This window comes from Salmo salar, chromosome 28, assembly GCF_965601325.2.
Source record: "Salmo salar chromosome 28, fSalSal1, whole genome shotgun sequence".
NCBI lineage: Eukaryota > Metazoa > Chordata > Actinopteri > Salmoniformes > Salmonidae > Salmo > Salmo salar.
Genome location: NC_138318.1, coordinates 43,731,246 through 43,803,334, shown reverse-complemented (window position 1 = coordinate 43,803,334; position 72,089 = coordinate 43,731,246). Strand labels below are relative to the sequence as shown.

At 42.8% G+C, this 72,089-nt stretch overlaps 1 protein-coding gene and 1 pseudogene across 1 annotated transcript; one reads left to right on the top strand and one right to left on the bottom strand.

Annotated features, from left to right (window-relative positions):
* Window positions 1–5,471: 5,471 nt before the first annotated feature.
* On the top strand, window positions 5,472–6,001 carry LOC106610630 (splicing factor 3B subunit 5-like; annotated as a pseudogene).
* A 14,035-nt stretch (window positions 6,002–20,036) lies between these two features.
* LOC145865656 (phosphatase and actin regulator 2) lies at window positions 20,037–41,579 on the bottom strand. The gene is made up of 9 exons (XM_082970609.1): window positions 41,271–41,579; window positions 39,300–39,837; window positions 37,169–37,353; window positions 36,301–36,457; window positions 34,635–34,690; window positions 30,323–30,384; window positions 28,804–28,941; window positions 27,856–27,932; window positions 20,037–27,695 (listed from the first exon to the last, which is right to left on the bottom strand). The coding sequence occupies exons 2-9, from the start codon at window positions 39,569–39,571 to the stop codon at window positions 27,680–27,682; spliced, it is 963 nt and encodes a 320-aa protein (XP_082826735.1). The 5' UTR covers window positions 39,572–39,837; window positions 41,271–41,579; the 3' UTR covers window positions 20,037–27,679.
* Between the last annotated feature and the right edge of the window lie 30,510 nt (window positions 41,580–72,089).

Here is a 72,089-nt window from a genome sequence, read left to right as displayed (position 1 = left end):
AGACGACACCATTCTGTATACATCTGGCCCTTCTTTGGACACTGTGCTAACAAACCTCCAAACGAGCTTCAACGCCATACAACACTCCTTCCGTGGCCTCCAACTGCTTTTAAATGCTAGTAAAACTAAGTGCATGCTCTTCAACCGATTGCTGCCCGCACCCTCCCACCCGACTAGCATCACTACTCTGGACGGTTCTGACCTAGAATATGTGGACAACTACAAATACCTAGGTGTCTGGTTATACTGTAAACTCTCCTTCCAGACTCACATTAAGCATCTCCAATCCAAAATGAAATCTATAATCTAATTCCTTTTTTGCAACTAAGCTTTACTCATGCCGCCAAACATACCCTCGTAAAACTGACTATCCTACCGATCCTTAACTTGGGGCGATGTCATTTACAAAATAGCCCCCAACACTCTACTCAGCAAACTGGAAGTAGTCTATCACAGTGCCATCCGTTTTGTCACCAAAGCCCCATATACTACCCAACACTGCGACCTGTATGCTCTCGTTGGCTGGCCCTCGCTACATATCCATCACCAAACCCACTGGCTCCAGGTCATCTATAAGTCTTTGCTAGGTAAAGCCCCGCCTTATCTCAGCTCACTGGTCACCATAGCAACACCCACCTGTAGCACGCACTCCAGCAGGTATATTGCACTGGTCATCCCCAAAGCCAACACTTCCTTTGGCCGCCTTTCCTTCCAGTTCTCTGCTGCCAATGACTGGAACGAATTGCAAAAATCACTGAAGCTGGAGACTTATATCTCCCTCTCTAACTTTAAACATCAGCTGTCACAGCAGCTTACCTACTGTACCTGTACACAGCCAATCTGTAAATAGCACACCCGACTACCTCATCTCCATATTATTACTTACCCTCTTGCTCTTTTGCACCCCAGTATCTCTACTTGCACATCATCTGCATATCTATCACTCCAGTATTAATGCTTAATTGTAATTATTTTCGCCTATTTATTGCCTACCTCCCTACTCTTCTACATTTGCACACACTGTATATAGATCTTTCTATTTTCTTTTATTTTGTGTTATTGACTGTACGTTTGTTTATGTGTAACTCTGTGTTGTTGTTTTTGTCGCTCTGCTTTGCTTTCTCGTGGCCAGGTCGCAGTTGTAAATGAGAACTTGTTCTCAACTGGCCTACCTGGTTAAATAAAGGTAAAATAAAAAATTGCTATGTTTTTATCGATTTTAAGGCTGTAGCTACTGAATTCTTGTCGTTTTTGCTTGAAAGACAATTCTGAATCAATCAGTAGGGTATTTCTCCAGATTTTCATTTTTCATATCATCATACAGTCCTTCTCTCACCCTGGGATTTATGGTATTACTGGTTTAGTACACAAATGGGGGCAATAAAATGCAAAAAAGTAATAATTTCCATGGAAGCTGCTAGCTAAATATGCTAACAAGTGCAAATGAAAATAAATGAATCGCAAAGACAGTCAATCCAGGTCATAAAGTTATACATACACTATGGTTCAAAAGTTTGGGGTCACTTAGAAATGTCCTTGTTTTTGAAAGAAAAGCAATTTTTTGGTCCATTAAAATAACATTAAATTGATCAGAAATACAATGTAGACATTGTTAATGTTGTAAATGACTATTGTAGTTGGAAATGGCTGATTTCTTATGGAATATCTACATAGGTGTATAGAGGCCCATTATCAGCAACCATCACTCCTGTGTTCCAATGGCACGTTGTGTTAGCTAAGTTTAGAATTTTAAAAGGCTAATTGATCATTAGAAACCCCTTTTGAAATGATGTTAGCACAGCTGAAAACTGTTGTCCTGATTAAAGAAGCAATAAAACTGGCCTTCTTTAGACTAGTTGAGTATCTGGAGCATCAGCATTTGTGGGTTCGATTACAGGCTCAAAATGGCCAGAAACAAAGACCTTTCTTCTGAAACTCGTCAGTCTATTATTGTTCTGAGAAAGGAAGGCTATTCCATGCAAGAAATTGGCAAGAAACTGAAGAAAAACTGAAGAATGTCATTTTTGGTGAGTTTGGACATTTACAAGCGAATTTGAACAAGAGCTATTGTGCAAATGAAGAAAGTTTTGACGCATGCAGTACTGGCTCTCTAACAACATGTCTACAGGCTGTGTCTGTGTGTAGTCTGGAGTTGCTAGGGCAACGGGCCTGACTGCTTGGAGAAGAGGGGGAAGGAGAAGACCATGGAGAACTGAGAGGAGAAAAACGCAAGGTAATCAAGATAGCAGTGGCAGCTGTACAAATAACTAATCCAAAGGCCTTTGACTTCTCAAACACGGCAGAAAGCTAACACAATATGATGCCCTGTCACCTTATTAATTTAGCCACTTAAAACGCACAAGTAATATCTTGCTGCATTTTGTAAACACAGATCTAAAATTCTTGTTATTGTAATTTCTGCTCGGCATCAGACTAATTTTGCACTTCTAAACTCTGATGAGAATTCATGAACAGGCATTCTATCAGCAGAAGGCGCTCTGAATGATGTTTAGCTACTTTTCTCCTGTATGTTTCTCTGTGTAGCCAGCATATTTATATATAGTTTTTTTACGCAAGATTAACTTTAAGCAAAACATTAGGAAATGTAACTGGCTAAATTCTTTCTATGATAGGGCTAAACATTAGAAATATGATGGCCATGCATCGTTTCTGCATTGTAAGCTCATTTACTTGTATGGCTGCCAGCCAAAATACTATTACACTTCTGTTGTCATCTGATAAAAATGTTGTAAAAAAGTTATTTTATTTCAAATATGTTGCACTAATGTATTTTCTGTGAAGGAAAACTATAGTTCCATGTCCCTGATCACTCTATTGAAACAAAAACAAAACTTAATTTTCAATATAAAACACGACCCCTGTCAATACACACCTGGGCTCACCTGCTCCCGCTTTCTCCTGTTGTGCTATTTACAAACAAACACGTGACTGGCTCAACTGTTCTGGGGAACTAAGTCATCTTCACAATGTGAAATAATGTGACAGGTGAAATTAAGAATGTGATCAGCTTTATCTCCTAACGTATTGCACAAATTGACTGCAGGTATTCACTTAGAAAATAGCTACAAATATGAAAATGTATTGAAAAACCATCCCTTGGCTATTTCCAAATACCCTGGTATACGGTATACCGCCCAAGCCTGTTTCGTAACCTAATACAGTACATCCAATAATAATTACTGAGCTTTGTTGACATAGCGGTGCAGGTTTCTCATAACAACTCTTGAGGATGTTACATTTTGTGGTCATCTTAAAAGTTGTTTCCGTGGGTTGCAAAATTAGCATGACATGAGCTGAATTAATTATAAAAGGCTTTGACATTTTACAGAGAGATGCTTGTTTTTGTGAGAAATCTTCGAAAAATAACAGGAAATTCGAATTAATATGAAAGCACATACTAAAATATGAAAACATGTCATGTCTCAAAATCTATGTCCATCTAACGTCCTAGCCTCTATTGTTTCATGTTCTGCGGATTCCAGAAGAGAGATGACGAGTTCAACGGGAGAGTGAGTCTTTCAGGTAGCCAATAGAAAGATGACGAGTTCAACGGGAGAGTGAGTCTGTCAGGTAGCCAGTAGAAAGATGACGAGTTCAACGGGAGAGTGAGTCTATCAGGTAGCCAGAAGAAAGATGACGAGTTCAACGGGAGAGTGAGTCTATCAGGTAGCCAGTAGAAAGATGACGAGTTCAACGGAGAGTGAGTCTATCAGGTAGCCAGTAGAAAGATGACGAGTTCAACGGGAGAGTGAGTCTATCAGGTAGCCAGAAGAAAGATGACGAGTTCAACGGGAGAGTGAGTCTATCAGGTAGCCAGTAGAAAGATGACGAGTTCAACGGGAGAGTGAGTCTATCAGGTAGCCAGAAGAAAGATGACGAGTTCAACGGGAGAGTGAGCCTGTCAGGTAGCCAGTAGAAAGATGACGAGTTCAACGGGAGAGTGAGTCTATCAGGTAGCCAGTAGAAAGATGACGAGTTCAACGGGAGAGTGAGTCTATCAGGTAGCCAATAGAAAGATGACGAGTTCAACGGGAGAGTGAGCCTGTCAGGTAGCCAATAGAAAGATGACGAGTTCAACGGGAGAGTGAGTCTATCAGGTAGCCAGTAGAAAGATGACGAGTTCAACGGGAGAGTGAGTCTATCAGGTAGCCAATAGAAAGATGACGAGTTCAACGGGAGAGTGAGCCTGTCAGGTAGCCAGTTGATTATTATTGGAGTCAGTTGTGTTAGCTGGGGCTGGAGGAAAAGTGTGACAACAATCAGGCCCCTGAGGACTGGAGTTGCCCATCCCTGATCTACACAATTAACATATGCGTTTTTGATTGGACACCCTAGAATGTTGAAAACTGTCATTTGAACTTTCCTAATTTTCCTTATTATGCCGTAGTTAATATCACACTTCAAAAGGCAGGTCAGTGTGTGGCTCTCAGGGTTTGTTGATCACCTGAGGCATGAGAATATAGCACATGGGGATGTGTGAAGCTCACTCCTCAGCCTGAAGTGTCTCCACTTGCGCAGCTGAATAGCTAGCTTTTCACTTTCTGCGACTGCTATGACGCTTCAGGAGGGCGGTCACATGTTCTAGCAAGGCAGAGGTCCTGGGTGTGAGCCAAATTAGGAGGAAGTAGTACTCGCTAAGCAAGCGTGATGTCGCTAACAGATCTGACTCAGATCTACAGTTGCACTCAGTTGCTCTGGGGTCGCTGTGGAGTAAGTTTGAGGGGTGAATGTAGCACATGGGGATGTGAAGCTCACTCCTCAGCCTGAAGTGTCCCCACTTGCGCCGCCGAATAGCTAGCTTTTCACGTGGATCGACTGTTAAGACCCCAGTAGGGTGGTCTCGTGTGCTAGCAAGGCAGAGTACCTGGGTTCGAGTTTGGTGTGAGCCGAATCCGGTGGAAGCGATACTGGCTAAGCAAGCAGCGTGATGTCCGTTACACACGCACAATGTAAGCTAAATACATGCACGTGATGCATGTGTACTAGCCAAGCTCATTCAGGTGTTTACATGGTTTTGCGTCTGTTGGGTGATATAAATCATAATGGCAGTAAAAGTATGTTTGATAAAACTCCTGTTTTTTTGTGTTCAATTTCCAACGCCATAAGGACTAAAAACAGGTGAACAACTGGCAAAATAAGTTTAAAGGACGGTTTCTGGCTATACAAACCAAATTACAAAAATGTCTATTGCTAAGGTTGTAACATTGGCTAAAAAACAACTATATGCACTGACATAATTTTCCTTCCTTGTCCAGACATTTGCCTGAAGATGACAGACTGTCACGTTCTGACCAGTAAAGGGGTTATTTGTTATTGTAGTTTGATCAGGACGTGGCAGGGGGTATTTGTTTTATGTGGTTCGGGGTTTGTTAGTATATGTGTTTATGTAGAGGGGTGTTTGGTTAGAGTATTCCGGGGTTTTTGGGTTATGTTCTTTATTTTGTATTTCTATGCTCTGTCTATGTTGTGTATTTCTTTGTTGGCCTGGTATGGCTCTCAATCAGGAACAGCTGTACATCGTTGTTGCTGATTGAGAGTCATACTTAGGTCGCCTGTTTTCACCTGTCATTTTGTGGGAAGTTGTTGTTGCACTGCTGTGTGTTAGCATGCAATACTGTTCGTTCGATTGTTTTCTTGTTTTGTTTGTTACGTGTTCAAATAAAGTTAAGATGAGCACTCAACCCGCTGCGCCTTGGTCCATTACGTACGACGACCGTTACACAGACAGCTACAACATTCACAGCCAGTTGGAGCATCAACCAATCTAAATACTTTGGAACAGGCTATGCGGACACCAGGAAGTGGGAGTGGTTGGTGAACCAACATCGGGACTCATACTGTTCATATATGGGTCACTTTGACCTGTTGAATTACTTCTCTGTTGCTGAGAACGAGAGCAAAGCCTGAGTGCGCTTCAATCTCATCCTGTGGCCCACCTTCGGACAAACCTGACAATTCCTTGGCTAAGGACTTAAACTGAGAAGATGTAGAACATTGTGTTTTTACTGTTCGGCTGTCCATATTTATCCATTGTTGATAAGAAGCTTGATGCTCGAGATGCATGACACGGTGTGTGATATTTGCATATAAAATAACATTGGGGGATAAAGTGGTTGTGGTCAGGTGTCCTTATTTGTCCCCCCAAAATGTTTATTTTCCCTTACCGCCATCATCTTGTGGTTACAATTGACAGTGAGGTTTGAGAATGATAATTGTAAAATGTTCTGTACATTGCACCCCTATAAGAGCTCATTATCAATGACTTCAACAGCTATCTAAACAGTTACTGTTTCTGAATATAGTTTCTGTCAATCTGAGAGTGTGTTCCTTTAACTGATTTTGATCAAATTAGGCTTAATACCCAGAAAACTGGATAGACAGCGATATGACCACAGACCTGGGTGGAATCTGTTAAAACTTGAGGTTCACATGATTTATCTTGCCTGGCATGAATTTGCACTTTTGGGATTATTTGATTGAGTTTATTTGCAGCAGGTATCCTAACTGTTAAAAGCATTGGGCTTATAACCAAAAAGATTCTGGTTCGAATCCCTTAGCCGGCTAAGTGAAAATTCTGTCTATGTGCCCTTGAGCAACGCACTTAACCCTTGTTAGTCGCTCTGGATAACAGAGTCTGCTAAATGACAAAACATTTAAATGAAAAAATATACAGACAGGACATACATTAAAAAGTAAATGACTTATTTCCATTGCAGACATCCTATGGTTCAATACATTATATAATTACCTATGCAGACATACACATACACGCTACTGAGCTGCTATGAGCATTCAGTCATAAGCCATATTTTGACATTCTTTTTTAAATAATTCCTTGTTGTTATTGCTATGAGTTGTGGTTTTGTTCCACTCCACTGTGCTGGTATACAGAAAGGTGTTTGAAACAATCAATGTTAGAGTCTCTGGCATGTGTTTTGAACTGGTGAACATCTCTAATAAAATAATTGGCTAGGTAGTTACCTGTGGGCTTAGTCAGTCATTCTGTTGAATTTGTACAACCATTTCCTCCAACTATAGCCAGCATAGATGATTAAAATGTTGACTAATGTTGATTAAAATGTCATTGTTTCTATTGTGTCTGAGAAGCTTAATCAAGCATAAATATTTAAAATGTCTGAAATACTTATTTGACCCAGGTCTGCATGACTGGTTTCAGAAAAGGTTATGATTTCATTGCATAAAGGTGCAGCATACAAGGTGCATTTCAACCTATCCAGTGTTTCCCTATCAACCAGTGAGATTATTATTGTGGAGGCGATAAGAATCTGTATTATTATTATTATTCTGGGGTGATAGCTTCATTCGCTGAAGATGTGGGACTGAAAATTCTCTCTTTTTACTCCCAGTTTGAGGGGAACATGTGGAGGGACAGAGTCATCCAGTTCTAGTTACATACAGGAAGTCAGTGATTTAGCTTCAGTATTCCTGTTAGTTTGTTCATGCAGAAAGTTATCGCCCTGTCTATTCTTGGCCATTTCATCTATTGTCTATTAAACTGTAATGGTTGTGTTGGTTCTGGTTGAAAATATTCACCTCATTATCTTGTCCACCCACACACTACATCTGACCATTCAAACGCCTACACAGAACCATTACTTTGACATGTGTTGCCCTACTGTTTCCCTACTGAAAAAAAGACTGGTTGGTTTTCATTAGCATTTCTTTGCCAAGGAAATGGAGGTACATAGCAGCGGGTATCTTGTTATTCAAGCTAACCTTGTCAGAGGAAAGTATGATTTTAAAAAGTAATTCAACAATCTAAGAGGTGTAAAAGTGTAATGCCTCCCCTCAGATATGTTTTTTGGGGGAAAGTCGTGCAAATCAATATTTCATTTTCGCATTGGTTAAAATTAGGTTACCGTTACAAGGTTTAAGATGAGAGCCAGACTGTCAATGGGATGCTGGTCATCAAAGTCTGCTTGGTCTCTCTCATGTTTTGTCCAAATATCCCCAGGCGAGCGGAAGAGAGGACATTGATGATTCAACATTGAATGGAGAGAGAGGGAGAGATTACGTCTTGGTGCCCCCACTGCTGGGGAAGTCTCCTGTGAAGTGTATGAGTGCCAATTGGCAGGAACATCACCTAGCCAGGGTAAGTCCTCACCAGCTGTCCCCGCCAGCTGCCCCTACAGTTTGAATCATGGATGTGGTGATGCTATTTCTGCTGTGTCAGGGCTGAACACATTGGGATGCTGCAGCCTTTTCTGTCCCACTGGGCTCCCTGAGGCCAGATTACGTTATTGTTAATGTTTTCCATTTTCCCAAGCTTGGAAATATGTACGCAATAAAGCCAAGTAAATTGTGGGAGCAAGATCATGAGGTTTCACTACAAAGTATTCTCCATAGTAATTATGTTGCCTGTAATATCTAGGTCTCTGAAGTATATACACTACTGTTCAAAAGTTTCGGGTCACCTAGAAATGTCCTTGTTTTCCATGACAACATACATGAAATTAGTTGCAAAATGAATAGGAAATATAGTCAAGATGTTGACAAGGTTATAAATAATGATTTTTAATTGAAATAATAATTGTCAATTTGTAATCTGGTAATCTGAAGAGATTTCACCCCATGCTTCCTGAAGCACCTCCCACAAGTTGGATTGGCTTGATGGGCACTTCTTACATACCATACGGTCAAGCTGCTCCCACAACAGCTCAATAGGGTTGAGATCCGGTGACTGTGCTGGCCTCTCCATTATAGACAGAATACCAGCTGACTGCTTCTTCCGTAAATAGCTCTTGCAAAGTTTGGAGCTGAGCTTTGGGTCATTGTCCTGTTGTAGGATGAAATTGGCTCCAATTAAACACCGTCCATAGGGTATGGCATGGCGTTGCAAAATTGAGTGATATCCTTCCTTCTTCAATATCCCTTTTACCCTGTACAAATCTCCCACTTTACCACCACCAAAGCACCCCCATACCATCACATTGCCTCCACCATGCTTGACAGATGGCGTCAAGCACTCCTCCAGCATATTTTCATTTTTTTCTGCGTGTCATGAATGTTCTTCTTTGTGATCCAAACACCTTAAACTTAGATTCGTCTGTCCATAACACTTTTTTCCAATCTTCCTCTGTCCAGTGTCTGTGTTCTTTTGCCCATCTTAATCTTTTCTTTTTTTGGGCCAGTCTGAGATATGGCTTTTTCTTGGCAACTCTGCCTAGAAGGTCAGCATCCCAGAGTCGCCTCTTCACTGTTGACGTTGAGACTGGTGTTTTTTGGGTACTATTTAATGAAGCTGCCAGTTGAGGACTTGTGAGGCATCTGTTTCTCAAAATAAACACTCTAATGTACTTGTTCTCTTGCTCAGTTGTGCACCGGGGCCTCCCACTCCTCTTTGTATTCTGGTTAGAGCCTGTAATCGAACCCACAAATATATACAGAAGCATAAGACCTCTAAGCATAAGGGGGTTAAGGTCTCTATTAAATCCGTATAACTGAATCAAATCAAATGTATTTGTAAAGCCTTTTTTACATCAGCAGATGTCACAAAGTGCTGATACAGAAACCCAGCCTAAAACCCCAAACAGCAAGCAATGCAGACGTAGAAGCACGGTGGCTAGGAAAAACTCCCTAGAAAGGCAGGAACCTAGGAAGAAACCTAGAGAGGAACCAGGCTCTGAGGGGTGGTCGGGGGGAAATTATAAGAGTAAATGGCCATTAAGGCTAGATCGTTCTTCAAGATATTTAAACGTTCATAGATGACCAGCAGGTTCAAATAATAATCACAGTGGTTGTAGAGGGTGCAACAGGACAGCACCTCAGGAGTAAATGTCAGTTGGCTTTTCATAGCCGAGCATTTAGAGGTCGAGACAACAGGTGTGGTAGAGAGAGAGAGAGAGACACAGAGAGAGAGACACAGAGAGAGAGAAAAGAGAGAATGATACAGAGAGAGAGGAGCGCTGACGGGCCACCCCCAGGTGGTATCGGTAGGTAACAACACATCCACCACACTGATCCTCAACACAGGGGCCCCTCAGGGGTGTGTGCTCAGTCCCCTCCTGCACTCCCTGTTCACTCATGACTGCACGGCCAGGCACGACTCCGACACCATCACTACGTTTGCCGATGACACAACAGCCTGATCACTGACAATGACGAGACAGCCTATAGGGAGGAGGTCAGACCTAGCCGTGTGGTGCCAGGACAACAAGCTCTCCCTCAACGTGATCAAAACAAAGGAGATGATTGTGGACTACAGGAAAAAGAGGACCGAGCACGCCCCATTCTCATCAATGGGGCTGCAGTGGAGCAGGTTGAAAGCTTCAAGTTGGTTGGTGTCTGCATCACTAACAAACTAATATGGTCCAAGCACACCAAGACAGTCGTGAAGAGGGCACGACAAAACCTATTCCCCCTCAGGAGACTAAAAAGATTTGGCATGGGTCCTCAGCTCCTCAAAAGGTTCTACAGGTGCACCATCGAGAGCATCCTGACTGGTTGCATCACTGCCTGGTATGGCAACTGCTCAGCCTCTGACCGCAAGGCACTACAGAGGGTAGTGTGAATGGCTCAGTACATCACTGGAGCCAAAATTCCTGCCACCCTGGATTTCTATACCAGGCGGTGTCAGAGGAAGACCCAGAAATTGTCAAAGACTCCAGCCACCCTAGTCATAGACTGTTCTCTCTGCTACCGCACAAGTCGAGGTCCAAGAGGCTTCTAAACAGCTTCTACCCCAAGCCATAAGACACCTGAACACCTAATCAAAGGGCTACCCAGACTATTTGCATTGCCCCCTCCCCTCTGCTCTCCCCCTCTTTTACACCGCTGCTACTCTCTGTTGTTATCTATGCATAGTCACTTTAACAACTCTACCTTCATGTATATATTACCTCAAATAACCGGTGCCCCCGCACATTGACTTTGTACCGGTAGCCCCCTGTATATAATCTCGTTATTGTTATTTTACTGCTGCTCTTTAATTACTTGTTACTTTTATTTCTTATTCTTATCCGTATTTTTTAAAACTGCATTGTCAGTTAGGGTCTCGTAAGTAAGCATTTCACTGTAAAGTCTACACCTGTTGTATTCGCCACATGTAACTAATACAATTTGATTTGATTTGATTCTCTAAACTCAATAGTAAGTATTGGAAAACATTCGAACGGATGAATCTCAGGTTCACAAAGAGGTATACGCTTCTTGTCTTCATCCGTCTGGGTGAAAAACTGATTGAACCAAGATGGCATATTGACGTAGGCAGAGTGCCAGAGGGAAAAAAAGTCCTACTGCCTGTGAAATCACATTTTCCAGGTGCATGACATCTACAAGACACACTGAGGTTTATAACAATAGCTCTAGGGCTGATTGAGCGAACATAACATAATTTAGCAGGGCCTTAGCTAAGATACGTTTATTCCCTCACGTTGTTCACAAAGGCACTAACATTACACACAGACCGCCGACGCCCTGAAGATAACTGGCAGGCTGATATGGCAGATGAGCTGTTTCAAAATTCTGTTATCAATTTATCCTTTCAAACTTCTTCAGGATTGGTGGGTCCCCTGTGGGATGGTTGAGCTAATGTAGGCTAATGCGATCAGCATGAGTTTATAAGTACACAAGAAAATTTACCTGGACATAGACATATCTGATATGGGAAAAAAGCTTAAGCTTCTTGTTAATCTAACTGCACTGTCCAATTTACAGTAGCTATTACAGTGAAATAATACCATGCTATTGTTTGAAAAGAGTGCACAGTTTTGAACGTGAAAAGTTATTAATAAACAAATTAGGAACATTTGGGCAGTCTTGATACAACATTTTGAACAGAAATGCAATGGTTCATTGTATCAGTCTAAAACTTTGCACGTAAACTGTTGCCATCTAGTGGCCAAAATCTAAATTGCACCTGGGCTGGAATAATACATTATGGCCTTTCTCTTGCATTTCAAAGATGATGGTACCAAAAAAATGCAAAAAAGAAATGTTTCTTTGTATTTTACCAGATCTAATGTGTTATATTCTCCTACATTCCTTTCACATTTCCACAAACTTCAAAGTGTTTCCTTTCAAATGGTACCAAGAAAATGCATATTCTTACTTCAGGGCCTGCGTTATAGGCAGTTAGATTTGGGTATGTCATTTTAGGCAATTTTTTAAAAAAAGGGTCTGATCCCCTTAATGTATTTTAGTAGCAGTCTGTGACCTATTAAAGTGTTAAGCAGTCTGTGAGGAGCACAAAGAGGACTTGCGGTTCCTTTAGCAAGCTTTAAAAAGAGCATTTCCCTGCTACAATACAGTAACTTTCAAACTTGTATAGTGGTATTTAGTAGGGGGAAGAATTGATTTCTCTTTTAAATTAATTTGCAACCTGTTCAGGGCAGTTTATCACCATACCATAGATTTAGCTAATCTAGTCTGAAATTACTACCAAGACCATCTATTTATATTCACGCTGGATTTGTACCGACTTTGGAATTAGCCTTTCATTTTTGTACTTGATTAATTTCACTCCAGTGCGGTCGTTCATTTAATTAAAATGTCAATTGCTAATGGGAAAGCACAGAAATTATTTTCATGGCATGGGATTTTTCATGCATTGGTGTATATGTAATTCCAAGCTTTATCAACTTCAATTGGAGTGGGCCTGCATTGAATTTGTATAACTATTAGTCAAGGAATGTTTACTCCTCCTACTCAAATATGAACTACACAATTCTATTGTAAGGACAGACACTGGGAGACAAGAAGCAAGTACAGGGAATTAACATTTTTAAAAACTGACAAGAAACAAATAAGGACAGCATCTGGACAGGGAAAACATAACGACAATAATGCTGACACAGGGATCTAACCGAGGAACAGACAGATATAGGAGGGGCAATCAACAAACGTGAAGGAGTCCAGGTGAGTCCAATGAGCACAGATGCACGTAATGATGGTGACAGGTGTGCGTAATGAAGGGCAGCCTGGCTCCCTCGAGCGCCAGAGAGAAGGAGCAGGCGTGACATCTATTTAGAATATTATAACTAGTTGTACAAATGTTGCATCAGGAAGAGCAGTGGTCTATGTACGGTTGTACTGATAACTTTCCCCAAATTTGGACGATTACCGGAATCAGGAACAAACAGAAAATCCAGAATGCTCCAACCAAGAATTCTGTAAAACCTTGTATTTTTGGGAAAGTTACCAGAATTTTGCAACCTTATGTCTGTGTTATACACTACATGACCAAAAGTACGTGGACACCTGCTCATTGAACATTATATTCCAAATTCATGGACATCAATATGGAGTTGGTCCTCCCTTTGCTGCTATAACAACCTCCACTCTTCTGGGAAGGCTTTTCACCAGATGTTGGAACATTGCTGCAGGGACTTGCTTCCAATCAGCCACAAGAAAATTAGTGAGGTTGGGCACTAATGATGGGCCTTTAGGCCTGGCTCGATGTCGGCGTTCCAGTTCATCCCAACGGTGTTTGATGGGGTTGAGGTCAGGGCTCTGAGCAGGCCAGTTAAGTTCTTCCACACCGATCTTGACAAAGCATTACTGTATGGACCTCGCTTTCTACACGGGGCATTGTCATGCTGAAACAGGAAAGGGCCTTCCCCAAAACGTTGCCACAAAGTTGGAAGCACAGAATTGTCTAGAATGTCACTGTATGCTGTAGTTTTAACATTTCCGTTCACTGGAACTAAGGGGCCTAGCCCGAACCATGAGAAACAGCCCCAGACCATTTTTCCTCCTCCACCAAACTGTACAGTTACCACTATGCACTGGGGCATGTAGCGTTCTGCTGGCATCCGGAGCCAAACCCAGATTTGTCTGTTCGGACTGCCAGATGGTGAAGAGCGATTCAACACTCCAGAGAATGTGTTTCCCCTGCTCCAGAGTCCAATGGCGGCGAACTTTACACCACACCAGCCGACGCTTGGCATTGCACATTGTGATCTTAGGTTTGGGTGCGGCTGCTCGACCATGGAATCCCATTTCATGAAGCTCCCGACTAACAGTTCTAACAGACATGTTTAAAAGAGCGTTAAATGACCATGAAACACTAAACATCGTAAAGGTCAATGTATAGTCTAGGAGGTAAAATAAAACTTTCTATAGTTGTGAAATAATTCGTACAATAATTGAAATGATCAAGTCAGTTATTTTTAAATTCAATTTCACTCTTCAATCTCCACCTGAACAAATTGTTGCGATTTCAGAAGCAGGGGAGTAAACAGTCTGGCTAACACCAAGCTGTCTTCCTGCCTTCAGAGTCTGGCAAGGCTCCTTGTTGTAGGCACGACGTGTCGATAATGAAGGGGGCTTTGCTTTTTTACTGATTTGGTTCACTCCACAGTCTTTCTCACACAAACACCCACATGGCCCCCCACCCCCTAACAATACAACCAGGTATGTGCACAGATAGGGCACATACCCCTTTGCCCTTCCAGTCTCCAGTGGCGATTTTAGCATGTAAATCTTGGTGGGGCAAAAAAAAAAAAAATGCCAGCAAAGACACTACACAACACTAAACAGTAAACAAACTAAACAACAAGTGGTGCCCACAAACTGTTAGGGCCTACATAAAGCTGTCCCAACAGCAGAGCTTTCTTTCCAGCACGATGGAGTGAATCCTTACCACGCTACACCTGGCTATCTGCGGAGCCTTGTCTGGCAGCGAAACAATTAAGCCTTGTTTACTGCCTTTTTAAAAAACATAGCTGATATGGCTGACTTGCTTAAACAAATGTGGTTTCTACTGACAAATGAGATGTACAAACTATAGCATAAGGGAATGATGAGCAGATAAGAGGCATGCCGTAATTTTGATTAAGACATTAATAAGCGAGCGACGACGGACGTAGTCAATATAACTATGTGCTGAGCACTTTTGAAATGTACAGTGACTGAATGCAGAACATGGGCTGCTCTTACAGTATTTTCCCTGTACACTAAGTTGGAACTGTAGGATAAATGAAGGGGCATATAAGCAGACAATGAAACCTCTTACAATAGATTACATTTCTCAGAAACAGGTCATCGGCTACATGTGCAGTACCACTGAGTCAGAACAGTAACATTAGGCGAAATTAAGAGGTGAAAATAGACCAAATTAATAGCACATGGGCTACCAACAGCTTACTTCCCAACATACAGTTGAAGTCGGAAGTTTACATACACTTTAGCCAAATACATTTAAACACAGTTTTTCACAATTCCTGACATTTAATCCGAGTAAAAATTCTCTGTTTTAGGTCAGTTAGGATCACCACTATTTTATGGATGTGAAATATCAGAATAATAATAATAGAGAGAATTATTTATGTCAGCTTTTATTTCTTTCATCACATTCCCAGTGGGTCAGAAGTTTACATACACTCAATTAGTATTTGGTGGCATTGCCTTTAAATTGTTTAACTTTTGTCAAACATTTCAGGTAGCCTTCCACATGCTTCCCACAATAAGTTGGGTGAATTTTGGCCCATTCCTCCTGACAGAGCTGGTGTAACTGAGTCAGGTTTGTAGGCCTCCTTGCTCACACAAGCTTTTTCAGTTCTGCCCACAAATGTTCTATAGGCTTGAGGTCAGGGCTTTGTAATGGCCACTCCAATGCCTTGACTTTGTTGTCCTTAAGCCATTTTGCCACAACTTTGGAAGTATACTTGGGGTCATTGTCCATTTGGAAGACCCATTTGTGACAAAGCTTTAACTTCCTGACTGATGTCTTGAGATGTTGCTTCAATATAGCCACATAATGTTCCTGCCTCATGATGCCATCTATTTTGTGAAGTGCACCAGTCCCTCCTGACGGCTGTGTGGTCCCATGGTGTTTATACTTGCGTACTATTGTTTGTACAGATGAACGTGATACCTTCAGGCGTTTGGAAATTGCTCCCAATGATGAACCAGACTTGTGGAGGTCTACAATTTTTTTTCTGAGGTCTTGGCTGATTTCTTTTGATTTTCCCATGATGTCAAGCAAAGTGGCATTTAGTTTGAAGGTAGGCCTTGAAATACATCCACAGGCAGTGTTGCCAGGTCCTCAGTAAGGAAAGTAGCTATTGGCTGACCTAAAAGTTGCTAAATGATGTCATCACCTAATTTGCATAATTTGCCATGTGCATGTAATTGTGATGGATGCTGTGGGAAAGAGGAATAACGTCGTGGGAGAGACAAAAAGTGAGTAAAAAACACCCTAAATATGTTTACAACTACAAATGAACTGTCTTCTGTCGATTCTTGTTTTTATTTATGTCACAATTCCAACCCTCCTCCTTTATCCGGGCTTGGGACTGGCAAAAGAGACACTGGTGGAGTTACTTAGTTTTACATTTTTAGTTACATTTTTTTGTTTTTTTGTTTCGTTTTCTTAATTTGGTTTGGTTTTTAACCTTATGGTCCACTTAGGAGCCTACAACAAGTCACAGTAAAACATGAACATTTTTAACCATACATTTTTTGTATTTTTTTTGTATACAATCTACATTAACAATCTAAATGGACCAAAAAGAGACAAAAGACAAAACTGTCAATGGCAATGTGAGAAAATTATGGTAACTAGTCTGGCCCTAATTCAGGTATTATTTTTTTTTAATGTAAGCCAGGGTGGGATCAGCCAGCGGCGGCTTCCTGCATGCGCGATTCATTTGCAGTCTGGACGCTGAGGGGTGAACATCTCCTGCTCTGACTGCAGCTGGGAGGGACTGCTGCGCGAGGACTAGGCCGCCTGTGAGTGCTTTGGGACGGGGGTGGGGCCCACGGCAGCACCCGCTGCTCGTTGAGAAGAGCAAGAACGATACGTGCTTTCACGTCAGTCTCCAAAAGTCTCCAATAACACCAGAAAAAGTGGCTAGATTTGTCACTAGTCGCTTTTTTGAAAATGTGTCGCTAGAGGGGTCTGAATACTCACTAAATATAGCGACAAAGTCGCTAAGTTGGCAACACTGTGACCACAGGTACACCTCCAATTGACTCAAATGATGTCAATTAGCCTATCAGAAGCTTCTAAAGCCATGACATCATTTTCTGGAATTTTCCAAGCTGTTTAAAGGCACAGTCAACTTAGTGTATGTAAACTTCTGACCCACTGGAATTGTGATACGGTGAATTATAAGTGAAATAATCTGTCTGTAAACAATTGTTGGAAAAATGACTTGTGTCATGCACAAAGTAGATGTCCTAACCGAAATTGTTGCATGTTGCGTTTACGGAATATATACTGTGTGTATATATATCCTAATCGAGGTGTAGATTACATCTCGCATTCCAGTGTTTGTACTTGTAAACATGGTTGCATGGGATTTCTCTTAATGTGTATCAATGTCCAGGTATAATGCCAGGAGCCGCTTGTGGATTTTACAGCTCTAATGCAGTTCCACCTCTTACATCATCAAAACATCATCTATGTGGATGTCGGCTAAAGCGTATCTAAAGTGGTTCCCAGCGTTGTTGGACATTAGACTGTCAAAGCGCCAGCAATTCAGCTCGAAGTGATTTTAATTTGGGCATTTTGTTTCAAAGTATTCCCACGCATAATAGGCACGTGATCATATACAAATGTAAGCAAGGCTTTAAATTATTATGATTTATTCATATTACATCTGTTTGGGCTTCTTCCGGTCAATTTGCAGTCTACAAATTATTTCTAATTATGTTCTGCCCCCTTGAACATCTGTTCAAGTAAAAATCAGCCTGCACTGAATTTAGTTGATGATCCCTGGACTTGTGCGTCACGGCTCTCCTTAGCTGTGTACCATGTGAGTCGCGTCAGCCAGGCTAGTAAACAACAGGCAGATTTTTTTCTACATATCCATGAAATCTTCTATTACAGGCCTGGCGCCTCTGACGATAGAAGGGTACGCTGTTTTGATCAAAACAGATTTGATAGGGGAGTTAGTAGAAAGAGTTTCACTATTTCAAGGGAAGGGTGTACAATATGGACATTGTCTCTTAGGTTTCTCCACTGGTTACAGCTTACTCATCAGTATGACATCCTCTGCTTATAGAGGTCAATAACCAATCTGCCAAGTCTGCTTCTATTGGCTCTTCCCATTGTAGACATGGAGAGTACAGTTTGGAAATAGGGTTGTTCCACAAAAATAGTGCCTTTTCTGCCCCTTTGATATTCTAAGTAGAAATTGTGCACTAATAAGGCTGTTATGTTAAATTAAGTTCAATTTAATATAGACCACATGTACAATTCAATAAAATAGATTTTGCTATATGAATAAAGACTTGCTAAAGTGCCAAATTTCAGCATTTGACATCCCTCCCTGCACTCTCTGACTTCCAGGAAGATTTTAACCCACTTAACCACTCTGAATTCTCAATTGCCACTCCTTGTTGCACACAACAACCTTCCATTCCCCCTTTCACAAGGGGGTTTATGGCTGATTTTAAGATCATTGTCAACCCTGTTACGTTCAAGCCTGTTAAGGTAAACCCTGTTAGGGTCAACCCAATTATGGTCAACCCTGTTACGGTCAACCCTGTTACTTTATTTGGCATTAATAGGAACTTATAGTATATTTTTTAGTTAACCCTTTGAGATGGGAAAACTATTTTTTTTATTAAGTTGAACATATGTGCTTTATGACAGAATGTTAATTCGATTAAATCCAATAAAAAAAATTACCAAGTTACGCTCTTCAAAACGGCACCGAATTGGTGGAACGACCCAGGCAATAGAGACAGTTTTGAATTGGGCGAGCTTGTTTTGCATAACCTAACGTAATAGGCGTAAAAGAAACGCCTGAAGCTAGATCCCTTAGAGCAGCGTTTCCCAAACTCAGTCCTGGGGACCCCCCTGGGTGCACCTTTTGTTTTTTGCCCTAGCACTATACAGTTGATTCAAATGATCAAAGCTTGACAATTAGTTATTTGAATCAGCTGTGTAGTGCTAGGGCAAAAACCAAAATGTGCACCCCTTGGGGTCCCCAGGACTGTGTTTGGGAAACCCTGCCCTATATTCGCGTCAGGTTCTCTCTCCATTATTTCCATTTCTCCTGAAAACTGGAACATCTGGTTGTTGGGGACTGCGAGGGGTGGAGTTGGAACTAGATTTGCAATTAAAGCCTTGTTTACATCTGGTGCTAACATGCATCCTTTGTCCTGATATTGTCCACATTCTGATTGTGCCCACATTGTATCTGTTGCACCAATGTGTCTCATTTCCCTCCACTGTGCCTGCATTGTAATCAGATATCGGTCCCCCCGTATGCAAATTATTTGACATATTCTTCTAAAATAATATTTAATTATTAATTTTAAGACTTATTGATGCCATAAGTCAATGGCGTCACAGGGCAAAGATGTTAGAAGACGGGATAATGATGATTTAAATGGTTTCACTGTCTAAAACCGTCTACACTTGTAAGATATCCAGACACAATGGATCCCTGACTACCTTCGGATCTGATCACAATCAGATCACAATGAGACTTAATCGTCTACACCTGTCTAAAAATGTGGGCACTATCAGAATGTTGACAAGATAAGGACAAAGGACGCATGTTAGAACCAGATATAAACAGGGCTTTAGGGGCCCGGCGGTGTACACTGACCATCGACGACAAGGCCAGCTATCAGGGGTGGTGGATACAAATGATTGACAAACAGTAACAGTAATCAATTGTCATTGATTGACAAACATTAACAGTAATTTGCATTGTAGACAAATGGAAGTGTCATAGTGGTGTCTGAGACGCAAGTCTTGCTTTTTTGATCTCTCTGACAGTTTTTCATTATCTGTCGTGTTTTAGTTAGTGACCAACATTTGCCGCCCCCAAGTCTACAGCATTCGATTACAACGGCAAACTCCGCCTTGGCCGCTTACATAGTTCAGGGTGCCCCGGCTGTGCAAAATGAGCTCACCCACTCTGTTGTTGTTCATGGCTGTAAACAGGAAGTCGCCTGGCTGTGTACCGTATGATGATGTTATATTGCTGAGCTTGGCAACCAGTGGAAAATGTGACATATGTACACTAATGTAAGTGCAAGCAATGTCTGTTTGACTGCTTCTCCCACATTAACCTGAAACCAATAAACCCCAACCCCATCCAAGTTTTATTGCTGTAACCCAATGGAAAGTGATACAAATTGACATACTCGATCTACCTTAGGATACTTCTAGTAAAATGAGACATTTAAGTGAGTTTTAAACCATCTGTTAACATAAAATGTGGGTTTAGCAGTTGTGACAAAAGGCTGGCCAGTAACCCACTCCAGTAGATGTCCACACACATATTAGCTACTCATATTTCCCTCACAGAGATATGCTCCTTCAAAATATTACGCAATTAATATTACTTGAAAACTTGTGTTTTCATGGCTTGGTCTGTCAATACACAAAACTTTACACAATGTTGGTGAAACAGTGTGTCTATATATAAATATATAGTTGAAGTCGGAAGTTTACATATACTTTGGTTGGAGTCATTAAAACTCGTTTTTCAACCACTCCACAAATTTCTTGTTAACAAACTATAGATTTGGCAAGTCAGTTAGGACATCTACTTTGTGCATGACACAAGTCATTTTTCAAACAATTGTTTACAGACAGATTATTTCACTTATAATTCACTGCATCACAATTCCAGTGGGTCAGAAGTTTACAAACACAAAGTTGACTGTGCCTTTAAACAGCTTGGAAAACTCCAGAAAATGATGTCATGGCTTTAGAAGCTTCCGATAGGCTAATTGACATCATTTGAGTCAATTTGAGGTGTACCTGTGGATGTATTTCAAGGCCTACCTTCAAACTCAGTGCCTCTTTGCTTTACATCATGGGAAAATCAAAAGAAATCAGCCAAGACCTCAGAAAAACAATTGTAGACCTCCACAAGTCTGGTTTATCTTTAGGAGCAATTTCCAAACGCCTGAAGGTACCACATTCATCTGTACAAACAATAGTACGCAATTATAAACACCATGGGACCACACAGCCGTCATACCGCTCAGGAAGGAGAAGCGTTCTGTCTCCTAGAGATGAACGTACCTTGGTGCGAAAAGTGCAAATCAATCCCAGAACAACAGCAACGGACCTTGTAAAGATGCTGGAGGAAACAGGTACAAAAGTATCTATATCCACAGTAAAACGAGTCCTATGTCGACATAACCTGAAAGGCCGCTCGGCAAGGAAGAAGCCACTGCTCCAAAACCGCCATAAAAAAGCCAGACTACGGTTTGCAACTGCACATGGGGACAAAGATCGTACTTTTTGGAGAAATGTCCTCTGGTCTGATGAAACAAAAATAGAACTGCTTGGCCATAATGACCATCGTTATGTTTAGAGGAAAAAGGGGGATGCTTGTAAGCCAAAGAACACCATCCCAACTGTGAAGCATGGGGGTGGCAGCAACATGTTGTGGGGGTGCTTTGCTGCAGGAGGGTCTGGTGCACTTCACAAAATAGATGGTATCATGAGAGAGGAGAATTATATGATTATATTAAAGCAACATCTCAAGACATCAGTCAGGAAGTTAAAGCTTGGTCGCAAATGGGTCTTCCAAATGGACAATGACCCCAAGCATACTTCCAAAGTTGTGGCAAAATGGCTTAAGGACAACAAAGTCAAGGTATTGGAGTGGCCATCACAAAGCCCTGACCTCAATCCTATAAATAATTTGTGGGCAGACTGGAAAAGCGTGTGAGAGCAAGGAGGCCTGACTCCGTTACACCAGCTGTGTCAGGAGGGATCGGCCAACATTTCCCAACTTATTGTGCTTGTGGAAGGCCATCCCGAAACGTTTGACCCAAGTTAGATAATATAAAGGCAATGCTACCAAATACTAATTGAGTGTATGTAAACTTCTGACCCACTGGGAATGTGATGAAAGAAATAAAAGCTGAAATAAATCACTCTCTCTACTATTATTCTGACATAAAAAATAAAGTGGTGATCCTAACTGACCTAAGACAGGGAATGTTTACTCGGATTAAATGTCAGGAATTGTGAAAAACTGAGTTTAAATGTATTTGGCTAAGGTGAATGTAATATATATATATATACACACATACACATATACACACATATATATACACATATACACACATATATATATACTGCTCAAAAAAATAAAGGGAACACTAAAATAACACATCCTAGATCTGAATGAATGAAATAATCTTATTAAATACTTTTTTCTTTACATAGTTGAATGTGCTGACAACATAATCACACAAAATAAATCAATGGAAATCCAATTTATCAACCCATCGAGGTCTGGATTTGGAGTCACACTCAAAATTAAAGTGGAAAACCACACTACAGGCTGATCCAACTTTGATGTAATGTCCTTAAAACAAGTCAAAATGAGGCTCAGTAGTGTGTGTGGCCTCCACGTGCCTGTATGACCTCCCTACAACGCCTGGGCATGCTCTTGATGAGGTGGCGGATGGTCTCCTGAGGGATCTCCTCCCAGACCTGGACTAAAGCATCCGCCAACTCCTGGACAGTCTGTGGTGCAACGTGGCGTTGGTGGATGGAGCGAGACATTATGTCCCAGATGTGCTCAATTGGATTCAGGTCTGGGGAACGGGTGGGCCAGTCCATAGCATCAATGCCTTCCTCTTGCAGGAACTGCTGACACACTCCAGCCACATGAGGTCTAGCATTGTCTTGCATTAGGAGGAACCCAGGGCCAATCGCACCAGCATATGGTCTCACAAGGGGTCTGAGGATCTCATCTCGGTACCTAATGGCAGTCAGGCTACCTCTGGCGAGCACATGGAGGGCTGTGCGGCCCCCCAAAGAAATGCCACGCCACACCATGACTGACCCACCGCCAAACCGGTGATGCTGGAGGATGTTTCTGGCAGCAGAACGTTCTCCACGGCGTCTCCAGACTCTGTCACGTCTGTCACATGTGCTCAGTGTGAACCTGCTTCCTCTGTGAAGAGCACAGGGCGCCAGTGGCGAATTTGCCAATCTTGGTGTTCTCTGGCAAATGCCAAACGTCCTGCACGGTGTTGGGCTGTAAGCACAACTCCCACCTGTGGACGTCGGGCCCTCATACCACCCTCATGGAGTCTGTTTCTGACCGTTTGAGCAGACACATGCACATTTTTGGCCTGCTGGAGGTCATTTTGCAGGGCTCTGGCAGTGCTCCTCCTGCTCCTCCTTGCACAAAGGCGGAGGTAGCGGTCCTGCTGCTGGATTGTTGCCCTCCTACGGCCTCCTCCACGTCTCCTGATGTACTGGCCTGTCTCCTGGTAGCGCCTCCATGCTCTGGACACTACGCTGACAGACACAGCAAACCTTCTTGCCACAGCTTGCATTGATGTGCCATCCTGGATGAGCTGCACTACCTGAGCCACTTGTGTGGGTTGTAGACTCCGTCTCATGCTACCACTAGAGTGAAAGCACCGCCAGCATTCAAAAGTGACCAAAACATCAGCCAGGAAGCATAAGAACTGAGAAGTGGTCTGTGGTCACCACCTGCCGATCCACTCCTTTATTGGGGGTGTCTTGCTAATTGCCTTTAATTTCCACCTGTTGTCTATTCCATTTGCACAACAGCATGTGAAATGTATTGTCAATCAGTGTTGCTTCCTAAGTGGACAGTTTGATTTCACAGAAGTGTGATTGACTTGGAGTTACATTGTGTTGTTTAAGTGTTCCCTTTATTTTTTTGAGCAGTGTATATATATTTATACACACACACATATATACACACACACACACATATATATATATATATATATACACACACACACACATATACATACATATTTTTATATATTTATATATACAGTGCATTCGGAAAGTATTCAAACACCTTGACTTTTTCAACATTTGTTACGTTACAGCCTTATTCTAAAATTGATTAAATTACTTTTTTCCCTCATCAATCTACACACATTTACATTTTTTCATTTACGTCATTTAGCAGACGCTCTTATCCAGAGCGACTTACAACACACATTACCCCATAATGACAAAGCAAAAACATTAGAAGCTTTGCAGGTAGCCTAGTAGTTAGAGTGTTGGGCCAGTAACCAAAAGGTCACTGGTTCAAATACCCGAGTCAACAAGGTGAAAAATCTGTCGATATGCCCTTGAGGAAGGCACTTAACCCTAATTTGCTCCATGGGCACTGTACTACTATGACCGACCCTGTTAAACAACACATTTCACTGCACCTATTCAGTGTGTGATTTTTTAAAATTTTGAAGCAGATCTGATTGAATAGAGCCCAAAGTCAACATATTACACCATTTCAGTGGCCATGGGGTCACTTTTAGTCTATGTAGCTAATACTGAAGGGTTATGGCATCTTCTTCCTGAGCATACACCGTTGATGGTTCGCATAAATGGTATCTATGTATGTGATCAACAATGGAACAATAAATCAATTTAGAGGCATATAATGCACGTATAGACCTCCTATATGCATGATGGATATGGGAGTGGCAATACATGTACAGTACCAGTAAAAAGTTTGGACACACCTACTCATTCAAGGGTTTTTCTTTATTTTGACTATTTTCCACATTGCAGAATAATAATGAAGACATCAAAACTATGAAATATCACATCATGTTATAACCAAAAAAGTGTTAAACAAATCAAAATATGTTTTAGATTCTTCAAAGTAGTCACCCTTGCCTTGATGACAGCTTCGCACTCTTGGCATTCTCTCAACCAGCTTCATGAAGTAGTCACCTGGAATGCATTTCAATTAACAGGTGTGTCTTGTTAAAAGTTAATTTGTGGAATTTCTTTCCTTCTTAATGCATTTGAGCCAATCAGTTGTGTTGTGACAAGGTAGGGGTGGTATACAGAAGACAGCCCTATTTGGTAAAAGACCAAGTCCATATTATGGCAAGAACAGCTCAAAAAAGCAAAGAGAAACGACAGTCCATCATTACTTTAAGACATGAAGGTCAGTCAATAAGGAAAATTTCAAAATTTCTTTAAGTGCAGTCGCAAAAACCATCAAGCGCTATGAAACTGGCTCTCATGAGGACCGGCACAGGAAAGGAAGACCCAGAGTTACCTCTGCTGCAGAGGATATGTTCATTAGAGTTACCAGCCTCAGAAATTGCAGCCCAAATAAATGTTTCAGAGTTCAAGTAACAGATACATCTCAACATCAACTGTTCAGAGGGGAATGCGTGAATCAGGCCTTCATGGTCGAATTGCTGCAAAGAAACCACTACTAAAGGACACCAATAAGAAGAAGAGGCTTGCTTGTGCCAAGAAACACAAGCAATGGACATTAGACTGGTGGAAATCTGTCCTTGGTCTGATGAGTCTAAATTTTAGATTTTTGGTTCCTTCAAGACTGTTGGAAAAGCATTCCTCATGAAGCTGGTTTAGAGAATGCCAAGAATGTGCAAAGCTGTCATCAAGGCTACTTTGAAGAATATAAAATCAAAAATATATTTAGATTCGTTTAACACTTTTTTGGTTACTACATGATTCCATATGTGTTATTTCATAGTTTTGATGTCTTCGCTGTTATTCTACTATGTAGAAAATAGTAAAAATAAAGAAAAACCCTTTAAGGTGTCCAAACTTTTGACTGGTACTGCATATACATGAATATTATGTACTGACATAATTCAAAGATACAGTACTCACACATGAACAGCACATAGCGCCATCAATACGAAACTCATCCTGTACATCACATCAATGTAAAAATCTATCGGATAATTGGCAGTAAACTTGTGATCATGCATCTGATATACATTATGTACAAAAAAATCCATAGAGTGAGAAACACATTGGCATGAATACTATGGTTCTCTTCCTATATTCTACAGCTGCCCTTAGCAGTCTGAAATGAATGTAAATTGATTGGTGCACCTCATCACAGAAATATCAAAGAAATGCTTCACATTTTATGACCAGGAAAAAAGCTTAATGGATTCATCTGGGACCGTAAAATACTAACATTTATCATATACTTTCAAACTACACAGACCATCCATTATTAACAGCTCAGTATCCAATCTGAAGGGCAGACCAATTTGTTCTGAACTTGCTCTAAATTTGGAAAGAGAGAGAGTAGAAGAATAGCCTACATAGATCAGTAGGGTCCACTCTGCTCTGTCCCTGTAAAAGATATGCTCAATAATGGTAAGTGTTCCAGAAAACATGACAAATACAGTAACAATACATATTCCTTACTATCTAGGCAAAATTAATGTAGTCCCAGCCACTTTACTATACTCAGCCTTGTCTTAGGACGGTAAGTTGGTGGTTGGAGACATCCCTCTAGTGGTGTGGGGGCTGTGCTTTGGCAAAGTGGGTGGGGTTATATCCTGCCTGTTTGGCCCTGTCCGGGGGTATCATCAGATGGGGCCACAGTGTCTTCTGATCCCTCCTGTCTCAGCCTCCAGTATTTATGCTGCAGTAGTTTATGTGTCGGGGGGCTAGGGTCAGTCTGTTACATCTGGAGTATTTCTCTTGTCTTATCCGGTGTCCTGTGTGAATTTAAATATGCTCTCTCTAATTCTCTCTTTCTCTCTTTCTGTCTTTCTCTCGGAGGACCTGAGCCCTAGGACCATGCCTCAGGACTACCTGGTATGATGACTCCTTGCTGTCCCCAGTCCACCTGGCCGTGCTGCTGCTCCAGTTTCAACTGTTCTGCCTGCGGCTATGGAACCCTGACCTGTTCACCGGACGTGCTTGTTGCACCCTCGACAACTACGATGATTATTATTATTTGACCATGCTGGTCATTTATGAACATTTTAACATCTTGACCATGTTCTGTTATAATATCCACCCTGCACAGCCAGAAGAGGACTGGCCACCCCTCATAGCCTGGTTCCTCTCTAGGTTTCTTCCTAGGTTTTTGGCCTTTCTAGGGAGTTTTTCCTAGGGAGTTTTTCCTAGCCACCGTGCTTCTTTCACATGCATTGCTTGCTGTTTGGGGTTTTAGGCTGGGTTTCTGTACAGCACTTTGAGATATCAGCTGATGTACGAAGGGCTATATAAATAAATTTGATTTGATTTGACTTTGAGATCAGCATCAACAATCACCCCTTAAATCAAGACCCAAACACCTTCATTTCCACCATCAAGACCACATGGCAGTAAAAGTAACCATTTCTTCTTAACACCTTGCCATGCACTTCCATGATTACGTTAAGTTAAGGACTATGTGTCTGATTTGGTTATATTTGTCATTGCACTGTTGAGGATGCTTGCAAGTAAGCATTGCATTGCACGGTTTACGTTGTATCCTGTGCATATCACAAATAAACATTGATTTTATTACTGTTACCTTTGGCTGGACTTGCCTAACCTACAACATTGTCATAGTTGCAAAACCACTTCCCTTCCAGTCCATGGGGACTTGGTCAAGGCCTGTTAAGGTGCTTTAGGGAAGCCAAAAAGGTATGTGGGTAATTAAATCAGTGCTGTGTTACAAAGTGCAACAGTTTTGTCCTTCATGGATACTGGCCTCTCTCTCTCTGTCTGTCTATCTTTTCACACAGCACTAAAGCCCAGTCTGGTCTGGTCTGTGTAAGCAGGTGTGGCCCAATGTAATCAACCTCTATTGATCTGTAGAGCTGGAGACAGGTTGGCCCTGGGAGACGGTGTCCATGTGTCCGTGCCTAGGGGCATCCAGGCCCGAGGCCCCGGGGAAAAGCCAGATGGTGAAGCCCGCAGCGGGGAGACAGAGCCTTTAGGCAGTGCCGGCAGCCGACCAGCACCCCCACTGGAGAGAGAAATGCCTCAGGGCCGATGGAATCTGCCAAGGCACAGGGAAACAGACACTGTTGGATCAGAACTGCAGTCTGCACCTCATAGCACACTGTTACTCGGATTAAATCAAACAACAGTTTATTATCTTGTATGACTCATAATGAAGTGTAATGTCTGGGGATCAATAATGTTCAAGTTGTCATTACCTGGTAAATTGCTTGCTCTCTTCATGAACTTCCATCTCTTTGCTTTTGAACTCATTCAGTTCTTTACGGATAGCAGCCTGAGGGAATATAAACATTCAGTTCTTTATGGATAGCAGCCTGAGGGAATATAAACATTCAGTTCTTTATGGATAGCAGCCTGAGGGAATATAAACATTCAGTTCTTTACGGATAGCAGCCTGAGGGAATATAAACATTCAGTTCTTTACGGATAGCAGCCTGAGGGAATATAAACATTCAGTTCTTTACAGATAGCAGCCTGAGGGAATATAAACATTCAGTTCTTTATGGATAGCAGCCTGAGGGAATATAAACATTCAGTTCATTATGGATAGCAGCCTGAGGGAATATAAACATTCAGTTCTTTATGGATAGCACCCTGAGGGAATATAAACATTCAGTTCATTATGGATAGCAGCCTGAGGGAATATAAACATTCAGTTCATTATGGATAGCAGCCTGAGGGAATATAAACATTCAGTTCATTATGGATAGCAGCCTGAGGGAATATAAACATTCAGTTCATTATGGATAGCAGCCTGAGGGAATATAAACATTCAGTTCTTTATGGATAGCAGCCTGAGGGAATATAAACATTCAGTTCTTTATGGATAGCAGCCTGAGGGATTCATAGATGAATTGTCAAATGTATAGATTAATTGTCAAACTATCAGACCATCAATAGCTTCAGACAGGCAACATATTTAATATAACTGAAGATGAAATGGTAGATAACTCATTATCTGTGAATAATGTATTTACAGCATTGTTTAGGGGGCTGGAATACATAAGGTAGAAAATGCTAACAAAAAGTTTTTTAATTATGCCTTTTTATAACCTCTCTTATTACAAGTATTTAATGGCATTATGAATGGCATGTGTTTTAGTCGCTTTAGCAATAACATTATACGGTAGGAGTCTGGGACCCACTTTGTCAGCTGGCGTGAGCCTGGTCCAGGGTTTGTCTGCGCGGCGGTCATAGTCCTTAGCATCTGTGCACTCCACATACTCATTGAAGCGCAGAATCCGCCGAGCCACCAGCTCTGCTACTGTCGGCCTCACACTCAGCTATACAAACACACACGAAATAAACAGAGTGGACAAAACATTAGGAACATCTTTCCATGACATAGACTGACCAGGTGAATCCAGGTGAAAGTTATAATCCCTTATTGATGTCACTTGTTAAATCCACTTCAGTCAGTGTAGATGAAGGGGAGGAGACAAGTTAAATAAGGACTAAGCCTTGAGACAATTGAGACATGGATTGTGTATGTGTGCCATTAAGAGGGTGAAAGACCAAGACAAAAGATTTAAGTGCCTTTGAATGGGGTATGGTAGTAGGTGCATCAGTATGTGTCAAGAAATGCAACGTTGCTTGGTGTGTATCAAGAATGGTCCACCACCCAAAGGACATACAGCCAACTTGACACAACTGTGGGAAGCATTGGAGTCAACATGGGCCAGCATCCCTGTGGAACGCTTTCGACACCTTGTAGAATCCATGCCCTGACGAATTGAGGCTGTTTTGAGGGGGTGTTCCTAGTGTTTGGCATATTCAGTGTAAGTAGCCAGTGATTGACAACTGTAAAGTGTGACTTCTAGACAAGACAGCTGGGGCATGGGAGATGGATAGAGAGTTGTTGGAAGAGTTTAAGTCCTTCCACAATGCCATACAGGAGCATTGTGTTGAAACTACACTCCAGTTCTCATTATATCTAAGGTCAAGCAGTGTTGGCCTAACCCTGGAAAATTCCCTCTTCCCCCTGCCACCACAGGGGCGAGCAATCTGAGGAATTTCAAGCAGCCCGATACTACACTGAGGCATGCTTCTCACACAGAGCTGGAATGCCCTACAGTATGCACTGTGGCAACTGAGTCATACAGTTGCTGCATTTTGGCTTGTCAAAAAACTCTAAAATGATGACTTTGTTATTTTCTATTATACTTTTTTAAAACAATGGAATAAACACAATCATCTTCCTCCACCTTCAATATGGGTTCTGAATGTGACATTGTGTGCACCCCCTCACAATGAGTGCACCCCCCCACATTGTGTGCACCTTCTCACATTGTGTGCAACCCCTCACATTGTGTGCACACCCTCACATTGTGTGCACCCCCTCACATTGTGTGCACCCCCTCACATTGTGTGCACCCCCTCACATTGTATAACCCTAAATGAGTTTGACATTTGTTTGGTAATTCATAAATTCATAAATTGTTTGGTAATTCAGTCAATGAGATTGACATTTTATTGGTAATTCAGAAACTAAGACATTATTTGGTAATTCAGTGAATATCAGTCTGAAATGTGTTTGGTTCCAGTTAATTCAGTTCCGACTATGTCCACCAGATGGATCTGTGTACCACAAATATCATCAGACATAAAATCAATGAGATGCAGACATTCAGCAGGCTTACCTAAACATAGTATAAATGACAGTACCTTTCGGGAGAGTCTCCTTTTAATCTCTTGTATGGCTTCATGTTGATCAGCTTCATTTGTCTCTGTAGTGAAATTAAAAAGAAGTTGTAAGTAGGCTGGGGTGGTACTTTACGACCCAATATAGCGATTATTAATTAAGCAATGTGGTCATCTACAAATGGATGGAAAAGATTGATCTGGAAATGATACGGTGCTTATCTTTCCAATTGATGTTGGAGTGAGCCATATGGCTACATCTACAAAACAGATGTCCTGGAATATGGAATTATCTCAACAGAAGTCTGCTTTTGAGGTCTGAAAACATCTGACAAACTTTGATTTTAGAGTTGTATTTTGTTAACCATACATAGTCAACCCTTTAAACCCGAGCCCAGCATAGACCATTGTTCTATTCTTCAACAGGTAGTTGTTGAGTGTCTAACAGATGTGCATAGCGTCCCTGAGAGGCTATGCGACCTTTGCCGTTAGCAGTTCCGCTGGAGGGCTACTCATCTGCTTTCAATAAGGCAACAGCCAGTTAACTGTTCTCTCTCTCTTAGTATTATGATTCCACTACAAAGACCTCATAAATAATGCAGTAACACCCAAGCAAGATGACAACAACAAAATGGCCCCCTTTCACTGCTTCCTGTTTAATAGACAGGAAGTCTCCATGTGAACATTGACCGTATTACAGGAACATGTTTGTGCCTGTTCGTCAAATGGTACTAGGATTTTTCTGTGAAGTGTTCTGATGCACTTCAGATAAAGTTTGATTTGATTAGAACAACGTTAGCTTCTAGCAGATATAGAGAATGATCAGGTAAACATACAGATGTAGGATCTTTATTTGAGCCAATTTGCTACAGTAGGAAAATAATCCTACAGCAACAGAAAATGTGCATCATCATGTGGATTACACTTAATGGACATTATTCTAGGGGTTGATACATTTTTCGTAAGGGAAAATCTATCAGAAATTTCTAAGTGGAAATTACAAACTTCAGAAGCCTTTTAAAACCTAATATGCACTAAGTTCTACTGCAACTAGGTGATCAAGTTAAGATTCTAGATCTGTAAAGAACACATTCCTATTGACTTTTATCCTGCCATTCTCCGACCAACAATGTTTTAACACTGTCTGGCACAATAAGAGCTCAAGATGTTGTCCTCTTAAATTGTTTTATTTTGACTGGTCATGTTCAATCTGCTGTAATGTGTTTCCCCACATTGATTTACTAACCAATAAACTGGGCAAGCAGATGGGCCATCAGTCAATAACTGTCCCTCCCTCCATATCAATGGACCACAGGAGGTACGTGGCACCTTAATTGGGGAGAACTGGCTCGCGGTAATGGCTGGAGCTGTTTCAGTGGAATGGTATCAAATACATCAAACACACGGTTTAATGCCATTCCATTTGCTCCGTTCCAGCCATTATTATGAGCCGTCCACCACTCAGCAGCCTCTACGGCAATGCACCGATAGACTTTGATACACAACTGTCCAAGCCAGAAGAACAACTTCACCTTTGTCTTGGATTCCAGCCGGGCTAATTCATTCACATACAATGTCTTCTAACGAAAACCTGTAAGGATAATTCATTCACATACACCCTCTCCTTATGAAAACCTGTAAGGCTAATTCCTACACTACCGGTCAAAAGTTTTAGAAAGCCTACTCATTCAAGGGTTTTTCTTTATTTGTACTATTTTCTACAATGTAGAATAATAATGAAGACATCAAAACTATGAAATAACACGTAGTAACCAAAATGATGTAGTAACCAAAAAAATGTTAAACAAATCAAAGCATATTTTATATTTGAGATTCTTCAAATAGCCACACTTTGCCTTGATGACAGCTTTGCACACTCTTGGCATTCTCTCAACCAGCTTCATGAGGAGTGCTTTTCCAACAGAGTTCCAACATATGCTTTTCCTTCACTCTGTGGTCCGACTCATCCCAAACCATCTCAATTTGGTTGAGGTCGGCGATTGTGGAGGACAGGTCATCTGATGCAGCACTCCATCACTCCCCTTCTCTGTAAAATAGCCCTTACACAGCCTGGATGTATTTTGGGTCAATGTCCCATTGAAAAACAAATGATAGTCCCACTAAGCCCAAACCAGCTGGGATGGCGTATTGCTGCAGAATGCTGTGGTAGCCATGCTGGTTAAGTGTGCCTTGAATTCTAAATAAATCACAGACAGTGTCACCAGAAATGCACCCCCACACCATAACACCTCCTCCTCCAAGCTTTACGGTGGGAAATACACATGCAGAGATTATCTGTTCACCCACACCTCGTCTCACAAAGACACGAAGGTTGGAACCAAAAATCTCCAATTTGGACTCCAGACCAAAGGACAAATTTCCACCGGTCTAATGTCCATTGCTTGTGTTTCTTGGCCCAAGTAAGTCCCTTCTTGTTATTGGTGTCCTTTAGTAGTGGTTTCTTTGCAGCAATTCGACCATGAATGCCTGATTCACGCAGTCTCTTCTTAACAGTTGATGTTGAGATGTGTCTGTTACTTGAACTCTGTGAAGCATTTATTTTGGCTGCAATTTCTGAGGCTGGTAACTCTAATGAACATATCCTCTGCAGCAGAGGTAACTCTGGGTCTTCCTTTCCAGTGGCGGTCCTCATGAGAGCCAGTTTCATCATAGCGCTTGATGGTTTTTGCGACTGCACTTGAAGAAACTTTCAAAGTTCTTGAAATATTCCATATTGACTGACCTTCATGTCTTAAAGTAATGATGGAATGTCATTTCTCTTTGCTTATTTGAGCTGTTCTTGCCATAATATGGACTTGGTCTTTTACCAAATAGGGCTGTCTTCTGTATACCACCCCTACCTTGTCACAACACATCTGATTGGCTCAAACGCATTAAGAAGGAAAGAAATTCCACAAATGAACTTTTAACAAGACACACCTGTTAATTGAAATGCATTCCAGGTGACTACCGCATGAAGCTGGTTGAGAGAACGCCAAATGTGTGCAAAGCTGTCATCAAGGCAAAGGGTGGCTATTTGAAGAATCTTAAATATAAAATATATTTTGATTTGTTTAACACTTTTTTGGTTACTATATGATTCCGTATGTGTTATTTCATAGTTTGATTTCTTCACTATTATTCTACAATGTAGAAAATAGTAAAAATAAAGAAAAACCTTTGAATGAGTAGGTGTTCTAAAACTTTTGACCGGTAGTGTACACCGTCTCCTTATGAAAACCTGTAAGGCTAATTCATACACTGTCTCCTTATGAAAACCTGTAAGGCTAACTCATACACCGTCTCCTTATGGAAACCTGTAAGGCTAACTCATACACCGTCTCCTTATGAAAACCTGTAAGGCTAATTCATACACCGTCTCCTTGTGAAAACCTGTAAGGTTAACTCATACACCGTCTCCTTATGAAAACCTGTAAGGCTAATTCATACACCGTCTCCTTATGGAAACCTGTAAGGCTAACTCATACACCGTCTCCTTATGAAAACCTGTAAGGCTAACTCATACACCGTCTCCTTATGGAAACCTGTAAGGCTAACTCATACACCGTCTCCTTATGAAAACCTGTAAGGCTAATTCATACACCGTCTCCTTGTGAAAACCTGTAAGGTTAACTCATACACCGTCTCCTTATGAAAACCTGTAAGGCTAATTCATACACCGTCTCCTTGTGAAAACCTGAGATGCTAATTCATTCACATACACCGTCTCCTTATGAAAACCTAACTATATACTCTAGGTCCTGTTAGCAGACGCTTTTATCCAAAGCGACTGACAGTCATGCGCACATGCATTTTTCCCGAGACTACCTCAATCCAGCCATTATTATGAGCCGTCTTCCACTCAGCTGCCTCCACTGCAGTGCACCATTAGACCTTGATGCACAAGCCAGAATAACACCTTATTATGAGCCGGCCATAATAATGGCTAGATTGAGGTAGTCCTGGGAATCGAACCAACTATCCTGGCATTGCAAACTAGAGGACCACTAGTCTAGCATCAACCTTTGACTGAATGGGATAATGTCATCAGCCTATTAAGGTCATGTGGAACTGAACTGATCTATAATGACCAAAGACAAACAGACCTTGGAGGGGGAATGTCTTGTTGTGCTGCTGTAGCCTGACTGGGGCCAGTGTGGTCCTGTCTGTCTGTGGTCTGACTGGGGCCAGTGTGGTCCTGTCTGTCTGTGGTCTGACTGGGGCCAGTGTGGTCATGTCTGTCTGTGGTCTGACTGGGGCCAGTGTGGTGCAGTCTGTGGTGCTGTCTGTCTGTGGTCCTGTCTGTCTGTGGTGCTGTCCGTCTGTGATCACTCACGTTTCAGAATGTTCCTCTGCTCCAGTTCCTCAGTACTGGGCCTCTGACTAAGTCGTCTGTGAGGCACAGAGAGGGAGAAGGAAGTGAGACAACACCACTGTGATTTGTTCCCCAAAAGCTTTATAGCACTAGGATCATTTTAAGTCCCTTGGATGAAAGATGATTTTAGTGCTACCAAATTTTCAGGAATCTCACACCAGAACAGTTATTTCAGATTAGATACAATGTTGATGACAAACAAATACTGTTATGAGAAAGTAGGTTTTGGAGACTTGGCTCCATCACATCTCATCATTCTATCCACAACTTTAATAGCCCAGGGTAATGTTATCAACCCCCCACTGATGAGTGGAATCTTAGAAGAAGCCTCGGGTTATGGTGGATCCCAAAGCTAGAGATACCTACTGCTGCTTCAGACAGTGGTGTATCAGTGTTTCCTCTGGAAACATGTGTAGCAGTGGGGGGAAAAGGTCGCAGAGGGGGGTTGAAGGGGGTGGGTCCCTCCTATATTTTTATGTAGGACTGAGAAGCTCAGTTCTGGTGACTTTTTAAAAGGATTAATTAAAATAATTATGCTGACACCATCAAAAGTAGAATTCCCACCTCCAGAAATTAGCCCAATAACACATTAGTAAAATGATTTTAACATATTGGGCCATGTACAGTATATAGCCTATGCATGGTCAATATTATCAGGTATGCTATTAGCAATAAACATTATCACCTTTAGCCCAACTGATGCTGCCAAGCGCAAATAAATAGGCTGAAGCATGGGTTTGCCTATCTGCATTTACCCTATTGGTCTAATCATTAGCCAGATCTCAAATGTGATCTTTTAACTAGTTATTATCATATTGATTAATTTTATGTCCCAAAAAACTTGCATAAACACTGAATATAATGTAGGCCTACCTGTTAGGGTAACTTAGGGTAACTTGCCACCTGGGGTAAAAAGCCCCCTGGCTGTATTTCTCACAGAAACCACTTCATGTCACAATTTTTCCCCCAACACTTTCCCTGTTTCCACTACTCTTGCTCAACAAAAAATATTATCTCATCACAATTTTTTATGTCATTCCAAAGAAATAATTTTGAGGTAGAGAGGCCTACAACTAACCAGTGTTACATTTAGCCCCACTCTCCCCTATGCACACTGCGAATTGCGGAGTGGTAATGTGTAACCATGCGTCTGTTAAAAACCCCAGGTTTAAAATGGCGTATTTCGCGCATATTTATGAGTTGAGAAATAAATAAAGTAGGAATGGAAAGCTGGGATTCCCAAACAAAAGCCATTAAAACTGTTGTTTTCATGATTGCAAGAATTGTTGTGCATTGACTACTTGTCAGAATGCATGTTTCCCTCCCTGTGGCACTTATAACATGAATGCGCCACGAGAGGAATATTTATTTATCCGACTAGGTAAATAGATTTATATAGCCGACTAGGTAAATAGATAAAATATTCTACTATGGGGTTGTTAGATTTTTCTATTAATTGTTCGTTTTGTTTTCACAGGATTTTTTTTTTCATGTTCCATTGTTGCGTGGCGGCAATGATTTGCCGTTGAGCAGCACCACAGGAAAATGAGTGCAGCGGAAACACCGGTGTGTGTGTCTGTGTGTGTATATGTGTATGTGTGCATGACTCCAGGGGTGTACTCTGTACCTCACTAGCTTGGAGTGAATCTGCTGGCGGAGTTCCTGCCTCTCGGTCTCAGAGGTACGAGGCAGGATGTTCTTCTCCTCCAGCTCTCTCTTGCTGGGCCGGTTGCCAAGTCTGATGGCCAGGGTGTCCCTGCGGTGGATCTTATTGGCTAGAGAGCCTACAAAACCAATAATAATCATGTAAATCCAGCTAGCCCCCCAGTTTTATACTGTAGGAAAGTGTTCTGTGCAGTATATATAATAGTACATATAAAACCACCCAGAAAGAAACACAAGAAGTGACATTGTTTTCAACTGTGTTTTAGTTGTTTCTAGTCCATGTGTCTAGTCCATGTGTCTAGTCCATGTGTCTAGTCCATGTGTCTAGTCCATGCGTCTAGTTTAAGCAAGCCTAAATATCTAATAGAGGGATAATTCATTTACATTACATTACATTTAAGTCATTTAGCAGACGCTCTTATCCAGAGCGACTTACAATTTAAAATGTTTCTTTTGTTTTTTTACCAAGCTAAATTATCTCACATCATTGGCAGATCATTTTTTGTTGTTAATTAAAATAAGCAAAATTAAGATATTTTTCAAGATTTTTTACCTTAAGACAATTCAAATATCTTGGTTAATAAAATAAAATAAGCAAAAAGATCTGCCGTAAGATAATTTAGCTAGGTAAGAATTGAACAACACTTATTTTAAGTTAATTATTCCTCAATATAAGATATTTAGGCTTGCTTAGATTTCACGTTTTGCAGTGAGTGCACTTGTGGCTATGGATTAATTTGTTGCAAAGGCTGGACAGCATACAAGACTGACTGACTAAAGGCTAGAATACAATTAGCTGTAAGCTTCTATATCTGCGACGGATTCCTTACTTGTGGTATACTCGTCGTCCTCATCCTCGTCCTCGTCTTCGTCTCGGTAGAGGATGGGCCCATCTGAGTCGGAGTCGCTGACTGTGGACTGGTTGTCAGACTCCGTAGTGCTGTCTGGGATGACTGTAACCTCTGGGCTCTCCAGGTTAACACTGTGGAGCTTCTCACCAATCCCATTGGTAGGCCTGGAATCATATCATCAAAACTCTGATAAAGCGTTCTTACTTGATTGATTCTTGTCTATTGATTGATTTATCATGTCCATTGTTGTCCTTGTTGCATAATGGAAAATGGCGATTAAAAAATTCAGATGAAGGGTGTATAGACCAAAACGCTGGTGAAAACAGGCCTTTTCTTTCCCAAAAGGTTTTTCCTCATGAATCTGGCATCATGCAAGATAAATTATCCTCTTTCCAATGGTTAAAGGCATACATCACAGACAGGGTTCCCAAACGTTTCACTCAAGCCCCTCTTCCAGCACTGGAGAACATCCCATGCATGACCAAGTGCAATACCCCTGGGAAATGATCCAGCTTCTCTGGGAGAATAAGTGTATATCAGTAAATGATACAGTACAATATTCCACACAGAATAGCTTTTTACACTGCTGTGCTGTCTTCTGAATCTGCAGTACTGTTTGACTCCCAATGCTGCTAACCATCTCAAGCTGGAAAACACAGACAATGAGGGAACAACGTTGTTATTGGGTAGGTTGCCACACCGTGCTCCATCCCGTAATCCTGTTGGAACTGTCTGATCCATTTACACCTGCAGTAAGACTTACATCATCCCTTCAATGGAGTTTTGTAAAGCATACTGTATTATTATGGTAATCGTGATTGCGGTAAAGAGCTTTCCCACCAATACCACCTGATTTCATTCCAAAGTTTCGGAAGAGTAATCATGATGGAAGACACCTTTTTATTTTCTTCAGTTACTACCAGCCTGGGTCAAATATATAACTTAACTACTTTCAAATACTTGAAATGCGCTTGATTTAATTGGCCTGGTTTGATGGAACCAATGGAATGGTCCCAAAAGTGCAGAATTCAAGCTACATCAAGTGTACCTCAAATACTTTGAAGTATTTCTGCGTTTGACCCAGGTCTGCTTCACTTTATGAACTCAGACCTGCTATATGGACGCAAAGTGCACAACTCAAAAGCCTTGTAGCAGGAGACAGCAAGAACTTTCCCTTCCATTCCTGCATGTACAATATGACGGAGTGTGTTTCCCGCATACAGATGTAAGATCTTAATTTGAGCCAGTTTGCTACAGCAGGAAAAAATCTTGCAGCAACAGGACATTTACATTTACATTTTAGTCATTTAGCAGACGCTCTTATCCAGAGCGACTTACAGTAGTGAATGCATACATTTCATTTAATGCATTTTTTATTTATTTTTATATATTTTTTTGTACTGGCCCCCCGTGGGAATCAAACCCACAACCCTGGCGTTGCACACACCATGCTGGTGTTGCAAACACCATGTTCTACCAACTGAGCCACAGGGAAGCAGGAAATGTGAAATATTATGTGGATTATAATTAATGGACATTTTTGTAGGGGTTGATAGATTTTTCGTAAGGGATAATCAGGTCTAACATTTCTAAGTGGAAATGACAAACTTCAGAATACCTTTTAAACCTCAAGCACACTATAAGTTTAAAATGTCCTGCATTGCAGGAAAGTTCTCAAGTAACAGGGTGATCAAATTAAGACCCTACATCTGTAGCAGGATGCTCATGATAAACAAGGCCATGCTTAATCAGATGCACCTCAAAACTCTCAACCTTTTCTGATGAATGTCGTTCTCTGAGATGAACGAACATTGCCATGCCTCAATATAGATTTTCAGCAAGCATCTGTTCAGCTGCTCCAGTAGGTGTTTAGAGTACAGTAGCTAGCAGAATACCACAGTACAGCCTGGGAACATACTTCAAATATAATGAAACTTCAACTATATGGTTCTGTCTGCAAGAATGTTCATACAATATAAATGTCATTCTAATTCTGTTTTTCATACCCTTATGAAGTGGCTTTGTGGCATTGCTGAACAATAACATTTTCTGTGCTGTTTTTTCTCTGTCTGAAACCCCATAATAAGGCTTTTCTGCACTAGATACATACCTCCAATTTTTCTCTAAGTCATGGTCTTCGTCCCCCGACTGTTGCTCATGGTCACCTCCTCTATCTTTCCCAGTCCCCAGGGCTTCCTCCGTGGAGCTCTCGCTTTGAGACTCAGTGAAGGAAGTGTCCTCAGTGGTGCTGTTGACAAGGGGGGCTTTCTCTCCAGGGTCCTGAGGGCCAGCACCTGAGGCATTATCTTTATCCACCCCAGGTAGAGAGGAGTCATCCTGAGCAGCAGGCCTGCCTTCTGGGCCAGAAGAGGGATCCTCCATACCCCCCTGGTTTCCATCCCCAGGACCCGTGAGCTGTCTTTCACCTGGTAGGCTGTCTGTGTCTGGGGAGGCCTTGGGGGCTCCAGAGAAGTGGGAAGGGTCAGTTGCTAGTTGGAGCTCGCGCTTGTTGGTCTTCTCTGTCCCGGTTGGATTGGCAGGCCTGTCCTTGGAGATCTTTGTGGTACACGGCGTGGACAATGAGGAGGATGAGGACTGGGCCGTGGTCTTGGATGTGCCTCCAGTTTTCTTAGGATGAGAGGATTTGGCTAAGAGGAGAGGAAACTGCATTAGGTTTATTTTAAACAACAGCAAAAACTGGCTGATGTCCTGTTGTATTTTATGCGCTTTTGTTTTTGCTGTCATTTTAAATGACGAGCCCAGGGACTTCAGACGAACATGAGCCTTTTGTTTAAATCTGGAACATTAACAGTCAATGATATAACAAATATATATATACGTTCTATAGAATGTTGTGGTCATGTGATAGAAATAGAAGAGTAAAATAATAATAATAATAATTTGGGTGTATTATAAACATGCATTTTTTGCAAAACCCAACTCTCCCTGAGACACCCTCGGAGAGTGGGGTCACGGCCAGGGTCAGGGTAAGATTATTAGTGGCTTTGAAAGAGATCGTATTGTGTATAGTGGTCATATTGTGGATAGAGGTCGTATTGTGGACAGAGGTCGTATTGTGGATAGAGGTCGTATTGTGGACAGAGATCGTATTGTGGACAGAGATCGTATTGTGGACAGAGGTCGTATTGTGGACAGAGGTCGTATTGTGGACAGAGGTCGTATTGTGGACAGAGGTCGTATTGTGGACAGAGGTCATATTGTGGACAGGGGTCGAATTGTAGACAGAGGTCGTATTGTGGATAGAGGCGTATTGTGGATAGAGGTATTGGTATTTGTAGTTATTATGGATCCCCATTAGCTGCTGCTAAGGCTGTACCACGTTCATCAGTAAAACAATAGTACGCAAGTATAAACACCATGGGATCACGTAGCCATCATACCGCTCAGGAAGGAGACGCATTCTGTCTCCTAGAGATGAATGTACTTTGGTGCGAAAAGTGCAAATCATTCCTAGAACAACAGCAAAGGAACTTGTGAAGATGCTGGAGGAAACAGGTACAAAGTATCTATATCCACAGTAAAACGCTCAGCAAGGAAGAAGCCATTGCTCCAAAACCACCATAAAAAAGCCAGACTATGGTTTGCAACTGCACATGGGGACAAAGATTGTACTTTTTAGAGAAATGTCCTCTGGTCTGATGAAACAAAAATAGAACTGTTTGGCCATAATGACCATCGTTATGTCTGGAGGAAAAAGGGGATGCTTGCAAGCCGAAGAACACCATCCCAACCGTGAAGCACGGGGTGGCAGCATCATGTTGTGGAGGTGCTTTGCTGCAGGAGGGACTTCACAAGATAGATGGCATCATGAGAAAATAAAATTTACGTGGATATATTGAAGCAGCATCTCAAGACATCAGTCAGGAAGTTAAAGCTTGGTTGCAAATGGGTCTTCCAAATGGACAATGACCCCAAGCATACTTCCAAAATTGTGGCAAAATGGCTTAAGGACAACAAAGTCAAGGTATTGGAGTGGCCATCACAAATCCATGACCTCAATTCCATAGAACATTTGTGGGCAGAACTGGAAAAGCGTGTGAGAGCAAGGAGGCCTACAAACCTGACTCCGTTACACCAGCTCTGTCAGGAGGAATGGGCCAAGATTCACTCAACTTATTGTGGGAAGCTTGTGGAAGGCTACCTGAAACGTTTGACCCAAGTTAAACAATTTAAAGGCAATGCTACCAAATACTAATTGAGTGTATGTAAACGTATGACCCACTAGGAATGTGATGACAGATATATATAAAAGCTGAAATAAATAATTCTCTCCACAATTTTTCTGACATTTCACATTTTTAAAACGAAGTGGTGATCCTAACTGACCTAAGACAGGGAATTTTTACTAGGATTAAATGTCAGGAATTTTGAAAAACTGAGTTTAAATGTACAGTTGAAGTCGGAAGTTTACATACACCTTAGCCAAAGACATTTAAATTCAGTTTTTCACAATTCCTGACATTTAATCCTAGTACAAATGTCCTACCTGGATTATATTGGAGAGGCTTCCATTAAAGAACACCCTCTGCGTTCTGTTAGACAAGTAACTCTTTATCCACAATATAGCAGGGTGTGTAAAGCCATAACACATATGTTTTTCCAGCAGCAGACTATGATCGTTAATGTCAAAAGCCACACTGAAGTCTAACAAAACAGCCCCCACAATCTTTTTATCATAACTTTCTCTCAGCCAATCATCAGTCATTTGTGTAAGTGCTGTGGTTGTTGTACGTCCTTCCCTATAAGTGTGCTGAACGTCTGTTGTCAATTTGTTTACTGTAAAATAGCATTGCATCTGGTCAAACACCATTTTTTCAAAAAGTTTACTAAGGTTTGGTAATAGGCCGATTGGTCGGCTATTTGAGCCAGTTAAAGGGGCTTTATTGTTCTTAGGTGGGGGAATAACTTTTGCTTCCCTCCAGGCCTGAGTGCATACACTTTCTAGTAGGCTTCAATTGAAGATATGGCAAATGGGAGTGGCAATATCGTCCACTATTATCCTCAGTAATTTTCTATCCCAGTTGTCAGACCACCAGTGGGTTGTCATTTTTGATAGACAACAATAATTTGTTCACCTCTTACACACTCACTTTACGGAATTAAATATTACTTGTCTTTCATAATTTGGTTAGATATACTTGAATGTGTAGTGTCAGCGTTTGTTGCTGGCATTGTTAATCTGAATGATGGAAGTGGAATTTGCCTTTTTGCCTCAAATTTAATTTAAGGTGCCCCAAATGTCATATTGTGGATAGAGGTCGTATTGTGGATAGAGGTCGTATTGTGGATAGAGGTCGTATTGTGGACAGAGGTCATATTGTGGATGAAGGTCGTATTGTGGACAGAGGTCGTATTGTGGATAGAGGTCGTATTGTGGATAGAAGTCGTATTGCAGATAGAGGCCGTATTGTGGATAGAGGTCGAATTGTGGATAGAGGTCGTATTTGTGGATCGAGGTCGTATTGTGGATAGAGGCCGTATTGTGGATAGAGGCCGTATTGTGGATAGAGGCCGTATTGTGGATAGAGAGCCCAAAATATGGCATTTCTTTACAGAAACTCATAAAATACAAAGTTTGGCAGGCATGCCCATCACATGCAATACTATTGGCCCTGAGTAGCATAGTTTATTCTAATGGGGTCAAATGAGACAAATGAGGCACAGAAGACAGACAGACAGACAGACAGACAGACAGACAGACAGACAGACAGACAGACAGACAGACAGACAGACAGACAACATGGTCACGCAGGACCTGGGGAACCAAACGATCCATGAACCAGATCCTCATGGACCAAAGACAAAAAGAAACCACATGAGCAAGGGTTCTCAGAGGCAGGCAGGCAGGCAGGCAGGCAGGCAGGCAGGCAGGCAGGCAGGCAGGCAGGCAGGCAGGCAGGCAGGCAGGCAGGCAGGCAGGCAGGCAGGCAGGCAGGCAGGCAGGCAGGCAGGCAGGCAGGCAGGCAGGCAGGCAGGCAGGCAGGCAGGCAGGCAGGCAGGCAGGCAGGCAGGCAGGCAGGCAGGCAGGCAGGCAGGCAGGCAGGCAGGCAGGCAGGCAGGCAGGCAGGCAGGCAGGCAGGCAGGCAGGCAGGCAGGCAGGCAGGCAGGCAGGCAGGCAGGCAGGCAGGCAGGGCAGGCAGGCAGGCAGGCAGGCAGGCAGGCAGGCAGGCAGGCAGGCAGGCAGGCAGGCAGGCAGGCAGGCAGGCAGGCAGGCAGGGCAGGCAGGCAGGCAGGCAGGCAGGCAGGCAGGCAGGCAGGCAGGCAGGCAGGCAGAGGCAGGCAGGCAAGGCAAGGCAGGCAGGCAGGCAGGCAGGCAGGCAGGCAGGCAGGCAGGCAGGCAGGCAGGCAGGCAGGCAGGCAGGCAGGCAGGCAGGCAGGCAGGCAGGCAGGCAGGCAGGCAGGCAGGCAGGCAGGCAGGCAGGCAGGCAGGCAGGCAGGCAGGCAGGCAGGCAGGCAGGCAGGCAGGCAGGCAGGCAGGCAGGCAGGCAGGCAGGCAGGCAGGCAGGCAGGCAGGCAGGCAGGCAGGCAGGCAGGCAGGCAGGCAGGCAGGCAGGCAGGCAGGCAGGCAGGCAGGCAGGCAGGCAGGCAGGCAGGCAGGCAGGCAGGCAGGCAGGCAGGCAGGCAGGCAGGCAGGCAGGCAGGCCAGGCAGGCAGGGCAGGCAGGCAGGCAGGCAGGCAGGCAGGCAGGCAGGGCAGGCAGGCAGGGCAGGCAGGCAGGCAGGCAGGCCAGGCAGGCAGGCAGGCAGGCAGGCAGGCAGGCAGGCAGGGCAGGCAGGCAGGCAGGCAGGCAGGCAGGCAGGCAGGCAGGCAGGCAGGCAGGCAGGCAGGCAGGCAGGCAGGCAGGCAGGCAGGCAGGCAGGCAGGCAGGCAGGCAGGCAGGCAGGCAGGCAGGCAGGCAGGCAGGCAGGCAGGCAGGCAGGCAGGCAGGCAGGCAGGCAGGCAGGCAGGCAGGCAGGCAGGCAGGCAGGCAGGCAGGCAGGCAGGCAGGCAGGCAGGCAGGCAGGCAGGCAGGCAGGCAGGCAGGCAGGCAGGCAGGCAGGCAGGCAGGCAGGCAGGCAGGCAGGCAGGCAGGCAGGCAGGCAGGCAGGCAGGCAGGCAGGCAGGCAGGCAGGCAGGCAGGCAGGCAGGCAGGCAGGCAGGCAGGCAGGCAGGCAGGCAGGCAGGCAGGCAGGCAGGCAGGCAGGCAGGCAGGCAGGCAGGCAGGCAGGCAGGCAGGCAGGCAGGCAGGCAGGCAGGCAGGCAGGCAGGCAGGCAGGCAGGCAGGCAGGCAGGCAGGCAGGCAGGCAGGCAGGCAGGCAGGCAGGCAGGCAGGCAGGCAGGCAGGCAGGCAGGCAGGCAGGCAGGCAGGCAGGCAGGCAGGCAGGCAGGCAGGCAGGCAGGCAGGCAGGCAGGCAGGCAGGCAGGCAGGCAGGCAGGCAGGCAGGCAGGCAGGCAGGCAGGCAGGCAGGCAGGCAGGCAGGCAGGCAGGCAGGCAGGCAGGCAGGCAGGCAGGCAGGCAGGCAGGCAGGCAGGCAGGCAGGCAGGCAGGCAGGCAGGCAGGCAGGCAGGCAGGCAGGCAGGCAGGCAGGCAGGCAGGCAGGCAGGCAGGCAGGCAGGCAGGCAGGCAGGCAGGCAGGCAGGCAGGCTGCAGGCAGGCAGGCAGGGCAGGCAGGCAGGCGCAGGCAGGCAGGCAGGCAGGCAGGCAGGCAGGCAGGCAGGCAGGCAGGCAGGCAGGCAGGCTGAGGCAGGCAGGCAGGCAGGCAGGCAGGCAGGCAGGCAGGCAGGCCAGGCAGGCAGGCAGGCAGGCAGGCAGGCAGGCAGGCAGGCAGGCAGGCAGGCAGGCAGGCAGGCAGGCAGGCAGGCAGCGCAGGCAGGCAGGCAGGCAGGCAGGCAGGCAGGCAGGCAGGCAGGCAGGCAGGCAGGGCAGGCAGGCAGGCAGGCAGGCAGGCAGGCAGGCAGGCAGGCAGGCAGGCAGGCAGGGGCAGGCAGGCAGGCAGGCAGGCAGGCAGGCAGGCAGGCAGGCAGGCAGGCAGGCAGGCAGGCAGGCAGGCAGGGCAGGCAGGGCAGGCAGGCAGGCAGGCAGGCAGGCAGGCAGGCAGGCAGGCAGGCAGGCAGGCAGGCAGGCAGGCAGGCAGGCAGGGCAGGCAGGGCAGCAGGCAGGCAGGCAGGCAGGCAGGCAGGCAGGCAGGCAGGCAGAGCAGGCAGGCAGGCAGGCAGGCAGGCAGGCAGGCAGGCAGGCAGGCAGGCAGGCAGGCAGGCAGGCAGGCAGGCAGGCAGGCAGGCAGGCAGGCAGGCAGGGCAGGCACGGCAGGCAGGCAGGCAGGCAGGCAGGCAGGCAGGCAGGCAGGCAGGCAGGCAGGCAGGCAGGCAGGCAGGCAGGCAGGCAGGCAGGCAGGCAGGCAGGCAGGCAGGCAGGCAGGCAGGCAGGCAGGCAGGCAGGCAGGCAGGCAGGCAGGCAGGGCAGGCAGGCAGGCAGGCAGGCAGGCAGGCAGGCTGGCAGGGCAGGCAGGCAGGCAGGCAGGCAGGCAGGCAGGCAGGCAGGCAGGCAGGCAGGCAGGCAGGCAGGCAGGCAGGCAGGCAGGCAGGCAGGCAGGGCAGGCAGGGCAGGCAGGCAGGCAGGCAGGCAGGCAGGCAGGCAGGGCAGGCAGGCAGGCAGGCAGGCAGGCAGGCAGGCAGGCAGGCAGGCAGGCAGGCAGGCAGGCAGGCAGGCAGGCAGGCAGGCAGGCAGGCAGGCAGGCAGGCAGGCAGGCAGGCAGGCAGGCAGGCAGGGCAGGCAGGCAGGCAGGCAGGCAGGCGAGGCAGGCAGGCAGGCAGGGCAGGCAGGCAGGCAGGCAGGCAGGCAGGCAGGCAGGCAGGCAGGCAGGCAGGCAGGCAGGCCAGGCAGGCAGGCAGGCAGGCAGGCAGGCAGCAGGCAGGCAGGCAGGCAGGCAGGCAGGCAGGCAGGCAGGCAGGCAGGCAGGCAGGCAGGCAGGCAGGCAGGCAGGCAGGCAGGCAGGCAGGCAGGCAGGCAGGCAGGCAGGCAGGCAGGCAGGCAGGCAGGCAGGCAGGCAGGCAGGCAGGCAGGCAGGCAGGCAGGCAGGCAGGCAGGCAGGCAGGCAGGCAGGCAGGCAGGCAGGCAGGCAGGCAGGCAGGCAGGCAGGCAGGCAGGCAGGCAGGCAGGCAGGCAGGCAGGGCAGGCAGGCAGGCAGGCAGGCAGGCAGGCAGGCAGGGCAGGCAGGCAGGGCAGGCAGGCTAACCTTAACCCTTATACCCTTTTATCTAACCTTAACCTGTATACCTTCTTATCTAATCCTAACCCTTATACCCCCTTATCTAACTTTCATATCCCCTCATCTAATTCTAACCCTTATACCCTCTTGACCCTTATATCACCCCGTTTGGCCCTAACTCTTGGAGCTGGTGTGCCGTACTTCAACCCCTGTATGTCTATGACCATCCTAATTTCAGGCTGGTGGTCTTGACCTTGGGTTTTGGCTTCTATCCCTTAGGGATTGCATCTTGGGTTGCAAACCTAGGTTTATCTTCCGGGTAATCTGTTTGTAAATATTTTTTATTTTCCTTCTTTCCTTCCTTCCCCCCCCCCTCTTTTTTTCTTTTTTCCCTCCCCTGTTCTTAATTAAGGTATTTTATACTAGGTTTTTACCATTTATTTAAAGTTTTGCCTGTGCCAGTGCATATCAGATTCGTCTGTTTTTTTTCAAACCTAACCCTAACCCTAACCCTAACCCTAACCCTAACCCTAACCCTAACCCTAACCCTAACCCTAACCCTAACCCTAACCCTAACCCTAACCCTAACCCTAACCCTAACCCTAACCCTAACCCTAACCCTAACCCCCATAGCACTTATTTTGAGTTTAAAGCACTTGCATATTTAGTGGGGTATGTTTGTTTATCTTATTTATTTATCAAAGCACTTATTTTTATATGTACGTCTTTTTTTAATTGTTTATTTATGATTTACGTTTATTTTTATATGTTTTTTTAACATTTATGATGATATTTATTTTATGTACATGAATTTTTTGCATCTTTTAGTGTGGTGTGGTTTTATTTGACTTTCTTTGGCATATATTTTTTGAGCACTTATCTTAATTCAATAGCACTTATTTTTACACTCAGTGTGGGACGTTGATCCGTCTATTGTGGTCTTGCCTTTGTGTAGTAGCACTTATTATTGCCCTGTATCGGTACTTTTTATTTGTGTGTTTGTTGGGCGGTTCCCCACTCCTGAAATCCTACTCCTCGAAATCCTGATCCCCTATCCTAGACCCTTATATTCAACCCTAATTCTAAAATCCTAATTATCTACCCTAATTTATAGATCCTCATGCCTAACCTTAACCCCTAGACCCTAGATCTAAACCTGATTCTTGGATTGATCCTAACTTTAACCCCAACCCCTGGTTATTAGGTCCCAACCCTTATTTTTCCATTTTCACCTCAATCTCTGCACCTTTCTTACCTAACCCCTACCCGAACCCTCATATTCCTTTATTTAATCTTCATACCCCTCTAGTTCTGATCTTAACCTTTATATCCCCTTATCTAACCCTAACCTTTACACCTGCTTACCTAATCCTAACCTTGATACCCCGTTATTTAACCCTAACTCTTATACTCCCTTATAATCCTAACCTTAACCTTTTGTATCCCTTTATGTAACCTTTATATCCCCTTAGCTCTAACCTTAACCTTATACCCCTTATCTAATCCTAACCCTTATACCTGCTTATCTAACCCTAACCTTGATACCCCCTTACCTACCCAAACCTTTACATCCCCTTATCTAACCCTCAGTTTACCCTTTATATTTCTTTATTATACCTTTACATCCCCTTAGTTCTAACCTTAACCCTTATACCCTTTTATCTAACCTTAACCTGTATACCTTCTTATCTAATCCTAACCCTTATACCCCCTTATCTAACTTTCATATCCCCTCATCTAATTCTAACCCTTATACCCTCTTGACCCTTATATCACCCCGTTTGGCCCTAACTCTTGGAGCTGGTGTGCCGTACTTCAACCCCTGTATGTCTATGACCATCCTAATTTCAGGCTGGTGGTCTTGACCTTGGGTTTTGGCTTCTATCCCTTAGGGATTGCATCTTGGGTTGCAAACCTAGGTTTATCTTCCGGGTAATCTGTTTGTAAATATTTTTTATTTTCCTTCTTTCCTTCCTTCCCCCCTTCCCCCCCCCCCTCTTTTTTTCTTTTTTCCCTCCCCTGTTCTTAATTAAGGTATTTTATACTAGGTTTTTACCATTTATTTAAAGTTTTGCCTGTGCCAGTGCATATCAGATTCGTCTGTTTTTTTTCAAACCTAACCCTAACCCTAACCCTAACCCTAACCCTAACCCTAACCCTAACCCTAACCCTAACCCTAACCCTAACCCTAACCCTAACCCTAACCCTAACCCTAACCCTAACCCTAACCCTTATACCCTTTTATCTAACCTTAACCTGTATACCTTCTTATCTAATCCTAACCCTTATACCCCCTTATCTAACTTTCATATCCCCTCATCTAATTCTAACCCTTATACCCTCTTGACCCTTATATCACCCCGTTTGGCCCTAACTCTTGGAGCTGGTGTGCCGTACTTCAACCCCTGTATGTCTATGACCATCCTAATTTCAGGCTGGTGGTCTTGACCTTGGGTTTTGGCTTCTATCCCTTAGGGATTGCATCTTGGGTTGCAAACCTAGGTTTATCTTCCGGGTAATCTGTTTGTAAATATTTTTTATTTTCCTTCTTTCCTTCCTTCCCCCCCCCCTCTTTTTTTCTTTTTTCCCTCCCCTGTTCTTAATTAAGGTATTTTATACTAGGTTTTTACCATTTATTTAAAGTTTTGCCTGTGCCAGTGCATATCAGATTCGTCTGTTTTTTTTCAAACCTAACCTAGCCCGCGCCTGGCATTTTATACATTATTTTGGTATTTAAAAACTTCTTAGACCTGATTATTTCAGTGTGTTTGTTGTCTTAATTCGTTTGGAGTAGCCCACAACGACTGAACACTTACCCCAATTGGGACTGTTGATTGGAGGAGAATGAGCAGATTGATGGAGGACCAAGTAATTGACATGTTTTGGGAAGGATGGTCCCGCCCCCTTAAAGCTTCCCAGACTAACACAGGTGTCAGTGACTGCTCATTAACTGGTTTGTTGAGCAGGGCACAATGATGGAACATTAACCCTGATTAGGACGGTGGATTGGAGGAGAATGGGAAGATTGACGCAGGACTGGGCAAAACACATGTCTTGGGAGGTATGGATCCGCCCTCTCAGCTCCCTATATCAACACAGATGTAAGCGTTTACTCATTACCTCTGATGAAAGCGATCTAGCTGAAACGTCAGGTCTTTGTTTGTTTCTTGTTTTTAACTTTTTGAGGGTTCCCTTATTGGGTTCTTAAAGCCGTTTTAATTCCTTTTTGGACTGAAGGATTCTTTTAGAATTGTTTTGGAACCCTTTTTTAACCCCCCCCCTTTTTTTTTTTTTGGTTGACTGACTCTTTGAATGCAATTTTAACTCCATTGATTTTAGCATACGAAAGCATCTTGGACTAAACTCACTCAAGAGGAAGCTCCAACGAGAACAGGAGGCTTGGAAAGAGACTAAGGTGAAAGAGTTTTTTTTCTTACCTCTAAATATGGCTGCTTTAAATGGAGAGAATCGTTCCGGTCAGTGAACCATTACCAAAGAATTCTTTGGTAGGAAAATATTGAGGGACCTTCATGATTTTAAAATGTTTTTATGTTTTGTCTTTTAAAATGTTGTGATTTGCATTTTTTTCCCCCCTTTTTCTTCCTCCCCCCCCCCCCCCTTTTTTTTGCTTTTGCTTTGTTTTTAACTTTTAAAAACGATTGTGGTATGGTAGAGACTTATTTGGGGGAATATAGTGTATTATAGTTTTTTTCTCCCCTTCCTTTCTTGGTAGGAGAAAACGATGTTTCCCAGGAGAAATCGGTCTGAGCCCTTGGTAAAGCCGATGGCCCTGGGGGGGAATATACCTACTTTAGGCTCAGATGGCCCCAAAACCTCCCTGGATCTTAAACTAACGAAACAGTATTTCAAATTGTTGCAGGCCATTCACCATGCAGAGATTCTAGCAGAATTACAGATTAAAAGGTCTTTCCCGCCTGGCATGATGAAGCAGGTGGTGAGACTTACGGCTTTTATCAAACCTTCCTCACCCAATCCCACCGTTTTGGAGCTGGTAAGAGAGAATACGGACCACTGGATGGACACTAATATGTGCATCTTAGTGGACCACTATGATTCAGTTCTGGCAGCAGGGCTACAGGAGGTAGGGAGATTTGATATTAACTGCTTTGATCGAGCTGTTGCTTGGGCAAGGGTAAGATATAGACGTAAGTTTACCGAGTCCTCAGTGGCAACATTACAGGCTATGCTCCCAAAGGCAAATGCTAGCGAGGTAGTAGGCCCAGGCAAATTGACTATGGAGGCCTTTCCGCCCTTGTCGGGTGTCCTGTCTCCAGCCCCCAGTAATGTGGTAGGAGTGGGAAATGGTAGTGGAGCAAGTGGCTTAGTTAAGGGTGGGGTAAAAAATAGACTAAAGAGGAGAAACTCTAGGATGCCCCCAAGTATACCAGCCCTTGAGCTGGATTTAGGTCCCCGGGGGGGGAAAACCATTTCGGTTATGGCTGAAACATATTCCCCTAAACCCCAAGTATTGGCGGGAGATCAATTGACAATAGGGCTGGCTCCAGGGGGGGTGGAGATTGGGAAACACACACAGGTGAGGCAGGCTCTTGTTAATGGCCCTGAGAGGGTATTATATAGCAATGTTGTGGTAAAATGTAGTAATACTATTGCCTCTTTGTCTGACTCTGGCCAGGAGGGACCTGGAGTTGGAGGGGAGCGGGACCCGTGTGAGGTTGCGATTGGGAACCGAGAGGGGGAGGAACAGATGATGATAAGTGACGACAAAACAGAATTTTTCCTGAATACGTCCTTGTCTGAGCCCCCAGGGCGGTCCCAGTTTACCGCCGCTCCGGTTTCCCCGCTGCCACTCTCCTCGGGGACTTCTCCTCTTGGCCGAGGTAAGAGTAAAATAGTGGCACTCATATCGGCCGCAGCCTACCCAGGGGTTTCTTCCTCTTCCTCCTCCATCCCAGTGATTAATTTACCTGTTAGGAGGCCGGGATCAATTAGCCTTGAGCCAGTTAGACACCCAAATTCTACCAGGAAAATTTTGGAATGGGAACTTACAATTAGAAAACCAATTGTTATAATTGGAGACTCCAATATTTCACGGATACCTGGGTTTACCGATTCTAGAGTGCAAGCAGATAGCTTCCCTGGCGCTACGTTCCACCATCTAAAAGGAGTAGTAGAAAAACTAGAACAACATCCAACAGTGGAGAAGGTGGTGTTATCAGGAGGGCTAAACAACTGCCTGTCGAAACAGCTGGCGTTGACCTCCTGGAAGCAACTACAACAACTGCTGAAAGTGGCAGAAAGTAAATTTCCTAATGCTACACTCTATGTGCCTATTATTAACTACTCAGATAGATTGGAAAAACAGCAACAGTCACTCTTGGATCAACTTAATCGAAAGATTTTAGAGCAATGTAATTACTTACCTGAGATCAGTAAACTTAGGTTTCACACATTGCCACGGGACCCAGTACATTGGACACCGGAAACAGGAAATACCATCTTAAACTTTTGGTTGGATAATTTAAACATGTAAGGGGAGAACAGTGCTTTGATACAGCTCCATATTCAAATATTACTAATCTCTCACACTCATATATGCTTTCTGAGATAGAAAGAAATGTATTGGAACGGGGATTGTCTTTTATCCCCACTCCCGGAATTTTAGACCGGATGGAGCTTCGTAGGGACCTATACACATATCATAGAAGGCTGAAATTGTTGGATCATTTTAATTATGATACTGACATTCCTTTTGTACCGTTTACAGATCCCTCAGTTTGGGAACCCAGAATACAATCAATATCTCAATCCATCCAAACATTGATTAGGAAGGATCTCGAGGCATTTAGGTGCTTCCGACCTGGGCAGGTAACTGGGGGGAATATGACGGTATTGGAGTCAGAAACCATCAAATTGTTGGGGTCAAACCGGAATATAGTTATTAAGCCGGCAGATAAAGGATCACAGATTGTAATCATGGATAGAGTACAGTACTTATTGGAGGCTAATAGACAACTGAATAACCCCAAAAATTATGTCGCATTAGATCACTCTATTCAATCTGAGACCAAAAACATGATTAAGATGATATTGTTGGAATTGCTTGAAAAAAAGTTTATCATTCCAAAGCAATATACCTATCTTCTGGGCCCAGATGTACCAAGACCGCGACAATTCTATCTCCTCCCAAAAATCCATAAACCTTTGGAAGAGTGGTCGGTGCCATTTCAGATCCCGAGTGGACGCCCAATTGTTAGTGACTGTGGATCGGAATCATACCGAATTGCTGAATATATTGATTATTTCATCAATCCACTATCACAGAAGCATGCTTCCTATGTAAAAGACACATATGATTTTGTTGGTAAACTTAAAGGTCTTGAACTACCATTGGGGGCGTTCTTATTTTCAATAGACATCAACTCACTATATACAAATATTGATACCCCTTTGGGACTGCGGGCAGTTAAACGGGCCTTTGATAGGTTTCCTGACCCTCAGCGCCCGGATAAAGAAATCTTAGAGTTGCTGGAGTTGAGTTTATTGAGGAATGATTTTAATTTTAATGATAAGTTTTACCTTCAGATCCATGGAACGGCCATGGGGAAGAAGTTTGCTCCAGCCTTTGCCAACCTATATATGTGTTTTTGGGAAGAGACAGTGTTTGTGAAGTGTCAGACCCTTCCCTCTTTGTATCTTAGGTATTTGGATGACATCTTTGGGATTTGGGTGAATTCTATGAGGGAGTTTGAGTGTTTCTTGGAATCCCTAAATACACATCATCCTGCAATTACAATATCCCACAATATACAAAGAGAAAAACTAGAGTTTTTAGACACTCAGGTTTTCTTTGTACCTTCGGAGGGGCAGACTAAATCATTGGCTACTAAAGTCTTCTTTAAGGAGACAGATAGGCATGCTTTGCTACATAAGGCAAGTTATCATCCAAAACATACCTTTAGAGGGATAATTAAATCCCAGTTGATCCGGTTCAACAGAATTTGTACATTGGGTGAGCATGTGGAGGAGGCAACAACCATTCTCTTTGGAGCTTTGGGGCCACGGGGATATTCAAAACGTTTCCTTAGGGAGATAAAAGCAGAGGTAGGAGAATTATTTGGAAGGGAAGAGGGTTACAACAAAACAGCAGAAACACATAATCTGATACCATTTGTTGCTACATACTCTGGGAGTTTGGGTGGACTTAGCAGGACGTTGAGGTCTAACTTCCGGGAAGCGCAACAAGCGGTGGAGGGGCTGTTGAATTGTAGAATAATCTCAGCATATAGGAAAAATAAAAACCTTGGGGATAAATTAGTCCACTCTGCCTTCCGGCAGAAAGAGGTACCTAACAAATTGGAAAAATATCTGGAGAGACCAAAATATATTACTAATGCCTTCTCGGGTTTGGGGTTTCCTATAAGACAGAGAATCGAATTGTCAACGACAAACTTGATTTATGTAATCAAGTGCAAATTGTGCCAAAAAATGTATATAGGAGAAACCAAGAATGCACTACAGGCTAGACTAAAACAACACCTATACAATATGGCAAAAGGTAATAAGAGCACGGGGTTGTATTTACATTTTAGCCTTCATGCCAGTGATAATTTGAAAATCTTTGGTCTGGAGACAAACGGGGGCTGGTCTAGGAAACAACGACAGGGGATGGAAAGAATTTGGATTGGGCGCCTCCAAACAATAGATCCCAAGGGCCTGAATGAAAAATATTAAATTTATTCTGGCTTACTTACCTGATGAGAGGTGCCATCTCCAGTGGGATTGGATGAGTGGGGTTCGCTTAGGGATAGGATGGTGGGGGGCTGTGGGAGAACCGCCCAAGATAAATGTTCGTTTATCAAATAATTTAATAATTTATTTATTTTTACATATATTTTCTAGCACTTATGATCAATATTATGGCACTTATTTTATTCATAGGATTATATTTATGTTATTATTATTTATTTAGTGTGGTGTGGTTTTATCTTTCTATATATACCCCCATAGCACTTATTTTGAGTTTAAAGCACTTGCATATTTAGTGGGGTATGTTTGTTTATCTTATTTATTTATCAAAGCACTTATTTTTATATGTACGTCTTTTTTTAATTGTTTATTTATGATTTACGTTTATTTTTATATGTTTTTTTAACATTTATGATGATATTTATTTTATGTACATGAATTTTTTGCATCTTTTAGTGTGGTGTGGTTTTATTTGACTTTCTTTGGCATATATTTTTTGAGCACTTATCTTAATTCAATAGCACTTATTTTTACACTCAGTGTGGGACGTTGATCCGTCTATTGTGGTCTTGCCTTTGTGTAGTAGCACTTATTATTGCCCTGTATCGGTACTTTTTATTTGTGTGTTTGTTGGGCGGTTCCCCACTCCTGAAATCCTACTCCTCGAAATCCTGATCCCCTATCCTAGACCCTTATATTCAACCCTAATTCTAAAATCCTAATTATCTACCCTAATTTATAGATCCTCATGCCTAACCTTAACCCCTAGACCCTAGATCTAAACCTGATTCTTGGATTGATCCTAACTTTAACCCCAACCCCTGGTTATTAGGTCCCAACCCTTATTTTTCCATTTTCACCTCAATCTCTGCACCTTTCTTACCTAACCCCTACCCGAACCCTCATATTCCTTTATTTAATCCTCATACCCCTCTAGTTCTGATCTTAACCTTTATATCCCCTTATCTAACCCTAACCTTTACACCTGCTTACCTAATCCTAACCTTGATACCCCGTTATTTAACCCTAACTCTTATACTCCCTTATAATCCTAACCTTAACCTTTTGTATCCCTTTATGTAACCTTTATATCCCCTTAGCTCTAACCTTAACCTTATACCCCTTATCTAATCCTAACCCTTATACCTGCTTATCTAACCCTAACCTTGATACCCCCTTACCTACCCAAACCTTTACATCCCCTTATCTAACCCTCAGTTTACCCTTTATATTTCTTTATTATACCTTTACATCCCCTTAGTTCTAACCTTAACCCTTATACCCTTTTATCTAACCTTAACCTGTATACCTTCTTATCTAATCCTAACCCTTATACCCCCTTATCTAACTTTCATATCCCCTCATCTAATTCTAACCCTTATACCCTCTTGACCCTTATATCACCCCGTTTGGCCCTAACTCTTGGAGCTGGTGTGCCGTACTTCAACCCCTGTATGTCTATGACCATCCTAATTTCAGGCTGGTGGTCTTGACCTTGGGTTTTGGCTTCTATCCCTTAGGGATTGCATCTTGGGTTGCAAACCTAGGTTTATCTTCCGGGTAATCTGTTTGTAAATATTTTTTATTTTCCTTCTTTCCTTCCTTCCCCCCCCCCTCTTTTTTTCTTTTTTCCCTCCCCTGTTCTTAATTAAGGTATTTTATACTAGGTTTTTACCATTTATTTAAAGTTTTGCCTGTGCCAGTGCATATCAGATTCGTCTGTTTTTTTTCAAACCTAACCCTAACCCTAACCCTAACCCTAACCCTAACCCTAACCCTAACCCTAACCCTAACCCTAACCCTAACCCTATTATATCCCCTTATCTAACCCTAACCTTTACACCTGCTTACCTAATCCTAACCTTGATACCCCGTTATTTAACCCTAACTCTTATACTCCCTTATAATCCTAACCTTAACCTTTTGTATCCCTTTATGTAACCTTTATATCCCCTTAGCTCTAACCTTAACCTTATACCCCTTATCTAATCCTAACCCTTATACCTGCTTATCTAACCCTAACCTTGATACCCCCTTACCTACCCAAACCTTTACATCCCCTTATCTAACCCTCAGTTTACCCTTTATATTTCTTTATTATACCTTTACATCCCCTTAGTTCTAACCTTAACCCTTATACCCTTTTATCTAACCTTAACCTGTATACCTTCTTATCTAATCCTAACCCTTATACCCCCTTATCTAACTTTCATATCCCCTCATCTAATTCTAACCCTTATACCCTCTTGACCCTTATATCACCCCGTTTGGCCCTAACTCTTGGAGCTGGTGTGCCGTACTTCAACCCCTGTATGTCTATGACCATCCTAATTTCAGGCTGGTGGTCTTGACCTTGGGTTTTGGCTTCTATCCCTTAGGGATTGCATCTTGGGTTGCAAACCTAGGTTTATCTTCCGGGTAATCTGTTTGTAAATATTTTTTATTTTCCTTCTTTCCTTCCTTCCCCCCCCCCTCTTTTTTTCTTTTTTCCCTCCCCTGTTCTTAATTAAGGTATTTTATACTAGGTTTTTACCATTTATTTAAAGTTTTGCCTGTGCCAGTGCATATCAGATTCGTCTGTTTTTTTTCAAACCTAACCTAGCCCGCGCCTGGCATTTTATACATTATTTTGGTATTTAAAAACTTCTTAGACCTGATTATTTCAGTGTGTTTGTTGTCTTAATTCGTTTGGAGTAGCCCACAACGACTGAACACTTACCCCAATTGGGACTGTTGATTGGAGGAGAATGAGCAGATTGATGGAGGACCAAGTAATTGACATGTTTTGGGAAGGATGGTCCCGCCCCCTTAAAGCTTCCCAGACTAACACAGGTGTCAGTGACTGCTCATTAACTGGTTTGTTGAGCAGGGCACAATGATGGAACATTAACCCTGATTAGGACGGTGGATTGGAGGAGAATGGGAAGATTGACGCAGGACTGGGCAAAACACATGTCTTGGGAGGTATGGATCCGCCCTCTCAGCTCCCTATATCAACACAGATGTAAGCGTTTACTCATTACCTCTGATGAAAGCGATCTAGCTGAAACGTCAGGTCTTTGTTTGTTTCTTGTTTTTAACTTTTTGAGGGTTCCCTTATTGGGTTCTTAAAGCCGTTTTAATTCCTTTTTGGACTGAAGGATTCTTTTAGAATTGTTTTGGAACCCCTTTTTTAAACCCCCCCTTTTTTTTGGTTGACTGACTCTTTGAATGCAATTTTAACTCCATTGATTTTAGCATACGAAAGCATCTTGGACTAAACTCACTCAAGAGGAAGCTCCAACGAGAACAGGAGGCTTGGAAAGAGACTAAGGTGAAAGAGTTTTTTTTCTTACCTCTAAATATGGCTGCTTTAAATGGAGAGAATCGTTCCGGTCAGTGAACCATTACCAAAGAATTCTTTGGTAGGAAAATATTGAGGGACCTTCATGATTTTAAAATGTTTTTATGTTTTGTCTTTTAAAATGTTGTGATTTGCATTTTTTTCCCCCCTTTTTCTTCCTCCCCCCCCCCCCCTTTTTTTTGCTTTTGCTTTGTTTTTAACTTTTAAAAACGATTGTGGTATGGTAGAGACTTATTTGGGGGAATATAGTGTATTATAGTTTTTTTCTCCCCTTCCTTTCTTGGTAGGAGAAAACGATGTTTCCCAGGAGAAATCGGTCTGAGCCCTTGGTAAAGCCGATGGCCCTGGGGGGGAATATACCTACTTTAGGCTCAGATGGCCCCAAAACCTCCCTGGATCTTAAACTAACGAAACAGTATTTCAAATTGTTGCAGGCCATTCACCATGCAGAGATTCTAGCAGAATTACAGATTAAAAGGTCTTTCCCGCCTGGCATGATGAAGCAGGTGGTGAGACTTACGGCTTTTATCAAACCTTCCTCACCCAATCCCACCGTTTTGGAGCTGGTAAGAGAGAATACGGACCACTGGATGGACACTAATATGTGCATCTTAGTGGACCACTATGATTCAGTTCTGGCAGCAGGGCTACAGGAGGTAGGGAGATTTGATATTAACTGCTTTGATCGAGCTGTTGCTTGGGCAAGGGTAAGATATAGACGTAAGTTTACCGAGTCCTCAGTGGCAACATTACAGGCTATGCTCCCAAAGGCAAATGCTAGCGAGGTAGTAGGCCCAGGCAAATTGACTATGGAGGCCTTTCCGCCCTTGTCGGGTGTCCTGTCTCCAGCCCCCAGTAATGTGGTAGGAGTGGGAAATGGTAGTGGAGCAAGTGGCTTAGTTAAGGGTGGGGTAAAAAATAGACTAAAGAGGAGAAACTCTAGGATGCCCCCAAGTATACCAGCCCTTGAGCTGGATTTAGGTCCCCGGGGGGGGAAAACCATTTCGGTTATGGCTGAAACATATTCCCCTAAACCCCAAGTATTGGCGGGAGATCAATTGACAATAGGGCTGGCTCCAGGGGGGGTGGAGATTGGGAAACACACACAGGTGAGGCAGGCTCTTGTTAATGGCCCTGAGAGGGTATTATATAGCAATGTTGTGGTAAAATGTAGTAATACTATTGCCTCTTTGTCTGACTCTGGCCAGGAGGGACCTGGAGTTGGAGGGGAGCGGGACCCGTGTGAGGTTGCGATTGGGAACCGAGAGGGGGAGGAACAGATGATGATAAGTGACGACAAAACAGAATTTTTCCTGAATACGTCCTTGTCTGAGCCCCCAGGGCGGTCCCAGTTTACCGCCGCTCCGGTTTCCCCGCTGCCACTCTCCTCGGGGACTTCTCCTCTTGGCCGAGGTAAGAGTAAAATAGTGGCACTCATATCGGCCGCAGCCTACCCAGGGGTTTCTTCCTCTTCCTCCTCCATCCCAGTGATTAATTTACCTGTTAGGAGGCCGGGATCAATTAGCCTTGAGCCAGTTAGACACCCAAATTCTACCAGGAAAATTTTGGAATGGGAACTTACAATTAGAAAACCAATTGTTATAATTGGAGACTCCAATATTTCACGGATACCTGGGTTTACCGATTCTAGAGTGCAAGCAGATAGCTTCCCTGGCGCTACGTTCCACCATCTAAAAGGAGTAGTAGAAAAACTAGAACAACATCCAACAGTGGAGAAGGTGGTGTTATCAGGAGGGCTAAACAACTGCCTGTCGAAACAGCTGGCGTTGACCTCCTGGAAGCAACTACAACAACTGCTGAAAGTGGCAGAAAGTAAATTTCCTAATGCTACACTCTATGTGCCTATTATTAACTACTCAGATAGATTGGAAAAACAGCAACAGTCACTCTTGGATCAACTTAATCGAAAGATTTTAGAGCAATGTAATTACTTACCTGAGATCAGTAAACTTAGGTTTCACACATTGCCACGGGACCCAGTACATTGGACACCGGAAACAGGAAATACCATCTTAAACTTTTGGTTGGATAATTTAAACATGTAAGGGGAGAACAGTGCTTTGATACAGCTCCATATTCAAATATTACTAATCTCTCACACTCATATATGCTTTCTGAGATAGAAAGAAATGTATTGGAACGGGGATTGTCTTTTATCCCCACTCCCGGAATTTTAGACCGGATGGAGCTTCGTAGGGACCTATACACATATCATAGAAGGCTGAAATTGTTGGATCATTTTAATTATGATACTGACATTCCTTTTGTACCGTTTACAGATCCCTCAGTTTGGGAACCCAGAATACAATCAATATCTCAATCCATCCAAACATTGATTAGGAAGGATCTCGAGGCATTTAGGTGCTTCCGACCTGGGCAGGTAACTGGGGGGAATATGACGGTATTGGAGTCAGAAACCATCAAATTGTTGGGGTCAAACCGGAATATAGTTATTAAGCCGGCAGATAAAGGATCACAGATTGTAATCATGGATAGAGTACAGTACTTATTGGAGGCTAATAGACAACTGAATAACCCCAAAAATTATGTCGCATTAGATCACTCTATTCAATCTGAGACCAAAAACATGATTAAGATGATATTGTTGGAATTGCTTGAAAAAAAGTTTATCATTCCAAAGCAATATACCTATCTTCTGGGCCCAGATGTACCAAGACCGCGACAATTCTATCTCCTCCCAAAAATCCATAAACCTTTGGAAGAGTGGTCGGTGCCATTTCAGATCCCGAGTGGACGCCCAATTGTTAGTGACTGTGGATCGGAATCATACCGAATTGCTGAATATATTGATTATTTCATCAATCCACTATCACAGAAGCATGCTTCCTATGTAAAAGACACATATGATTTTGTTGGTAAACTTAAAGGTCTTGAACTACCATTGGGGGCGTTCTTATTTTCAATAGACATCAACTCACTATATACAAATATTGATACCCCTTTGGGACTGCGGGCAGTTAAACGGGCCTTTGATAGGTTTCCTGACCCTCAGCGCCCGGATAAAGAAATCTTAGAGTTGCTGGAGTTGAGTTTATTGAGGAATGATTTTAATTTTAATGATAAGTTTTACCTTCAGATCCATGGAACGGCCATGGGGAAGAAGTTTGCTCCAGCCTTTGCCAACCTATATATGTGTTTTTGGGAAGAGACAGTGTTTGTGAAGTGTCAGACCCTTCCCTCTTTGTATCTTAGGTATTTGGATGACATCTTTGGGATTTGGGTGAATTCTATGAGGGAGTTTGAGTGTTTCTTGGAATCCCTAAATACACATCATCCTGCAATTACAATATCCCACAATATACAAAGAGAAAAACTAGAGTTTTTAGACACTCAGGTTTTCTTTGTACCTTCGGAGGGGCAGACTAAATCATTGGCTACTAAAGTCTTCTTTAAGGAGACAGATAGGCATGCTTTGCTACATAAGGCAAGTTATCATCCAAAACATACCTTTAGAGGGATAATTAAATCCCAGTTGATCCGGTTCAACAGAATTTGTACATTGGGTGAGCATGTGGAGGAGGCAACAACCATTCTCTTTGGAGCTTTGGGGCCACGGGGATATTCAAAACGTTTCCTTAGGGAGATAAAAGCAGAGGTAGGAGAATTATTTGGAAGGGAAGAGGGTTACAACAAAACAGCAGAAACACATAATCTGATACCATTTGTTGCTACATACTCTGGGAGTTTGGGTGGACTTAGCAGGACGTTGAGGTCTAACTTCCGGGAAGCGCAACAAGCGGTGGAGGGGCTGTTGAATTGTAGAATAATCTCAGCATATAGGAAAAATAAAAACCTTGGGGATAAATTAGTCCACTCTGCCTTCCGGCAGAAAGAGGTACCTAACAAATTGGAAAAATATCTGGAGAGACCAAAATATATTACTAATGCCTTCTCGGGTTTGGGGTTTCCTATAAGACAGAGAATCGAATTGTCAACGACAAACTTGATTTATGTAATCAAGTGCAAATTGTGCCAAAAAATGTATATAGGAGAAACCAAGAATGCACTACAGGCTAGACTAAAACAACACCTATACAATATGGCAAAAGGTAATAAGAGCACGGGGTTGTATTTACATTTTAGCCTTCATGCCAGTGATAATTTGAAAATCTTTGGTCTGGAGACAAACGGGGGCTGGTCTAGGAAACAACGACAGGGGATGGAAAGAATTTGGATTGGGCGCCTCCAAACAATAGATCCCAAGGGCCTGAATGAAAAATATTAAATTTATTCTGGCTTACTTACCTGATGAGAGGTGCCATCTCCAGTGGGATTGGATGAGTGGGGTTCGCTTAGGGATAGGATGGTGGGGGGCTGTGGGAGAACCGCCCAAGATAAATGTTCGTTTATCAAATAATTTAATAATTTATTTATTTTTACATATATTTTCTAGCACTTATGATCAATATTATGGCACTTATTTTATTCATAGGATTATATTTATGTTATTATTATTTATTTAGTGTGGTGTGGTTTTATCTTTCTATATATACCCCCATAGCACTTATTTTGAGTTTAAAGCACTTGCATATTTAGTGGGGTATGTTTGTTTATCTTATTTATTTATCAAAGCACTTATTTTTATATGTACGTCTTTTTTTAATTGTTTATTTATGATTTACGTTTATTTTTATATGTTTTTTTAACATTTATGATGATATTTATTTTATGTACATGAATTTTTTGCATCTTTTAGTGTGGTGTGGTTTTATTTGACTTTCTTTGGCATATATTTTTTGAGCACTTATCTTAATTCAATAGCACTTATTTTTACACTCAGTGTGGGACGTTGATCCGTCTATTGTGGTCTTGCCTTTGTGTAGTAGCACTTATTATTGCCCTGTATCGGTACTTTTTATTTGTGTGTTTGTTGGGCGGTTCCCCACTCCTGAAATCCTACTCCTCGAAATCCTGATCCCCTATCCTAGACCCTTATATTCAACCCTAATTCTAAAATCCTAATTATCTACCCTAATTTATAGATCCTCATGCCTAACCTTAACCCCTAGACCCTAGATCTAAACCTGATTCTTGGATTGATCCTAACTTTAACCCCAACCCCTGGTTATTAGGTCCCAACCCTTATTTTTCCATTTTCACCTCAATCTCTGCACCTTTCTTACCTAACCCCTACCCGAACCCTCATATTCCTTTATTTAATCCTCATACCCCTCTAGTTCTGATCTTAACCTTTATATCCCCTTATCTAACCCTAACCTTTACACCTGCTTACCTAATCCTAACCTTGATACCCCGTTATTTAACCCTAACTCTTATACTCCCTTATAATCCTAACCTTAACCTTTTGTATCCCTTTATGTAACCTTTATATCCCCTTAGCTCTAACCTTAACCTTATACCCCTTATCTAATCCTAACCCTTATACCTGCTTATCTAACCCTAACCTTGATACCCCCTTACCTACCCAAACCTTTACATCCCCTTATCTAACCCTCAGTTTACCCTTTATATTTCTTTATTATACCTTTACATCCCCTTAGTTCTAACCTTAACCCTTATACCCTTTTATCTAACCTTAACCTGTATACCTTCTTATCTAATCCTAACCCTTATACCCCCTTATCTAACTTTCATATCCCCTCATCTAATTCTAACCCTTATACCCTCTTGACCCTTATATCACCCCGTTTGGCCCTAACTCTTGGAGCTGGTGTGCCGTACTTCAACCCCTGTATGTCTATGACCATCCTAATTTCAGGCTGGTGGTCTTGACCTTGGGTTTTGGCTTCTATCCCTTAGGGATTGCATCTTGGGTTGCAAACCTAGGTTTATCTTCCGGGTAATCTGTTTGTAAATATTTTTTATTTTCCTTCTTTCCTTCCTTCCCCCCCCCCTCTTTTTTTCTTTTTTCCCTCCCCTGTTCTTAATTAAGGTATTTTATACTAGGTTTTTACCATTTATTTAAAGTTTTGCCTGTGCCAGTGCATATCAGATTCGTCTGTTTTTTTTCAAACCTAACCTAGCCCGCGCCTGGCATTTTATACATTATTTTGGTATTTAAAAACTTCTTAGACCTGATTATTTCAGTGTGTTTGTTGTCTTAATTCGTTTGGAGTAGCCCACAACGACTGAACACTTACCCCAATTGGGACTGTTGATTGGAGGAGAATGAGCAGATTGATGGAGGACCAAGTAATTGACATGTTTTGGGAAGGATGGTCCCGCCCCCTTAAAGCTTCCCAGACTAACACAGGTGTCAGTGACTGCTCATTAACTGGTTTGTTGAGCAGGGCACAATGATGGAACATTAACCCTGATTAGGACGGTGGATTGGAGGAGAATGGGAAGATTGACGCAGGACTGGGCAAAACACATGTCTTGGGAGGTATGGATCCGCCCTCTCAGCTCCCTATATCAACACAGATGTAAGCGTTTACTCATTACCTCTGATGAAAGCGATCTAGCTGAAACGTCAGGTCTTTGTTTGTTTCTTGTTTTTAACTTTTTGAGGGTTCCCTTATTGGGTTCTTAAAGCCGTTTTAATTCCTTTTTGGACTGAAGGATTCTTTTAGAATTGTTTTGGAACCCTTTTTTAACCCCCCCTTTTTTTTGGTTGACTGACTCTTTGAATGCAATTTTAACTCCATTGATTTTAGCATACGAAAGCATCTTGGACTAAACTCACTCAAGAGGAAGCTCCAACGAGAACAGGAGGCTTGGAAAGAGACTAAGGTGAAAGAGTTTTTTTTCTTACCTCTAAATATGGCTGCTTTAAATGGAGAGAATCGTTCCGGTCAGTGAACCATTACCAAAGAATTCTTTGGTAGGAAAATATTGAGGGACCTTCATGATTTTAAAATGTTTTTATGTTTTGTCTTTTAAAATGTTGTGATTTGCATTTTTTTCCCCCCTTTTTCTTCCTCCCCCCCCCCCCCCTTTTTTTTGCTTTTGCTTTGTTTTTAACTTTTAAAAACGATTGTGGTATGGTAGAGACTTATTTGGGGGAATATAGTGTATTATAGTTTTTTTCTCCCCTTCCTTTCTTGGTAGGAGAAAACGATGTTTCCCAGGAGAAATCGGTCTGAGCCCTTGGTAAAGCCGATGGCCCTGGGGGGGAATATACCTACTTTAGGCTCAGATGGCCCCAAAACCTCCCTGGATCTTAAACTAACGAAACAGTATTTCAAATTGTTGCAGGCCATTCACCATGCAGAGATTCTAGCAGAATTACAGATTAAAAGGTCTTTCCCGCCTGGCATGATGAAGCAGGTGGTGAGACTTACGGCTTTTATCAAACCTTCCTCACCCAATCCCACCGTTTTGGAGCTGGTAAGAGAGAATACGGACCACTGGATGGACACTAATATGTGCATCTTAGTGGACCACTATGATTCAGTTCTGGCAGCAGGGCTACAGGAGGTAGGGAGATTTGATATTAACTGCTTTGATCGAGCTGTTGCTTGGGCAAGGGTAAGATATAGACGTAAGTTTACCGAGTCCTCAGTGGCAACATTACAGGCTATGCTCCCAAAGGCAAATGCTAGCGAGGTAGTAGGCCCAGGCAAATTGACTATGGAGGCCTTTCCGCCCTTGTCGGGTGTCCTGTCTCCAGCCCCCAGTAATGTGGTAGGAGTGGGAAATGGTAGTGGAGCAAGTGGCTTAGTTAAGGGTGGGGTAAAAAATAGACTAAAGAGGAGAAACTCTAGGATGCCCCCAAGTATACCAGCCCTTGAGCTGGATTTAGGTCCCCGGGGGGGGAAAACCATTTCGGTTATGGCTGAAACATATTCCCCTAAACCCCAAGTATTGGCGGGAGATCAATTGACAATAGGGCTGGCTCCAGGGGGGGTGGAGATTGGGAAACACACACAGGTGAGGCAGGCTCTTGTTAATGGCCCTGAGAGGGTATTATATAGCAATGTTGTGGTAAAATGTAGTAATACTATTGCCTCTTTGTCTGACTCTGGCCAGGAGGGACCTGGAGTTGGAGGGGAGCGGGACCCGTGTGAGGTTGCGATTGGGAACCGAGAGGGGGAGGAACAGATGATGATAAGTGACGACAAAACAGAATTTTTCCTGAATACGTCCTTGTCTGAGCCCCCAGGGCGGTCCCAGTTTACCGCCGCTCCGGTTTCCCCGCTGCCACTCTCCTCGGGGACTTCTCCTCTTGGCCGAGGTAAGAGTAAAATAGTGGCACTCATATCGGCCGCAGCCTACCCAGGGGTTTCTTCCTCTTCCTCCTCCATCCCAGTGATTAATTTACCTGTTAGGAGGCCGGGATCAATTAGCCTTGAGCCAGTTAGACACCCAAATTCTACCAGGAAAATTTTGGAATGGGAACTTACAATTAGAAAACCAATTGTTATAATTGGAGACTCCAATATTTCACGGATACCTGGGTTTACCGATTCTAGAGTGCAAGCAGATAGCTTCCCTGGCGCTACGTTCCACCATCTAAAAGGAGTAGTAGAAAAACTAGAACAACATCCAACAGTGGAGAAGGTGGTGTTATCAGGAGGGCTAAACAACTGCCTGTCGAAACAGCTGGCGTTGACCTCCTGGAAGCAACTACAACAACTGCTGAAAGTGGCAGAAAGTAAATTTCCTAATGCTACACTCTATGTGCCTATTATTAACTACTCAGATAGATTGGAAAAACAGCAACAGTCACTCTTGGATCAACTTAATCGAAAGATTTTAGAGCAATGTAATTACTTACCTGAGATCAGTAAACTTAGGTTTCACACATTGCCACGGGACCCAGTACATTGGACACCGGAAACAGGAAATACCATCTTAAACTTTTGGTTGGATAATTTAAACATGTAAGGGGAGAACAGTGCTTTGATACAGCTCCATATTCAAATATTACTAATCTCTCACACTCATATATGCTTTCTGAGATAGAAAGAAATGTATTGGAACGGGGATTGTCTTTTATCCCCACTCCCGGAATTTTAGACCGGATGGAGCTTCGTAGGGACCTATACACATATCATAGAAGGCTGAAATTGTTGGATCATTTTAATTATGATACTGACATTCCTTTTGTACCGTTTACAGATCCCTCAGTTTGGGAACCCAGAATACAATCAATATCTCAATCCATCCAAACATTGATTAGGAAGGATCTCGAGGCATTTAGGTGCTTCCGACCTGGGCAGGTAACTGGGGGGAATATGACGGTATTGGAGTCAGAAACCATCAAATTGTTGGGGTCAAACCGGAATATAGTTATTAAGCCGGCAGATAAAGGATCACAGATTGTAATCATGGATAGAGTACAGTACTTATTGGAGGCTAATAGACAACTGAATAACCCCAAAAATTATGTCGCATTAGATCACTCTATTCAATCTGAGACCAAAAACATGATTAAGATGATATTGTTGGAATTGCTTGAAAAAAAGTTTATCATTCCAAAGCAATATACCTATCTTCTGGGCCCAGATGTACCAAGACCGCGACAATTCTATCTCCTCCCAAAAATCCATAAACCTTTGGAAGAGTGGTCGGTGCCATTTCAGATCCCGAGTGGACGCCCAATTGTTAGTGACTGTGGATCGGAATCATACCGAATTGCTGAATATATTGATTATTTCATCAATCCACTATCACAGAAGCATGCTTCCTATGTAAAAGACACATATGATTTTGTTGGTAAACTTAAAGGTCTTGAACTACCATTGGGGGCGTTCTTATTTTCAATAGACATCAACTCACTATATACAAATATTGATACCCCTTTGGGACTGCGGGCAGTTAAACGGGCCTTTGATAGGTTTCCTGACCCTCAGCGCCCGGATAAAGAAATCTTAGAGTTGCTGGAGTTGAGTTTATTGAGGAATGATTTTAATTTTAATGATAAGTTTTACCTTCAGATCCATGGAACGGCCATGGGGAAGAAGTTTGCTCCAGCCTTTGCCAACCTATATATGTGTTTTTGGGAAGAGACAGTGTTTGTGAAGTGTCAGACCCTTCCCTCTTTGTATCTTAGGTATTTGGATGACATCTTTGGGATTTGGGTGAATTCTATGAGGGAGTTTGAGTGTTTCTTGGAATCCCTAAATACACATCATCCTGCAATTACAATATCCCACAATATACAAAGAGAAAAACTAGAGTTTTTAGACACTCAGGTTTTCTTTGTACCTTCGGAGGGGCAGACTAAATCATTGGCTACTAAAGTCTTCTTTAAGGAGACAGATAGGCATGCTTTGCTACATAAGGCAAGTTATCATCCAAAACATACCTTTAGAGGGATAATTAAATCCCAGTTGATCCGGTTCAACAGAATTTGTACATTGGGTGAGCATGTGGAGGAGGCAACAACCATTCTCTTTGGAGCTTTGGGGCCACGGGGATATTCAAAACGTTTCCTTAGGGAGATAAAAGCAGAGGTAGGAGAATTATTTGGAAGGGAAGAGGGTTACAACAAAACAGCAGAAACACATAATCTGATACCATTTGTTGCTACATACTCTGGGAGTTTGGGTGGACTTAGCAGGACGTTGAGGTCTAACTTCCGGGAAGCGCAACAAGCGGTGGAGGGGCTGTTGAATTGTAGAATAATCTCAGCATATAGGAAAAATAAAAACCTTGGGGATAAATTAGTCCACTCTGCCTTCCGGCAGAAAGAGGTACCTAACAAATTGGAAAAATATCTGGAGAGACCAAAATATATTACTAATGCCTTCTCGGGTTTGGGGTTTCCTATAAGACAGAGAATCGAATTGTCAACGACAAACTTGATTTATGTAATCAAGTGCAAATTGTGCCAAAAAATATATATAGGAGAAACCAAGAATGCACTACAGGCTAGACTAAAACAACACCTATACAATATGGCAAAAGGTAATAAGAGCACGGGGTTGTATTTACATTTTAGCCTTCATGCCAGTGATAATTTGAAAATCTTTGGTCTGGAGACAAACGGGGGCTGGTCTAGGAAACAACGACAGGGGATGGAAAGAATTTGGATTGGGCGCCTCCAAACAATAGATCCCAAGGGCCTGAATGAAAAATATTAAATTTATTCTGGCTTACTTACCTGATGAGAGGTGCCATCTCCAGTGGGATTGGATGAGTGGGGTTCGCTTAGGGATAGGATGGTGGGGGGCTGTGGGAGAACCGCCCAAGATAAATGTTCGTTTATCAAATAATTTAATAATTTATTTATTTTTACATATATTTTCTAGCACTTATGATCAATATTATGGCACTTATTTTATTCATAGGATTATATTTATGTTATTATTATTTATTTAGTGTGGTGTGGTTTTATCTTTCTATATATACCCCCATAGCACTTATTTTGAGTTTAAAGCACTTGCATATTTAGTGGGGTATGTTTGTTTATCTTATTTATTTATCAAAGCACTTATTTTTATATGTACGTCTTTTTTTAATTGTTTATTTATGATTTACGTTTATTTTTATATGTTTTTTTAACATTTATGATGATATTTATTTTATGTACATGAATTTTTTGCATCTTTTAGTGTGGTGTGGTTTTATTTGACTTTCTTTGGCATATATTTTTTGAGCACTTATCTTAATTCAATAGCACTTATTTTTACACTCAGTGTGGGACGTTGATCCGTCTATTGTGGTCTTGCCTTTGTGTAGTAGCACTTATTATTGCCCTGTATCGGTACTTTTTATTTGTGTGTTTGTTGGGCGGTTCCCCACTCCTGAAATCCTACTCCTCGAAATCCTGATCCCCTATCCTAGACCCTTATATTCAACCCTAATTCTAAAATCCTAATTATCTACCCTAATTTATAGATCCTCATGCCTAACCTTAACCCCTAGACCCTAGATCTAAACCTGATTCTTGGATTGATCCTAACTTTAACCCCAACCCCTGGTTATTAGGTCCCAACCCTTATTTTTCCATTTTCACCTCAATCTCTGCACCTTTCTTACCTAACCCCTACCCGAACCCTCATATTCCTTTATTTAATCCTCATACCCCTCTAGTTCTGATCTTAACCTTTATATCCCCTTATCTAACCCTAACCTTTACACCTGCTTACCTAATCCTAACCTTGATACCCCGTTATTTAACCCTAACTCTTATACTCCCTTATAATCCTAACCTTAACCTTTTGTATCCCTTTATGTAACCTTTATATCCCCTTAGCTCTAACCTTAACCTTATACCCCTTATCTAATCCTAACCCTTATACCTGCTTATCTAACCCTAACCTTGATACCCCCTTACCTACCCAAACCTTTACATCCCCTTATCTAACCCTCAGTTTACCCTTTATATTTCTTTATTATACCTTTACATCCCCTTAGTTCTAACCTTAACCCTTATACCCTTTTATCTAACCTTAACCTGTATACCTTCTTATCTAATCCTAACCCTTATACCCCCTTATCTAACTTTCATATCCCCTCATCTAATTCTAACCCTTATACCCTCTTGACCCTTATATCACCCCGTTTGGCCCTAACTCTTGGAGCTGGTGTGCCGTACTTCAACCCCTGTATGTCTATGACCATCCTAATTTCAGGCTGGTGGTCTTGACCTTGGGTTTTGGCTTCTATCCCTTAGGGATTGCATCTTGGGTTGCAAACCTAGGTTTATCTTCCGGGTAATCTGTTTGTAAATATTTTTTATTTTCCTTCTTTCCTTCCTTCCCCCCCCCCTCTTTTTTTCTTTTTTCCCTCCCCTGTTCTTAATTAAGGTATTTTATACTAGGTTTTTACCATTTATTTAAAGTTTTGCCTGTGCCAGTGCATATCAGATTCGTCTGTTTTTTTTCAAACCTAACCTAGCCCGCGCCTGGCATTTTATACATTATTTTGGTATTTAAAAACTTCTTAGACCTGATTATTTCAGTGTGTTTGTTGTCTTAACCTTATACCCCTTATCTAATCCTAACCCTTATACCTGCTTATCTAACCCTAACCTTGATACCCCCTTACCTACCCAAACCTTTACATCCCCTTATCTAACCCTCAGTTTACCCTTTATATTTCTTTATTATACCTTTACATCCCCTTAGTTCTAACCTTAACCCTTATACCCTTTTATCTAACCTTAACCTGTATACCTTCTTATCTAATCCTAACCCTTATACCCCCTTATCTAACTTTCATATCCCCTCATCTAATTCTAACCCTTATACCCTCTTGACCCTTATATCACCCCGTTTGGCCCTAACTCTTGGAGCTGGTGTGCCGTACTTCAACCCCTGTATGTCTATGACCATCCTAATTTCAGGCTGGTGGTCTTGACCTTGGGTTTTGGCTTCTATCCCTTAGGGATTGCATCTTGGGTTGCAAACCTAGGTTTATCTTCCGGGTAATCTGTTTGTAAATATTTTTTATTTTCCTTCTTTCCTTCCTTCCCCCCCCCCTCTTTTTTTCTTTTTTCCCTCCCCTGTTCTTAATTAAGGTATTTTATACTAGGTTTTTACCATTTATTTAAAGTTTTGCCTGTGCCAGTGCATATCAGATTCGTCTGTTTTTTTTCAAACCTAACCTAGCCCGCGCCTGGCATTTTATACATTATTTTGGTATTTAAAAACTTCTTAGACCTGATTATTTCAGTGTGTTTGTTGTCTTAACCTTATACCCCTTATCTAATCCTAACCCTTATACCTGCTTATCTAACCCTAACCTTGATACCCCCTTACCTACCCAAACCTTTACATCCCCTTATCTAACCCTCAGTTTACCCTTTATATTTCTTTATTATACCTTTACATCCCCTTAGTTCTAACCTTAACCCTTATACCCTTTTATCTAACCTTAACCTGTATACCTTCTTATCTAATCCTAACCCTTATACCCCCTTATCTAACTTTCATATCCCCTCATCTAATTCTAACCCTTATACCCTCTTGACCCTTATATCACCCCGTTTGGCCCTAACTCTTGGAGCTGGTGTGCCGTACTTCAACCCCTGTATGTCTATGACCATCCTAATTTCAGGCTGGTGGTCTTGACCTTGGGTTTTGGCTTCTATCCCTTAGGGATTGCATCTTGGGTTGCAAACCTAGGTTTATCTTCCGGGTAATCTGTTTGTAAATATTTTTTATTTTCCTTCTTTCCTTCCTTCCCCCCCCCCTCTTTTTTTCTTTTTTCCCTCCCCTGTTCTTAATTAAGGTATTTTATACTAGGTTTTTACCATTTATTTAAAGTTTTGCCTGTGCCAGTGCATATCAGATTCGTCTGTTTTTTTTCAAACCTAACCTAGCCCGCGCCTGGCATTTTATACATTATTTTGGTATTTAAAAACTTCTTAGACCTGATTATTTCAGTGTGTTTGTTGTCTTAACCTTATACCCCTTATCTAATCCTAACCCTTATACCTGCTTATCTAACCCTAACCTTGATACCCCCTTACCTACCCAAACCTTTACATCCCCTTATCTAACCCTCAGTTTACCCTTTATATTTCTTTATTATACCTTTACATCCCCTTAGTTCTAACCTTAACCCTTATACCCTTTTATCTAACCTTAACCTGTATACCTTCTTATCTAATCCTAACCCTTATACCCCCTTATCTAACTTTCATATCCCCTCATCTAATTCTAACCCTTATACCCTCTTGACCCTTATATCACCCCGTTTGGCCCTAACTCTTGGAGCTGGT

Bases quoted from the DNA above. Each gene is read 5' to 3' on its own strand.
- LOC145865656 (XM_082970609.1), bottom strand. From the start codon at position 39,571: ATGGAGGATCCCTCTTCTGGCCCAGAAGGCAGGCCTGCTGCTCAGGAT. The intron at 37,354-39,299 runs GTATGTATCTAG...ATATGATTCCAG, and splicing joins GACTTAGAGAAAAATTGGAG to GCCTACCAATGGGATTGGTG. The intron at 34,691-36,300 runs GTACAGAGTACA...TGTGCCTCACAG, and splicing joins ATTCACTCCAAGCTAGTGAG to ACGACTTAGTCAGAGGCCCA.